Genomic DNA, 71,736 nt, shown 5'->3' with positions numbered 1-71,736 from the left:
GCTAATCAACATATGCGTGATCTCACATACTTGTCATTTTTGTTGTGAAAAAACTTGACATGCACTGTCTTAGAATTTTGTTAGAGAAAGAATACATTATCACCAGTTATAGTCAGCAGGCTGAAGAAAATATTTTTGACCTATCCCTCCTTTCTAACTAGAAATATGAATTCTTGATCCAGCATCTCCTCAGTGCACCCTCTTCACCCCCGCCTTCGGAGTCACTACCTCTGTGAAGTCCGCTTTTTCAATTTCTTATAAGAATGAGGTCATGTGCTAGTTGCCTTTCAGATACCTGGCTTATGTGACTTAACAAAATGGCATGCACACATTCAGCAGATTCACACGCATTGTCACAACTGGCAGGATTTCCTTATTTATTATTGCATTACATTTTTCTATTCCGCGTAGGTGTATTTACCCCATTTTTTTAATCCACTCATCAATTGAGGGACACTCAGGTTGCTTCCGTTATTTTGGCTCTAGGGAAAATGTAATGAGTGCAACAATACTTGCATGGGTGCATGCACACCTTCAACATACTGATCTGTGTACTTGTGGGCGTGCCCGGGTATTTTGATTTGCTGGATCATATGGTGGGTGGTTCTACCTGTAGATTTTTGAAGACTGTTTATATTAAATAAAACCCATAAAACTTCTTGTAATGCCTGCACCAATTTACATTCTCACCAAAAGTGAGCAAGGAATTCCTTTTCTCTGCATCCTCACCAGAAATGAGGGTTTTCTTTTTTCTTTTTTTTTTTTCTTGTCTTTTGGAAAATAGGCATTCTGACTGAAGTGAGAAGAAATCTCATTGTGTTTTGATTTGCATTTTCCTGGTGGGTTGGGGATGATGAGGACTTTCTAGTGTGTCCTCTGGACAACTGTATGTCTTAGTTTCAGAAATGAGTATTCCAGCCTTTGCCCATTTGTTTTCAAGCTATTGAGTTGTGGGGAGTTCCTTATGTACTTTGAATATTGACCCATTAACAGATCTATGGTGACCCAATCATTGCTCCCATCCTGTAGGATGCCCCTTCTGTTTCTTTAGTTTTCTGTGTTGTGGTGAAGCACTTTAGTTTGATATGATTACATCCTCTATTTCTGATGGTGTTTACTGTGCTCTTGCAGTCACTTTGAGACCATCATTGCCTACAGAGATGCCATGGAGCTTCTTCCTTGTGATTTGTTCTGGTATTTTTATTGTTTCCTGTCTGACATTGGAGGTTGGTGATAAATTATCCACTTGTAAATTCCTTTATGTGGCTATTCAGTTTGTCCCCAACCTAGTTTATAGAAGATACTTGATTTTTCACTGGGCGTTGTTGCTGCTTTGGGAAAAGGCCGTGACTTAGCTGCAAATGCAGTGACTTAGTTCTGGGCTCCTGTTGTTTTTCATAAGCTCAAGTCTCTGCTTTTCTGCAGTGCTATCCTATTTCGGTACGTAAAGCTTTGTAGTAGTATATCATGAAGTTAGGTAGTGTGATGCCTCCAGCTTTGTGCGTTTTACTGGATTGCTCTGGGCTTTCAGGATGTTCTGCCGTTTCACAGGAAATTTAGGATTCTCAGATTACTTTTCTAAGAAGAATGGGTCATTGATATTTTTACAGGGGTTGTATAGGATCTGAGGATCACTCAGGTAGTATTGATGTCAATGCCATTTAGACAATGTGTTTGTGTGCACATGCTCAGGGCCAAGAGACACTGGGTGTCCTCAGCAATAGTGAGGTGGGCCTTAATGTCCAGCCAGATTGCCTTCCTGGAAACACACAGAGGATCCCCTTCCGTTTTGCTGTCTCTTCACATTTCCTCCCCTGCGAGCCCTGTGTGGTCCTCCAGATTCCCTGTGCGATGGCCTGCCTTTTTTGTGGGTGGGGAGTTGCTGGGTGAATGAGGATGGCAGAGGGGAACAAGCATGTCAGGAGAGCCTGGGTTCATCCAAATGGGACTTGGCAGGCCTGGGAGAGCCATTCTGGGAGGATGTAGACCTGGACAGGCCTCAGGTGGGCATCTGTATGGAGGGTGAGACAGCCCTGGTGGATCCCAAACTGAAGGCCAGGTAGTGGCACGCCTCAGGACAGAGAAGGGAGCTAGCAAGGGATGATGAGGCAGCTATCTCTTGATCCTGGCTTCTTACCCATTGACCTTTGCTAATTATGCCTATTTAGCAGATTAGGGTTCCCCCATCCTGAAATGTGGGAACTACAGTTCCCTTATGGACCTTTCTCCACCAGCCCATGATGGCCTGAGTTTGCTCACTGCAATCTCCTCCCTGAGCCTTGGCTTCTCTATGTGCATCCTAACTCCGGGACCCACAGGCTTCTCAACCCCCAGGCCTGGGCTGCTTCCCTGTCCTCTTCTCTGTTCCCTCTCTGAGGGCCTAACTCCGTTGAGTAGTGCTGCAGGAGATTGAGCCACAGGCCCTGGCTGATGACCTCGGGGACTGGGCAAAGTGGTCGTGACAGGTCAGGTTCCGGTCCAAAGCCAATTCCTCCGATGCCGAGGAATGTCCAACAAGGTCCTTTGCCATGACGCCGCATAGCTGCCCCACCTCAGCAAACCTGCCATACCCTGGGCAGTCACAGTCAGCCAACCAGCTGAGGAAGCTCAGTTAGGCAGTGCCCTGCAGGAAACTGGGGCCTTCACCCGAATGAGCCTAGAACCACTTGACTGCAGTGGAGCCAGTCGCCCTGTATCCTGGAGGGAGAGGAGTCAGGAAGGCTAACGCCAGGCCGAGCTTCCCAGGTACTACCCCCTCTACCATACCAGGAGGCACTCCTCATTGAGGATGCCAACGCAATACTCCTTAGTGAGCACTTCGTTGCCAAAGTAAATGTTGTGATGACAGGCAAACTTCTTCCTGCCAGTTGTACTCATGATGAGTGAGTTCCTCCTCCTGCCTGTCCAAGAAGGAGAAAGAGGACAGCCAAGGGACAATTTCATCTAGGTGGGCTGAGGTGGCCTTCTAGCTGGGGTGAAGCATGCGTTTCCCCTTCCTAGCTCCCCGACTGAGACACCCCTGAGCTCCAGGAGCACCTCAAACTGACCTGGATCTTAGAACCCTTCCCCAGACCCGGGCTTACCATCCTGACCAGCAATCCAACATGTAGCTTTGAAGGACTTCCTCATGATGTTTCAGCTACTTGCTCTCACCGGAAATAATCACAACTTTTAAACTGTTCTTCATGCCAACTTAAATGTTTCATTTTTACTACCTCATGTTTTGGATGAGGCATGTATTTTTAAATAGATTTTCACCCTTATTGTACCTCTGTGATAAACTGCTTACTTACATTCATACCATAATTATCTTTCAGTTTTACTTGTCTGTTCCCCAAGATTCAGTGAAACTAAGAATTCTATTTATGCTTGTATCTTTCAGCAACCATATGTGAGATAATGGTGCACATTACTGCAGAAATCACATATACAGGTCCAAAGGGAGACGAAGAAAAAGAAAGCAAGTTTTAAAGTCTGTACATTCCTAACTCTGTATCAGAAACTCACAAATAACAGTGAAATCAAAGAATGATCACAGCCAATTCCTTTTCATACCTAGACTGAAATAAGAATCTTCAAAAGAAAAGAAAGTTCAGAATTTGGGTTTGCAAAAAGTTTCCTATATAGACAAAATTATTGGTAACTTTCTCTGACTAGAAAACAAACAAAAATCCACGTTTTTCATATGTGTAAATATACACATTTTTATTTCCATCAGTGATGATACGCAAGTAAGTAATAAAGTGAAAGTACAATAAATTGATATATGGAATGTTCACAGTCTCCAAATATTCCATTGAGACTATTAATTTTATGTAAACCATAAAGAATGCTTCATGAAACTACATTATACAGTGTCTTTTAGTATTTTACTCACATTTTAAATAATCAACAATTAGAGGGAATTCTTCCTCATTATTTATTACGACTACCGTTATTTTCCTTGAGTAATCCTGTTGAAATTAAGTATTTTAAATAAAACATTAAAAACAAATTATATTGACTGATTTCAGCTTTTAATGAAATCCTACTTGTGTATTTGTAGTAATATGAAGTATAACTTTCTCCTCACAATTACTCTTTTATAAAACCGGTGTTATTGTTTTCTCTGACACTAACATTGTGATATCTCACAGCTTTACTGTGTGTATACATGACATCCCTCCAGAGAGTAGGCGTCAAATATGTGGAAAAATCATATTTGTGACAAAATTCTGGGAAAGGCAATGGTGAAATGGAAGAATAATTTCTAACTTGCTAACTGTTGGTCAATGGGTTTGTATTTATTTAGCTATAGACACGTATGTGCACACTGTGAGTTTGCCCATGTACATATACATTTCTAGGAGATACCCGTAATATATGGGTTGTGTAATTTTTAATTTATCCACTATTGTGTATGTGTGAAATTAGAAAAGCAGTTACCTTTTCTTTACTCAATTTGTTGGAAAGCCAAAAAAGTCTGTCAACCTTCATTTCAATTAATCCAATACTGTTAACTGCGGACACCTTCATTCTCCTTGTTCTCCTTTGGCAACCGGGAAGTTAATTCTCACTCTAATTCAGCTCTCAGGGTGTGATCCACAAACTTTGTATATGCTTAAAAGGATAAAAGTTCAGTGAAATGTCAAGCCATGCTGTGAAATGTTCCATTGTTTCTATATCTCTAATTGTCCTTTCATGTTATAGAGGCAAGAAAAACAATTCAATGTGTTTCTTAGTATCCAGTCCAATGCACTCTTTCTTCATAATATGCCAAACCCATCCCTTCAAGGCCTTGACATCTCAACATGGCTGGACGTCTCAAAATCTCTTCTCATTAATAACCATTATGTTAATCACTGTTGCCCACAACTGGAATTCGACTGTGAAATCCCCTGGTGGAAATTGCTGTAATGGCTCAAACTACTGGAATGACTATTTGTTTTACCTGAAAACATCTGATGAGCATATACATATGCTATGTGCATGAACATATTGTACATTAACAACATACCATCACTGCCAGTAGATAATAGGTATCCCAAACCTTTGAACCAAACTGACCTCAGGTGCTCCCACAAACCAAGCTTTTTCCTCCACAGCTTTCTTTTTATGTCAAAAAACCGCAAGTCCAGGCCGGGCGTGGTGGCTCTCGCCTGTAATTTCCACATTTTGGGAAGCCGAGGTTGGTGGGTCACTTGAGGTCAGGAGTTCGACACCAGCCTAGGCAACATGGCAAAAACCTGTCTCTACCAAAAATAGAAGAAGTAGCCAGGCCTAGTGGCACATTCCTGTGGTCGAGCTACTTGGGATGCTGAGGCAGGAGAACCGCCTGAACCTGGGAGGCAGAGGTTGTAGTAAGCTAAGATCAGACTACTGCACTCCAGGCTGGATGACACAGCGAGACTATGTGTCAAAAAAGAAAAAAAAACAAAGCAACTCCACTCGTCCAGTCGCTTAGGTAAAAAGTACTGTAGTTGGCTGGGCACGATGGCTAACGCCTGTATTCCCAGCACTTTGGACTTTGGAAGGCTGAGACGGGCAGATCACCTGAGATCAGCAGTTGGAGACCAGTCTGGCCAACATGGTGAAGCCTGGCCTCTACTAAAAATACAAAACATTAGCTGGGCATGGTGACGAATGCTTGTAATCCCAGCTAGTCGAGAGGGGGAACCTGGGAGGCAGAGGATGTGGTGAATGGAGATGATGCCACTGCACTCCTGCCTGGGCTACACAGCGAGTGTACCCTGTGAGAAACAAAGGTGAACAGAAGAAAAGTTCTTTATTTAAATATCTAGTACATTAATTTTCAAGTTGTTGTAGAAACATTTCTCTTTAAACTCCTATTGTAATGTCACTTTTCCTGTTACTCACAAATTTAATCTGTAATATTTGCAGTATCGTGAAGTTCTAAGTACATTTAAATTCCTATTATGATAATCCATGGATTGCTGAGAAATAGTGGTTTTAATTTTGTTGTTCAATTTCCACTTAATTTTATTTCAACTTGTGTTAACTCAATTGAAAATTCTTTAGTAGTTTTTTAAATCTCATATCAAGACTTTTATTCACATCAATTGCTGTATAAATGCTCCCACCTTGAAGAACACTCTCTTATAGCCTGCTTCCCTACGACAGTCTTGACTGGTTGCCCTCCAGGCCTGTTTCAATTGTCTCATTCTAGGACTTACATTCACTACCCTTTTAAGAATTTATCTTTCTCTTTTCTTGTGTGTCCTGTTTTCTGCATTTCACATCTTTATCTTTCTTGGTTTACTTCTTCTTTTTGGTAGGAAAAAATCTCTAGTAATTTCTTGAGGAAAGGTTCACCTGGAGACAAAATTTTTGAGTTCTCATATGTCTGAAAAATGTTATGTTTTCTCCTTGTACATTTGATTTTAGTCTATTTGGAAATAAAAACATATGTCAGAAATCAGTTTCTTTTAGAATTTTCAAATCAGAACTCCATAATCCATTGCCTTCTGCTTTATAGCGGTAGTATTGAGATTTTTTTTTTTTTTTTAAATTTGACATGGAGTTTCGCTCCTGTTGCACAGGCTGGAGTACAATGGCAGGATCTCAGCTCATCGCAACCTGCACCTCCTGGATTGAAGTGATTCTCCTGCCTCAGCCTCCCCAGTAGCTGGGATTACAGGTAGGCGCCACCATGCCTGGACAATTCTGTGTTTTTAGTAGAGATGGGGTTTCTCCATGTTGGTCAGGCTGGTCTCAAACTCCTGACATCAGGTCATTCGCCTGCCTTGGCCTCCCAAAGTGCACCTCGGCCTCCCAAACTGCGCCTTGGCCTCCCACAGTGCTGGGATTACATGCATGAGCCACCATGCCTGGCCAGTGTTGAAAATTTCTAAATCATCTGGTTCCTCATCCTTTGTTCGTGACCTATTTTTACCTCTCTGGAAACTTACACCATTTTCTCTTTGTTCTCAGTGTTCTCAAATTGTACATTGATGTATCTTGACACGAGTCTGCTTTCATCGATTTTCATGCTATTTTGCTAGGTGTTCGCCTTTTAATCTGTAAATAAGCATCCTTATGTTCTGAGACTTTTTAATTATTTGCCAACAATTTATCCCCCTTTGTTTTACTTATTTATTTCACTTCTATAGTTCATATAAATAAAATAATTGGAAAAAATTATCTTGGAGAAGCAGATACCATCACACTGATTCTGTCTGTGTTAACCTATCATACCTGAAGGTTGTCATATTTTATTAAGCAGAAATGTTGTATTTCTTGGTATTCACATTACAACCTGAAGATGGGCAATGACTGTCAAAATTTTAAATGTATGGGTAATAGTTAGAAGATGCAAGCACTGTATCCTCCAGAATTTTAGCATATGAAAATTGCTAATTTTAAATTCCAGGCACATTGATTTAAGCTTCAACATTCTCCCAGCTAAAATGAATCCATTTGTGCTAAGTTCTGTGATCAAAGGTGAATAAGACATTGTTTCTGCCTTCAGTGATAGCTGAGTCCAAAGGGAGACAAATAGAAATGATGTAAAAAGAGAGATAAGTAGTTCATGCGCAGTGGCTCACCAGCACTTTGGGAGGGCAAGGAGGGAGGATCATGAGGTCCGGAGATTGAGGCCATCCTGACTAACAAGGTAAAACCCTGTCTCTACAAAAAATTAGCCAGCCTTGGTGGCACACACCTGTAGTCCCAACTTCTTGGGAGGCTGAGGCAGGACAATTGCTTGAACCCGGGAGACGGAGGTTGCAGTGAACGGAGATCATGCCACTATACTCCAGCATAGGCAACAGAGTGAGACTCTGTTTCAAGAAAAAAAAGACATAAAGTGCTATAAAAACTGAGAAAAGGGACAGAATATCTGTGACAGATAATTTGTTTGGGTCAGTTGGAAATGAGGAGGTCTCAGTGTATGCTTTTACTGTTTCACGTTTGATTATGGGCAGAAACAAATGAATCTTAATATTTATGGGGTCACAGACACTTTTTAAAGGTGATGAAATCTATGGTGATTCTTTCCATAAAAATCTATGTAACATACATCTGTATTTTACTTAGAAACTCAGAATGTGCACCATCAAGTGCTCTGGATAGAGTAGAATGAGTAGTAGTATTTAAGGCAGACAAGATGGGAAGGGGAATCCAAACACAGGAAATGCCCTGTGCGAGAGCCTGGACACAAAAAAGCTCGTACATTATTGGAATCAAAGTGAGTATAACATAATTCAGGGTGACTGGAGCATAGCTGGAAGATGAACCAATCATGGCGTAAGATGAAAACAGAAGGCCAGGCACGGTGGCTCACGCCTGCAATCCTACATTTTGGGAGGCACTGGCGGGCAGATCACCTAAAGTCAGAATTTGAAGACCACCCTGGGTAAAATGGCAAAAGCCCATCTCTAATGAAAATACAAACATTATCCACGCATGGTGTGGGGGTGACTGTAATCGTAGCTACTCAGGAGGCTGAGGCAGCAGAATCGGTTAAACCTGAATGGCAGAGGTTGCAGTGATCTGACATCGCACCACTTAACCATTAAACACCAGCCTGGAAGAAAGATTGAAACTCCATCTCAAAATAAATAAATAAATAAATAAAAATTAAAAAAGGCCGGGAGCGGTAGCTTCTGCATATAATCCCAGCAATTTTGGAGGCTGAAGTGGGCAGATCACTAGGAGTTGGGATTTCAAGATCAGCCTGACCAACTGGGAGAAATCCCATCTCTACTAAAAAAAAAAAAAAAAAAGTACAAAATAAGCCCAGCACGATGGCGAGTGCCTGTAATCCCAGCTACTTGGGAGGCTGAGGCAGGAGAATCGCTTGAATCCAGGAGGTGGAGTTTGCGGTGAGCTGAGATCGCGCCATGGCACTCCAGCCTGGGCAACAAGAGCGAAACTCTACCTCAAAAATAAACACACAAAAATGAAACTAGAAGATAAGTATATATCCAGGGATAAAGCATGAAGTATCTCCAATGTCACTCATGCACTTTGTTTACTCAGAGACAACACCAGGATTGATTAAAATTATGCACATCATGTCAACCCTTTTCTAAATGTTAACAAATGTCACTGGAACAGCTAGTACCCATGGAATAGGATGTAACATTCTGACTGCAGGCTTTCACTTGCATTCCCTACAGGTGTTGAGTGTGGAGTGTTCAAACCTCAAGCTTATAGATTCATGAAGGAAAAATTATGTGCATTGAAAATTGAGAACAACTATGTTAAGAACAATATTCCATGAAAGTAAGTTCCTATGTACTCATCTGCTCTTAATTGTATTACACTGTTCTCATGCAGAATGATACAAGTAACAATTATTATTGTTATTACTATTATTAGTATTATGAAATGGAGTCTAGCTCGGTAGTCCATACTGGAGCGCACTGCTGCGAACTCAGCTCACTGAAACCTCCGACTCCTGGGTTCAAGGGATTCTCCTGCTTCAGCCTCCCATGTAGCTGGGATTGCAGGCACCCACCAAAACACCTAAGTAATTTTTATATTTTCAGTAGGGACGTGGTTTCACTGCATTGGCCAGGCTGGTCTTGAACTCCTGACTTCCTGAACCACCCACCTTGGACTCCCAACGTGCTGGGATTACAAGTGTGAGCCACCGCACCCAGCCAAAATTAATATTTTGAAATATTTAGAAATATATGTTCTCGGGCACAGTGGCTCAAGTCTGTGATCCCATGACTTTGGGAGGCCGAGGTGGGTGGACCACTTGAACTGAGGAGTTGGAGACTAGCTTGAAAATATGGTGAAACCCTGTCTCTACAAAAGATACAAAAAATTAGCCAGGACTGGAGGTGTGTGCCTGTGTTCCCAGCTACTGAAGAAGCTAAGGTGAGAGGATTGTTCAGGAGGATCACTTGAGCTCAGGAGGATGAAGCTGCAGTGCGCAGAGATTGAGCTTCTGCACTCCAGTCCAGTCTGGGCAAGAAAGTGAGGTTCTGTCTCTTGTACGTAGGGGTGTGTGTGTGTGTGTGTGTGTGTGTGTGTGTGTGTGTGTGTATACACATATGCATGTATATGTATACACACACTCATATATACATATATAAGAAAGAGTGAAACTCCCTCATACACACACACAGACACACACACACATACAAACACGCACACAAACATATATTCTTGGCCACCTTAATTCCTCTATAATGGAATTCTGAACAGCATGCTTAAGGGTCAATACCAGGGCCTGCAGGCAGATAGCCTGTGCCAGAACTGTTCAGAGTGGGTTTTTTCACATTATACAGTTTCATCTTCTGAGTACACTTCCTGATCCTATTGTTCCCTTCATATCTTGCATATCTTTCTGGGGAAAAGACCACATGCAGCAATACCTTTTTTTTTTTTTTTTTTTTTTGCTAAGTGTTTTCTTATTATTTGGAGGAGTTTTTAGTCGAAAAATTTCTAAGGACGAAACTTTTCGTCTTTTGGCTCAGGAAACTGCAGGCACCAGTTGCACAACAATATTTAAGAGTAGCACAGATAATAAGTCATATCCATTGCCTTAAACAAAATGTACAGAATTCGGTATTTTTAGTTACACGCGAACACTATATAGGGTTTGCAATTGATCATTTTTATATTCTATATTCTATTTGATACTGAACATAGAGCGTCAAGAATTGGGGCACACAATGATTTTTCAGTAAATATGCATAGAGTGCTGTAAATATTGAGATTGGAAAACATACCATGTTTCTGCCCTCATCATGTTCTCATTCTATTAAATGTTGTAATAACACAACTTTGAGTCATAAATCTTTCAAAAGAGAAGTACACACAAAAAAGAGCTAGACAAATACGTGGGACATTATGATCATTTAGAGCTTGTATCAGTTACAGCCAGGTCTTCAAGGCCCATAAATGCCAGGATAGAAAGTTTAGAACAAACTGTCTACACAAAGGCAAGTTTTTGTTGCTGTTGTTGTTTTTTCATAGGAAAATAATATCAGAGTTTCACAAAGGTTATAAGACTAACTGCAATACATAGGATGGGTTGAAGATCAGCAAGAGAAGACAGAAGGTGAGTTCTGAGTTTTATTAAATGCTTAAACTAACATATGATGGTGGCCTGGGTAAAGAAAGTTGAAGCAAGGACTGGAAGAAAGAGACAGGTGCAAGAATCATTGTAAAGATAAAGTCCACAAGTCTTGGCATGAGTTTTCAAATTGAGGCTAGTAAAAAATATTGTGGGATTCTTGCCATTCATCTATCCATCAAATTATTCAATGCAACTTTATTAAGATTCTAGATTATTATTAATCTTTATCATTATTCAAGATTATTAAGGTGTATTACTCATTGAATAATAAATATTGCATGCATGTTTATTATTATGCAAAAAGCACTGTGCTGGGTTCTGGAGGTACAGCAATGAATATGGGGTTAATGGTCCCCAACTTCATGAAGCTTTACATAGAGGGAGAGACAGATAATAAATAAAAGACACAAGCAGTCGTAAATGTTGTGAAGGAAATTTTGGGACGCGGAAAGAGAGTAACAGATAGTAGTGACGGTTGGTATAACAGACAGAACTACTGTACATTGGGCACTAAGTGAAGCTTTCTCCAGGGAAGTCTTATGTGATATATCTGAAAGAGCAGCCATTGATAAAGAGGGAAAAAAACAGCTGCCAACCCTCTAAAATAGGAGAATTTTGGCCTAGCTCTGTGTTTGAAGAACAGAGCGTTGCTAATGTGCAGAATAAAGCTGAGAATTTGAGTAAGAGGAAAATGGTAAAGTAACCAGTGGTTTTAATAGTACAGATGGGAATGCTGTCCTTGATAAAAGTAGTTCCAGTGGAATGAGACCAAAACCCAATTGAACTGAACTGAAAAGCCAGTGGGAAGAAATGAGGGAAGTGGGTACAGCGTGCTTAGTGGAGAAAAGTAATGAAGGGGTAGGTGCCAGGGGAGTAAACAACGGGAAAAATTCTAATTTATAAAAGCAATCTAAGAATTTAGATCACAGCTGTATATGTATACTGAGGTGGTAGAGAGGGAGAGATTAACGTACATGAGAAAATAAAATTGACAGCAGTGGATTGCGGTTTCTAGCACCTACAGTTCACTCTCACTTTGCCTGTGAGTTGGATAAATGTCTGAAAGCTGATTGTTTTTCAAAGTTGGTTTCTATTTGGGAAAGAAGGGAGTAGGGAACAACATGACATTGTAAACTGCAAAGCAAAATAAGGATATAGAGTACATAGAGGAAGAAAGAGCTCGGGCACTAGAAGATCTTGTTCCTCAAACCGCATGCTGCCTACTTTGTAGTCTAGCTTGACACGTGAGCCCTACTCCAGTTTCCAAAAGAACAATGATTGTTTCATTTAATCGGACCAAGGGCACTTGACACATCCCACCATATACATCTGTCATTTCAAAGAAGAAAGAGTATTTTAGAACTACAAATAGAAATAATGTAACATTAAGATGAAAATCAAATAACAAATCTAGCTTCGTTGAAAATCTGTCTATACTGATATCTTATTATTTTTTTTAATTCTGCCAAGGATTAGTGAACATATTCTCCCAGTCTTTTGTCTGTATGTTAAAACTTGCTAAACACCTCAAGTCTCGCATAAGAACTACAATGGAAAATGGATCAGTCAGGAGTTCTTCCATACAATTATCAATAAATTATATTTCTTCATACTGAAATTTGTTTTTTCATTATTGTAAGAAATTAACTTTTATATTAATAGTAGGTGATGTAACAAAGCAGGTCTTTAAGGAGATAACTGACACTGGATTTCCATACCATTACTCAGGTGGCCCTTATTTGCCAGCCAGGTTCCCTCCCTGGACACACACTGAAGGTCCCCAACCATTTTGCGATCTCTTCACATTCCCAGCTCCTGAGGAAGCTCCAAAATACCTGTCCATGAAGAAAATAGAACATTTCCGCACACTGGATCCCAGTGTGGTCCTCCAGATTCCCTGTGAGGTGGACTATCTTGTATGGGAAGGCAGGGCACTGGGAGGGAGGATGTCAGAGACGATAACACATGTCAGGGCAGCCCAGGGTCATGGAAACAGAACAAGACAGTCCTGGGAGAAACATTCTAAAACGGCATAGACCTAGGTGGGCCTCAGGTGGACATCTGCGTGGAGAGGGAGAGGGCCCTGGTTGAGCTCAAAATGAGCCCCAGGTGGTAGCAGATCTTAGGGCAGGGCATGGAGCTGGCAAGTGATGATGAGACAGCTATCCCTTAAGCCCTGCTTCTCACCCACTGACTTTAGCCACATATGCATCCTAGTGGCTTAACGTTCCCCAATCCTGACATGTGGGTGTTATAATTTCCTGATGGGCCTTTCTCCCCCAACCCATGGATTGCCTGGGATTGCTCACTGCAGTCTCCTCCATGATCCTTGGGTTCTCCATGAGGGGCACAGATCCAGGACTCAAAGGCCTCTGAGTTGCCAATCCTTGGTTGCTCGCCTGGCCTCCTCTCTGTTCTGTCTCTAATGCTGTCCTTCCCTCCATGGGATAGAACTGCAAAGCATTGAGCCATAGGCCCTGGCTGATGATCTAGGGGACTGCAGAAGCAGGTCCAGGGGAGTTCAGGTCACAGCTTAAAGCCAGTTCCCCGGAGACCAAGGAATGACCAGCGAAGTCCTTTCCCAGGATGCCCCACGGCGAACCCCACCTCAGCAATCCTGCCAAAACCCGGGCAGTCTTATTCAGCCAAACAACCTCCACCTCCACCTCAGCCATGATGTCTGTCATATGATAAGCTCAGCCGTTGTGTCTTCCAATATGATAAGGTCAGGTAGGAGGTGTACTGCCTGCAGCTGGAGGCTTGACCTTCATGATCCCAGAACCACTGGACTGCAGTGGAATGAGACACTCTGTACCCTGCAGGGAGAGGAGTCAGGAAGGTTCATGCCAGACCTCACCTCCCACACACCAGCTGCCCTACCATGCTGGGAGGCATTCCTTACCGAGGATGCCAACACAGTACTCCTTAATGATGACTTCACTGTCGAAATAGAGATTGTGACGACATGAAATCTTCATCCCGCCGCCGGTAACCGGGATCGCTGAGGTCCTCCACCTGCCTGATCAAGGAGAAAGAGAATGGATTCAATACGACCATCTTATCTAGCTGGGCTGTAGTGAACCACGAGTTTCCACTTTCCAGTTCTCCCACTGAGACAACCCTGGTCCCCAGGGGGACCACAGACTGACTCAGAAACTGGACCCCTCCCACCGACCCAGGCTCCCCAGCCTGACCTACAAATCCATCATGTAGCAAAGCAGGACTTCATCATGGTTTCCGGCCCAGGCCGACATCTCGTGTGCCAAACAACCTACCTCTGGTCAGGAAGCCTCCAGATGATTGGGTGGGCAAGTCTCGTGACGCCCTGCAGTTTTGCAAGAGCACAGAGACTGTGGAGCAGGGCTATCTCCCAGACATTTGGCCTGTCACCGTCCGTTGTTGGTCCTGTGTCTCTGTCTGGCGAGGAGGCAACGGCACAGCTATGGTGGTTTGTGGAGTGGGTGGACCCCGGCCAAGACGGCCTGGGCTGACAAGAGCGGAGAGGAAGAAGAAGTGGGCAGGTGGTTGCAGCTGAGGAGCGGAGGGGCGGGGTGGCACGGGGTGGTGTGAGGCGGCTGCTTCTCCGGGTTCATGAGCTGCAGGAGGCCTTTGTGTGCTGAGTGCCGGACCTGCTCTGCTGATGTCCGGGTGTGTGCTGTCTTCTCATCCTAGTCTCCCTGAGGGGTGGGCCTGCCCACTTGAGGGAAGTCCTGTAGTAAGAAACGGCGGCAGAGTTGTGCCTGGCGCTCCCCATGGGAATTGCGTGGGTGCAAAGGAGGTTATATAGACTCAAGGCCTACACCCCTTTGGGTTCGGCGCCGGCAGGGGGAAGAAAGCCTATCTGGGGAGCTGGTGCCTGCCTTGAGGTGGTCGGCAGCCCCATGCACCGCGAACCCGTCTTAAGCACCTTGTGTTTCTGGGCTGAGCCTGTTGGAAACGGGCACCGAGAGCATGGGGTGGTTGAATGGCTGGCAATGGCAAAGAGACTGCCCGTCCTCCAGGGACGTTCCCAGGGAAACGTGCCCTTCGACTTTCTGCTGCGCGGGAAGGGACCTTGGCGCCGCGATTCTCCCTTGTGAGTGCTGTGCTTGGCTCCCCTTGCCTACCACGTGTTCCCAGGGCTGCTACAAGCAAGCTGCAAGGATATGGCTCTGGCCCAAAAGGCGGAGATGCCCTGTGGCCTGGGGCACTCACGGAGCCCAGCTCCAAGTGAAGGACCTCCAGCGAGTCCATTGACGGCACAGGTGTTCTTGGTCCAGGGCCAGGCTGTGCCCGCTGGCCCTCCTTCTGCCACATCACGTCGGTCTCCTCCTCAACCACCACCTCCACCTCAGCCATTATGTCTTCCACCATCAGCACCGCCTCCTCTTCCAAGGCCGCCTCCTTGCTCTGTACTCCGGCCGTCCTCAACAGCAGAGCCTCCAGCCTGAACACGGTGCCGTCCTGTGTGCTCCCACAGATCCCGGCCTGCGCAGCCCAGCCCAACCTCCGCACCCCTAGGCTCTTGGGGACCGATCCCCCACAGACACCCTCCCTAAAAACCCACGGGCATCGCCCTGCTGAGAACCTAGTCCCACACCCACGTGGACCCAGGTTTCCTGAGGAGCTCCTCTGGACCCGCAGATCCTGCAATGGCCACAGGGCTCGGCTCCCCCGCAGGCTCAACTGTGCACAGGAGCTCAGGAGCCAGAGGCCCAGGCCCTGGGCCTGCAGAGCACCACCAGCAGGCACCGCAGCCACTGCAGCGGGTGCGGGAGCCTCTGGGTCGGCAAGGCATTGCAAAACACCGTGCGCGCAAGTCATCAATGGCCAACCCTGGCGGCCGGCCTCTGGTGTGCCCAGGGCATAGGACAAGAGGCCCTTTGGAATGCTCCTTGGACTGCAGCATCCTCAGGGAGGAAGCATGGTACGCAGAGCCTGTATTTGCCTCGACCTGCGATAGTGTGTGCCGGGGTTCTGGCCTCTACAACAGATCAATTTCACCTTAGCACAAGGAGGCGACTTTCCTCCCACGTGCCCGGCCCGACTCACTTCCCCTAGGCCGCCCCTGTCAACCTGGCCCCAGCAACCAGAGAGAGTTCTCTGGATCTGCAGTATTGCTTCCGTACCATCCAGCTGGCCTGCCTAACGAAGAGAGATGTTTCATGTGTTCATGACACATAGAGATTTTCATGGCTTGCCACACTCAGGATGTCAGGACACAGGGCTGCCGTGCCCACAATTCCAAATGCCACGCAGCCCGTCTGTCCCAGGATGCCGAGCTACCGGGCACAAGCTCCAAGGGCTTCTCGGAGGAGGTTTGGGGAGAGGAGTTGGCGTTAGGGGGAGTTGGAGATGCAGGCCCACCAGTGGCTGTGCCGCCCAGGGAGACGCCCACCGCCCTCCCATTCATTGGCCAGCATGGGAGGAAGGCGGTCGCAGCGCGGCTCCCCGCGCTCTTCCCGCGCAGTCCATTAGGGGGCGCCCGGGAGCCCCGCGCATGCGCACTGAGGGCCCGCTGACCCACTGGGTGCAATAAAGGCTGCGGCCGGGTTCGTGTGGCTCGGTTCGGGCAGCATAGGCCTTGCTCAGTGGGAGTGCGGAGGAGGGCACCGTCTTCAGGATGGAGGCTGTACAGGAGGGGGCGGCCGGGGTGGAGAGTGAGCAGGTGGCTTTGGGGGAGGAGGCGGTGCTGGTGTTGGATGACATAATGGCGGAGGTGGAGGTGGTGGCCCAGGAGGAGGGCCTCGTGGAGCCGCAGGAGGAGGCCCAGCGGGCACAGCCTGGCCCTGGGCCCATGACCCCAGAGTCTGCACTGGAGGAGCTGCTGGCCGTTCAGGTGGAGCTGGGGCCGGTTAATGCCCAAGCCAGGAAGGCCTTTTCTCGGCAGAGGGAAAAGATGGAGCGGAGGCGCAAGGCCCACCTAGACTGCAGAGGCGCGGTCATCCAGAGCGTCCCTGGCTTCTGGGCCAATGTTGTATCCTTCTCAGTGTTTCTTCTGCCTTTCTGGTGGAGAGGTGCTCTCGGGGAAGTGTAAGTAACTTATGGGCAGCTTGGCATCGATGTGACGCCACCTTTGGGGAACAAAGGTGAGTTGCCCCGGACAAATGTGGCTAGGGAAAATTGCAGCAGGCGTGGGTACTATTTTCCTGCGTGCGGCAGAGAAACCCTTGGTGATGCCGAGCAGCAGACGTTTGGGGCATGTTTTTGAAGAACAGAAGCGAGTTCAGACCAGAATAGGTTTTTGTGTGCATCAAGCTATTTTTAAGGCAGTGTGATTGCTCCCCCTTTCTAGTCCGATCTGGGACTGGGCGTCTTCGGCTATAAGCAGATTCTGCCACTCCTCAGACACCAGCAAGTCTCTGCAAATCGCACCTCCGCATGTCAGTGCAGTCAGCCTCAGAATTATACACCCTCTGTGAAGCCAAGGGGCCTTATTTTAGGGGTAGGGGGAGGCGAAAGGAGGTCATATACGTGGAAGCAGATCTGAGAAATCCCCTACCCCAGCCTCTGGGTGCTCTTAGGCCTTCTTCCCTGTTGCTCCTAGCTTCTCCTTCCACCGTATGTAAATGTAAAGGCTCTTTGACCTAAATCAGATTGCAAACCACCCCCAGATGTCAGCCCTGATCACTGACCAAGATGAAGACATGCTGAGCTACATGATCAACTTGGAGGTGAGGACAGCAAGACTGAGGCTAGAGGGTTTAGTGGGGGAGGGTAAGGGAAATAATTGGTTCCTGTGAGCAACAGTTGGCACCTCACCCAAAAAGGTATTTAAACTTTCTCCACCTTGTCCTGACAGGTGGAAGAAGTGAAGCATCCCGTTCATCTCTGCAGGATCATGTTGTTCTTTCGGAGTAACCCCTACTTCCAGAATAAAGTGATTACCAAGGAATATCTGGTGAACATCACAGGTGACAGGTGGCTCCCAGGATGGGTAGTGGAAGGAAGATGGTGGGTGGATCATTGCCAACGTGATCCAGTCCCCTTCCCACAAAACTTTCTGTCTCTGTAGAATACAGGGCTTCTCATTCCACTCCAATTCAGTGGTATCCAGATTATGAAGTTGAGGCCTATCGCCGCAGACACCACAACAGCAGCCTTAACTTCTTCAACTGGTTTTCTGACCACAACTTCGCAGGATCTAATAGGATTGCTGAGGTGGGTCCTCACTGGGAAACATCAGCAATGACCCTGGTGTGTTCCCACCTGTTTGGGTCACCAGTCTGAGCCCTGATGAGGCGTTTGCCGATTGATTCCCCTGACAGATCCTATGTAAGGACCTGTGGCGCAATCCCCTGCCGTACTACAAGAGGATGAAGCCACCTGAAGAGGGAACAGAGATTTCAGGTGAGCCGTTCAGTTGGAACTGGAGCTGTTTGATGCCCACTATGAGGGGGTTGACACACCTGCCTATTCAGGGAGCCTGGACGCTCGTTTCAGAAATGTAGAAATTGAGGCTGCTTTCCTATATGTAGAAATTCCTTGAGAGGACGAGAGAGAGTGACAGAATCCAGGACATTCATGGCATTGGGCTGAAAAAGGCAGATTAGAGACTGCACTGCAAGGCAGGTTATAGCTGTGAGTCTTAAGCCCAGGGGAGCATAGTCCATTTCCAGAATCACTGAGAAGTGAAGCTGAAAATCATTCACTTCAATCTGTAGCCCTTGATTCCATGGCCGTCAACCCCAGCGGCAGTCATCCTACCTACTCCATGAGATTGGGCTCCCTGAATGTGCCTCCTGGTCATCCCTGTCCTAGACCGCAAAGGATTGTTTAGATTGATGGATTTCCTTGAGCTATTGCCGCATCAGATTTCTGTGTGCTTTTAGTGTACAATGCATCTTGTTAGCTGACTCCCCTCACAGAGAGTACTGGGAATGGGGCAGGTATTGCGGAGAACAGTTTGTAACCCATGGTAGGAGGAAGTTTAAGAGATCACAAATGGGGAAGGGATATCCTTTTCTCAGCGGGCCCTGCAATTAAAACATTTCAAAGTATGGCTGAGAGAAATGCGTTTTGACATGCGTTTGTGTTTCTCTAGGGGACTCCCAGATGTTGAGTTGACTGTGAGGGAGCATCGGACCTTACTTAAAACAGCAGAACTCCTAAAAAGTTACTACCGTATGCAGGATGTCAGTACTCAGCATGGTCTTATGCCCAGGAAGTAAAGGAAAAACCGACCCAGTCACAAAAAAATCAGACAGGAAAAGGGGGTAAACTTGGATTGTATGGAATGCCAAATAAATATTCTCAAGAATGTTTGACTGTGTGTGTGTGTGTTTGTTTCTGTGTGTGTGTGTACGTTTATCCCCTGGATTTGGGTGTCATATTGAATTGATCAATCAATATGCTTTATTTTCTTCATGGAACTGACCCGTCTGTGTTGGAGCTGGGCCTCTAAAATTGTGGAGTGAATGGGTGTGGAATGTGTTGGGATTCTTCCTACAGGACAGAGTTGGGGAGGTCAAAGCAAAAGACAGCTTAGTTGGAAACTTACTTTGTCCTATGGAAGCAGAAGTAGTTCAAGGAAAGGGGTTAAGGTTTCCACAGCCCAGTTTGCTGGGACCTCTAAAATCCTTCATTTTGGGTATCATCATACACAATAGATAAGCACAGGATGATGGAAATCTTGAAGTTCCCTTTCTTGTTGAATTCACGTTCTTTTAAAGGTGAATGCATAATCCTTTTCTGGGACAATCAGCCCCTCAGAACTTCTCACACATCAACGTGAGAAGAAATGGGCAGGTAAGGTGTACGGAGGGACTGTGGGAAAGGTGACAGAGGCATGTGGGAAAGCATTCAGGATATGCTTTTTGGCGTAGATGACTAAGGGAAAACACAGACTGGCAGAAGTGCGGGGAAAGGGGTTGGATTTGTGGAATATAAGATTGCTGGGGAATCCACGCATGGACTGTCTTGTCACTTGATGACACAGGATATGGACGCTCTTGTTGATGTTTACATCTTTAGTTGGGTTAAGCTTTTCTCCACGATTGTATGTTAGGTGAGGAACCAGTAGTGTATGTAGCTACCAACATTACGAGTGCATTTTGTGCTCTTGCAAACTCTAGTGAGGCTCTATTCTCCCCAGTGATTGGCACTGCAGATTGTTTCTGGAGCCCAGGGCCCTCTGATTTTCTGTGGCCTTTTCAGCATACTTTGCCTAAGTTTAATAATGTAAAGAGCAGATAGTTGCACAGTATGTGTTGCAAGCCTCACACAGGAGGACAACACATACAGTTTTCATTCACGGGTGGGTGGCGGCTTCCCATGAACACCTGTGTCTATGCACAAGACGAGGGGTTGCCTGTGTCACTGATGGGTGAGGAGGATTTCAGTGTCGGCGGCAGAACTTTCTTCCCGGTTCCCAGAAAAAACAGTTCCAACATGAGCATCCATGTTGGCCACACACTAGTAGAGTGCTAACATTCCTGTCCCATATGTACTCTGGTCGGCACAGCTTCTGTGAGAAGAGCTATGTTGTTTCAGGGAGGAAGGTTTGACAGTCAAAGTTCATGAATCTGTTGTACTGCCTTCAATACGCATTCCACACCTCCTGCTCGGTATCAGCAGTTGAGCTTTGAAAATCTATAGCCCAGTTTTGCCCCTGCTCCTGGGCACACTGATAATACCATTGTTTTGGTATTATCAGAGATGGTGCTGAATTGTGCTGAATTGTACAGGCTGTCTAACGCTTCTTCCACTGAATATCCGTGCACATGGGCCACAAACGCTAAGGGTACTGACGGATTTGTATTCTGCCTCAGTAACTCTGAAACACCTCTGTTACATCTACTGTCAGGGTCTTTTTCATGTTTAAAGTACCAAGTGTGTGTTTGTAGTTTTTAGTGTGTTTGTAGTTGTGTATGTTTATTTCTCTGCGTGGGTTTGTATCTTTCCTCTGACTCCACCTATGTCTCCCCATATTTTTCCACACTACCTGCGGTAATTTGTACATGCCTATCTCTACAACCATGCTAGAATTTGTATCTGTGTCTTTGAACATCTGTCACTCTCTCTCCCTTCCTTTCTTCCTTCCTTTCCTTTACACCCTTCCTTTCTTCTTTCCCTTCCTTCCCCACCACACTCTCTCCGTCTGTATCATCTACCTTTCTGTTCTCTATCTGAATTTAGTTTGTAATTCTGAATCTCTTGGCAGTGGCGTCAGACATCAGAATGTCTGGATGAAATTCCTCTTTGAAAGACTCTGAGCTGAAAGAGATGAGTTCTTTTTGTGAGCCATAATGAACGGTTTATTTCAGGCCAATCTAGCAATGACAGTGTTAAAAACAAATACTGAGCATTGCAGCAAAGCCAAAAGTCCCATGGATTCCACTCATCCCGCTCAGTGTATCGAAAAGGTGGAAAAGTGAAAAAGTGGGTATGCCTGTGGTCTCCCAAGCGGAAGGAGAACTTTCAAGTGATTGTGTCAGATGATTTTCCAGCAGGCAGCTATAGTTCGTAGATACATGCTGCGTAAACACAAGCACGATGATGAAACGTAGAAAATGTTCTTCTTCCTCCATTTCAGTTTTGTATTATCTTTTAACCAACATCATGCGTACAGAATTTCTTCACGACATGTCATAAACTATTGTTTAATGAACTCATACCTGAATTATTCATTGTGTCAAAGAATGTCAAACAATCATGATTCGTTATGACCTGCTACAGATAAGTGATAGGAAATAAGAAAATGAGAGCATATAGAAAGGGCACATCGTGGTCTGGGAACTTCACCAAGAGGTTCAGGCTAGCTGAATGCGTGTCAGGGATTCAGAAAAAGACACTTGCACTTGTTATTAAGGGCTTTGAATGGAAAAGGAGCACTCTTTTTACATTTATGTCTTTTAAGTCATTTGGGGAGTTTGGTGTATTATTACTTACAGTGTTCTCTCTGCCCTTTCTTATTGTTCTCCCCATCTGGCGCTGTTATTATGTGAAAGCTGGTTTCCTCCATCGGATCGCGTAGGCTCTAATGATGTTTCATTTATTTTGATTCTCCTCACACTACGTAGTTTTAATTTGCCGAATGTGACTCTTTTTTTGTTGGTTTTCCGAGAATGGGTCTTACTCTGTCTTCTAGGTTGGACAGCAGCCCCAGGGTCTTAGCCCACTGCATCCCAGACACCACACACCCATGTGATCCTCTCAACTCAGACTCTCACACAGCTGGCATTAGAGGTGCATGCAACCCTTCCCAGCTATGTATTAATTTAGCAATTGATTACTTTTTGGATATGGGCCCATGTTGCCCCAGGCTCCTCTGGAACTCCTGAGTGCAGGCAATCCTCCCACCTCAGCCTACCAAAGTGCCGGAATGACAGGTGTGACCCATGGCCCTGGCATGGCTTTGAGTTTTTTGCTTTTTTCTTCTACCTCCTCACGTCTTCTTTTCAAACATGCAGTGAAGGTTTCAATTCATGGACTGTAGTCTCCGTGCCTCTAATTTCTATCTTTCAACTCATCGTCAGCATTCATTGCGATTTTCATATTTATAAATTTATATATATATATATGTGCACATATATATTTTTCCTTAACTTACCAAACGATGTTGCATTCTTTCCTGTGTCATGAAAAAGACTTTGATAGAAATGAAAAGCACCGCTTTATAATAAAATAGTTTATTGACATTTATTCTCTTAAGGCGTTTTAAAAATTGTATGTTTATTTGAAACTGTCATATGAAATGATACATATTTATAACATAAGGAGTGTTGTTCAAAAGGTCATATATATTATGCATTGGATACATCCAGCTAATCAACATATGCGTGATCTCACATACTTGTCATTTTTGTTGTGAAAAAACTTGACATGCACTGTCTTAGAATTTTGTTAGAGAAAGAATACATTATCACCAGTTATAGTCAGCAGGCTGAAGAAAATATTTTTAACCTATCCCTCCTTTCTAACTAGAAATATGAATTCTTGATCCAGCATCTCCTCAGTGCACCCTCTTCACCCCCGCCTTCGGAGTCACTACCTCTGTGAAGTCCGCTTTTTCAATTTCTTATAAGAATGAGGTCATGTGCTAGTTGCCTTTCAGATACCTGGCTTATGTGACTTAACAAAATGGCATGCACACATTCAGCAGATTCACACGCATTGTCACAACTGGCAGGATTTCCTTATTTATTATTGCATTACATTTTTCTATTCCGCGTAGGTGTATTTACCCCATTTTTTTAATCCACTCATCAATTGAGGGACACTCAGGTTGCTTCCGTTATTTTGGCTCTAGGGAAAATGTAATGAGTGCAACAATACTTGCATGGGTGCATGCACACCTTCAACATACTGATCTGTGTACTTGTGGGCGTGCCCGGGTATTTTGATTTGCTGGATCATATGGTGGGTGGTTCTACCTGTAGATTTTTGAAGACTGTTTATATTAAATAAAACCCATAAAACTTCTTGTAATGCCTGCACCAATTTACATTCTCACCAAAAGTGAGCAAGGAATTCCTTTTCTCTGCATCCTCACCAGAAATGAGGGTTTTCTTTTTTCTTTTTTTTTTTTTCTTGTCTTTTGGAAAATAGGCATTCTGACTGAAGTGAGAAGAAATCTCATTGTGTTTTGATTTGCATTTTCCTGGTGGGTTGGGGATGATGAGGACTTTTTAGTGTGTCCTCTGGACAACTGTATGTCTTAGTTTCAGAAATGAGTATTCCAGCCTTTGCCCATTTGTTTTCAAGCTATTGAGTTGTGGGGAGTTCCTTATGTACTTTGAATATTGACCCATTAACAGATCTATGGTGACCCAATCATTGCTCCCATCCTGTAGGATTCCCCTTCTGTTTCTTTAGTTTTCTGTGTTGTGGTGAAGCACTTTAGTTTGATATGATTACATCCTCTATTTCTGATGGTGTTTACTGTGCTCTTGCAGTCACTTTGAGACCATCATTGCCTACAGAGATGCCATGGAGCTTCTTCCTTGTGATTTGTTCTGGTATTTTTATTGTTTCCTGTCTGACATTGGAGGTTGGTGATAAATTATCCACTTGTAAATTCCTTTATGTGGCTATTCAGTTTGTCCCCAACCTAGTTTATAGAAGATACTTGATTTTTCACTGGGCGTTGTTGCTTCTTTGGGAAAAGGCCGTGACTTAGCTGCAAATGCAGTGACTTAGTTCTGGGCTCCTGTTGTTTTTCATAAGCTCAAGTCTCTGCTTTTCTGCAGTGCTATCCTATTTCGGTACGTAAAGCTTTGTAGTAGTATATCATGAAGTTAGGTAGTGTGATGCCTCCAGCTTTGTGCGTTTTACTGGATTGCTCTGGGCTTTCAGGATGTTCTGCCGTTTCACAGGAAATTTAGGATTCTCAGATTACTTTTCTAAGAAGAATGGGTCATTGATATTTTTACAGGGGTTGTATAGGATCTGAGGATCACTCAGGTAGTATTGATGTCAATGCCATTTAGACAATGTGTTTGTGTGCACATGCTCAGGGCCAAGAGACACTGGGTGTCCTCAGCAATAGTGAGGTGGGCCTTAATGTCCAGCCAGATTGCCTTCCTGTAAACACACAGAGGATCCCCTTCCGTTTTGCTGTCTCTTCACATTTCCTCCCCTGCGAGCCCTGTGTGGTCCTCCAGATTCCCTGTGCGATGGCCTGCCTTTTTTGTGGGTGGGGAGTTGCTGGGTGAATGAGGATGGCAGAGGGGAACAAGCATGTCAGGAGAGCCTGGGTTCATCCAAATGGGACTTGGCAGGCCTGGGAGAGCCATTCTGGGAGGATGTAGACCTGGACAGGCCTCAGATGGGCATCTGTATGGAGGGTGAGACAGCCCTGGTGGATCCCAAACTGAAGGCCAGGTAGTGGCACGCCTCAGGACAGAGAAGGGAGCTAGCAAGGGATGATGAGGCAGCTATCTCTTGATCCTGGCTTCTTACCCATTGACCTTTGCTAATTATGCCTATTTAGCAGATTAGGGTTCCCCCATCCTGAAATGTGGGAACTACAGTTCCCTTATGGACCTTTCTCCACCAGCCCATGATGGCCTGAGTTTGCTCACTGCAATCTCCTCCCTGAGCCTTGGCTTCTCTATGTGCATCCTAACTCCGGGACCCACAGGCTTCTCAACCCCCAGGCCTGGGCTGCTTCCCTGTCCTCTTCTCTGTTCCCTCTCTGAGGGCCTAACTCCGTTGAGTAGTGCTGCAGGAGATTGAGCCACAGGCCCTGGCTGATGACCTCGGGGACTGGGCAAAGTGGTCGTGACAGGTCAGGTTCCGGTCCAAAGCCAATTCCTCCGATGCCGAGGAATGTCCAACAAGGTCCTTTGCCATGACGCCGCATAGCTGCCCCACCTCAGCAAACCTGCCATATCCTGGGCAGTCACAGTCAGCCAACCAGCTGAGGAAGCTCAGTTAGGCAGTGCCCTGCAGGAAACTGGGGCCTTCACCTGAATGAGCCTAGAACCACTTGACTGCAGTGGAGCCAGTCGCCCTGTATCCTGGAGGGAGAGGAGTCAGGAAGGCTAACGCCAGGCCGAGCTTCCCAGGTACTACCCCCTCTACCATACCAGGAGGCACTCCTCATTGAGGATGCCAACGCAATACTCCTTAGTGAGCACTTCGTTGCCAAAGTAAATGTTGTGATGACAGGCAAACTTCTTCCTGCCAGTTGTACTCATGATGAGTGAGTTCCTCCTCCTGCCTGTCCAAGAAGGAGAAAGAGGACAGCCAAGGGACAATTTCATCTAGGTGGGCTGAGGTGGCCTTCTAGCTGGGGTGAAGCATGCGTTTCCCCTTCCTAGCTCCCCGACTGAGACACCCCTGAGCTCCAGGAGCACCTCAAACTGACCTGGATCTTAGAACCCTTCCCCAGACCCGGGCTTACCATCCTGACCAGCAATCCAACATGTAGCTTTGAAGGACTTCCTCATGATGTTTCAGCTACTTGCTCTCACCGGAAATAATCACAACTTTTAAACTGTTCTTCATGCCAACTTAAATGTTTCATTTTTACTACCTCATGTTTTGGATGAGGCATGTATTTTTAAATAGATTTTCACCCTTATTGTACCTCTGTGATAAACTGCTTACTTACATTCATACCATAATTATCTTTCAGTTTTACTTGTCTGTTCCCCAAGATTCAGTGAAACTAAGAATTCTATTTATGCTTGTATCTTTCAGCAACCATATGTGAGATAATGGTGCACATTACTGCAGAAATCACATATACAGGTCCAAAGGGAGACGAAGAAAAAGAAAGCAAGTTTTAAAGTCTGTACATTCCTAACTCTGTATCAGAAACTCACAAATAACAGTGAAATCAAAGAATGATCACAGCCAATTCCTTTTCATACCTAGACTGAAATAAGAATCTTCAAAAGAAAAGAAAGTTCAGAATTTGGGTTTGCAAAAAGTTTCCTATATAGACAAAATTATTGGTAACTTTCTCTGACTAGAAAACAAACAAAAATCCACGTTTTTCATATGTGTAAATATACACATTTTTATTTCCATCAGTGATGATACGCAAGTAAGTAATAAAGTGAAAGTACAATAAATTGATATATGGAATGTTCACAGTCTCCAAATATTCCATTGAGACTATTAATTTTATGTAAACCATAAAGAATGCTTCATGAAACTACATTATACAGTGTCTTTTAGTATTTTACTCACATTTTAAATAATCAACAATTAGAGGGAATTCTTCCTCATTATTTATTACGACTACCGTTATTTTCCTTGAGTAATCCTGTTGAAATTAAGTATTTTAAATAAAACATTAAAAACAAATTATATTGACTGATTTCAGCTTTTAATGAAATCCTACTTGTGTATTTGTAGTAATGTGAAGTATAACTTTCTCCTCACAATTACTCTTTTATAAAACCGGTGTTATTGTTTTCTCTGACACTAACATTGTGATATCTCACAGCTTTACTGTGTGTATACATGACATCCCTCCAGAGAGTAGGCGTCAAATATGTGGAAAAATCATATTTGTGACAAAATTCTGGGAAAGGCAATGGTGAAATGGAAGAATAATTTCTAACTTGCTAACTGTTGGTCAATGGGTTTGTATTTATTTAGCTATAGACACGTATGTGCACACTGTGAGTTTGCCCATGTACATATACATTTCTAGGAGATACCCGTAATATATGGGTTGTGTAATTTTTAATTTATCCACTATTGTGTATGTGTGAAATTAGAAAAGCAGTTACCTTTTCTTTACTCAATTTGTTGGAAAGCCAAAAAAGTCTGTCAACCTTCATTTCAATTAATCCAATACTGTTAACTGCGGACACCTTCATTCTCCTTGTTCTCCTTTGGCAACCGGGAAGTTAATTCTCACTCTAATTCAGCTCTCAGGGTGTGATCCACAAACTTTGTATATGCTTAAAAGGATAAAAGTTCAGTGAAATGTCAAGCCATGCTGTGAAATGTTCCATTGTTTCTATATCTCTAATTGTCCTTTCATGTTATAGAGGCAAGAAAAACAATTCAATGTGTTTCTTAGTATCCAGTCCAATGCACTCTTTCTTCATAATATGCCAAACCCATCCCTTCAAGGCCTTGACATCTCAACATGGCTGGACGTCTCAAAATCTCTTCTCATTAATAACCATTATGTTAATCACTGTTGCCCACAACTGGAATTCGACTGTGAAATCCCCTGGTGGAAATTGCTGTAATGGCTCAAACTACTGGAATGACTATTTGTTTTACCTGAAAACATCTGATGAGCATATACATATGCTATGTGCATGAACATATTGTACATTAACAACATACCATCACTGCCAGTAGATAATAGGTATCCCAAACCTTTGAACCAAACTGACCTCAGGTGCTCCCACAAACCAAGCTTTTTCCTCCACAGCTTTCTTTTTATGTCAAAAAACCGCAAGTCCAGGCCGGGCGTGGTGGCTCTCGCCTGTAATTTCCACATTTTGGGAAGCCGAGGTTGGTGGGTCACTTGAGGTCAGGAGTTCGACACCAGCCTAGGCAACATGGCAAAAACCTGTCTCTACCAAAAATAGAAGAAGTAGCCAGGCCTAGTGGCACATTCCTGTGGTCGAGCTACTTGGGATGCTGAGGCAGGAGAACCGCCTGAACCTGGGAGGCAGAGGTTGTAGTAAGCTAAGATCAGACTACTGCACTCCAGCCTGGATGACACAGCGAGACCATGTGTCAAAAAAGAAAAAAAACAAAGCAACTCCACTCGTCCAGTCGCTTAGGTAAAAAGTACTGTAGTTGGCTGGGCACGATGGCTAACGCCTGTATTCCCAGCACTTTGGACTTTGGAAGGCTGAGACGGGCAGATCACCTGAGATCAGCAGTTGGAGACCAGTCTGGCCAACATGGTGAAGCCTGGCCTCTACTGAAAATACAAAACATTAGCTGGGCATGGTGACGAATGCTTGTAATCCCAGCTAGTCGAGAGGGGGAACCTGGGAGGCAGAGGATGTGGTGAATGGAGATGATGCCACTGCACTCCTGCCTGGGCTACACAGCGAGTGTACCCTGTGAGAAACAAAGGTGAACAGAAGAAAAGTTCTTTATTTAAATATCTAGTACATTAATTTTCAAGTTGTTGTAGAAACATTTCTCTTTAAACTCCTATTGTAATGTCACTTTTCCTGCTACTCACAAATTTAATCTGTAATATTTGCAGTATCGTGAAGTTCTAAGTACATTTAAATTCCTATTATGATAATCCATGGATTGCTGAGAAATAGTGGTTTTAATTTTGTTGTTCAATTTCCACTTAATTTTATTTCAACTTGTGTTAACTCAATTGAAAATTCTTTAGTAGTTTTTTAAATCTCATATCAAGACTTTTATTCACATCAATTGCTGTATAAATGCTCCCACCTTGAAGAACACTCTCTTATAGCCTGCTTCCCTACGACAGTCTTGACTGGTTGCCCTCCAGGCCTGTTTCAATTGTCTCATTCTAGGACTTACATTCACTACCCTTTTAAGAATTTATCTTTCTCTTTTCTTGTGTGTCCTGTTTTCTGCATTTCACATCTTTATCTTTCTTGGTTTACTTCTTCTTTTTGGTAGGAAAAAATCTCTAGTAATTTCTTGAGGAAAGGTTCACCTGGAGACAAAATTTTCGAGTTCTCATATGTCTGAAAAATGTTATGTTTTCTCCTTGTACATTTGATTTTAGTCTATTTGGAAATAAAAACATATGTCAGAAATCAGTTTCTTTTAGAATTTTCAAATCAGAACTCCATAATCCATTGCCTTCTGCTTTATAGCGGTAGTGTTGAGATTTTTTTTTTTTTTTTTAATTTGACATGGAGTTTCGCTCCTGTTGCACAGGCTGGAGTACAATGGCAGGATCTCAGCTCATCGCAACCTGCACCTCCTGGATTGAAGTGATTCTCCTGCCTCAGCCTCCCCAGTAGCTGGGATTACAGGTAGGCGCCACCATGCCTGGACAATTCTGTGTTTTTAGTAGAGATGGGGTTTCTCCATGTTGGTCAGGCTGGTCTCAAACTCCTGACATCAGGTCATTCGCCTGCCTTGGCCTCCCAAAGTGCACCTCGGCCTCCCAAACTGCGCCTTGGCCTCCCACAGTGCTGGGATTACATGCATGAGCCACCATGCCTGGCCAGTGTTGAAAATTTCTAAATCATCTGGTTCCTCATCCTTTGTTCGTGACCTATTTTTACCTCTCTGGAAACTTACACCATTTTCTCTTTGTTCTCAGTGTTCTCAAATTGTACATTGATGTATCTTGACACGAGTCTGCTTTCATCGATTTTCATGCTATTTTGCTAGGTGTTCGCCTTTTAATCTGTAAATAAGCATCCTTATGTTCTGAGACTTTTTAATTATTTGCCAACAATTTATCCCCCTTTGTTTTACTTATTTATTTCACTTCTATAATTCATATAAATAAAATAATTGGAAAAAATTATCTTGGAGAAGCAGATACCATCACACTGATTCTGTCTGTGTTAACCTATCATACCTGAAGGTTGTCATATTTTATTAAGCAGAAATGTTGTATTTCTTGGTATTCACATTACAACCTGAAGATGGGCAATGACTGTCAAAATTTTAAATGTATGGGTAATAGTTAGAAGATGCAAGCACTGTATCCTCCAGAATTTTAGCATATGAAAATTGCTAATTTTAAATTCCAGGCACATTGATTTAAGCTTCAACATTCTCCCAGCTAAAATGAATCCATTTGTGCTAAGTTCTGTGATCAAAGGTGAATAAGACATTGTTTCTGCCTTCAGTGATAGCTGAGTCCAAAGGGAGACAAATAGAAATGATGTAAAAAGAGAGATAAGTAGTTCATGCGCAGTGGCTCACCAGCACTTTGGGAGGGCAAGGAGGGAGGATCATGAGGTCCGGAGATTGAGGCCATCCTGACTAACAAGGTAAAACCCTGTCTCTACAAAAAATTAGCCAGCCTTGGTGGCACACACCTGTAGTCCCAACTTCTTGGGAGGCTGAGGCAGGACAATTGCTTGAACCCGGGAGACGGAGGTTGCAGTGAACGGAGATCATGCCACTATACTCCAGCATAGGCAACAGAGTGAGACTCTGTTTCAAGAAAAAAAAGACATAAAGTGCTATAAAAACTGAGAAAAGGGACAGAATATCTGTGACAGATAATTTGTTTGGGTCAGTTGGAAATGAGGAGGTCTCAGTGTATGCTTTTACTGTTTCACGTTTGATTATGGGCAGAAACAAATGAATCTTAATATTTATGGGGTCACAGACACTTTTTAAAGGTGATGAAATCTATGGTGATTCTTTCCATAAAAATCTATGTAACATACATCTGTATTTTACTTAGAAACTCAGAATGTGCACCATCAAGTGCTCTGGATAGAGTAGAATGAGTAGTAGTATTTAAGGCAGACAAGATGGGAAGGGGAATCCAAACACAGGAAATGCCCTGTGCGAGAGCCTGGACACAAAAAAGCTCGTACATTATTGGAATCAAAGTGAGTATAACATAATTCAGGGTGACTGGAGCATAGCTGGAAGATGAACCAATCATGGCGTAAGATGAAAACAGAAGGCCAGGCACGGTGGCTCACGCCTGCAATCCTACATTTTGGGAGGCACTGGCGGGCAGATCACCTAAAGTCAGAATTTGAAGACCACCCTGGGTAAAATGGCAAAAGCCCATCTCTAATGAAAATACAAACATTATCCACGCATGGTGTGGGGGTGACTGTAATCGTAGCTACTCAGGAGGCTGAGGCAGGAGAATCGGTTAAACCTGAATGGCAGAGGTTGCAGTGATCTGACATCGCACCACTTAACCATTAAACACCAGCCTGGAAGAAAGATTGAAACTCCATCTCAAAATAAATAAATAAATAAATAAATAAATAAATAAATAAATAAAAAATTTAGAAAGGCCGGGAGCGGTAGCTTCTGCATATAATCCCAGCAATTTTGGAGGCTGAAGTGGGCAGATCACTAGGAGTTGGGATTTCAAGATCAGCCTGACCAACTGGGAGAAATCCCATCTCTACTAAAAAAAAAAAAAAAAAAAGTACAAAATAAGCCCAGCACGATGGCGAGTGCCTGTAATCCCAGCTACTTGGGAGGCTGAGGCAGGAGAATCGCTTGAATCCAGGAGGTGGAGTTTGCGGTGAGCTGAGATCGCGCCATGGCACTCCAGCCTGGGCAACAAGAGCGAAACTCTACCTCAAAAATAAACACACAAAAATGAAACTAGAAGATAAGTATATATCCAGGGATAAAGCATGAAGTATCTCCAATGTCACTCATGCACTTTGTTTACTCAGAGACAACACCAGGATTGATTAAAATTATGCACATCATGTCAACCCTTTTCTAAATGTTAACAAATGTCACTGGAACAGCTAGTACCCATGGAATAGGATGTAACATTCTGACTGCAGGCTTTCACTTGCATTCCCTACAGGTGTTGAGTGTGGAGTGTTCAAACCTCAAGCTTATAGATTCATGAAGGAAAAATTATGTGCATTGAAAATTGAGAACAACTATGTTAAGAACAATATTCCATGAAAGTAAGTTCCTATGTACTCATCTGCTCTTAATTGTATTACACTGTTCTCATGCAGAATGATACAAGTAACAATTATTATTGTTATTACTATTATTAGTATTATGAAATGGAGTCTAGCTCGGTAGTCCATACTGGAGCGCACTGCTGCGAACTCAGCTCACTGAAACCTCCGACTCCTGGGTTCAAGGGATTCTCCTGCTTCAGCCTCCCATGTAGCTGGGATTGCAGGCACCCACCAAAACACCTAAGTAATTTTTATATTTTCAGTAGGGACGTGGTTTCACTGCATTGGCCAGGCTGGTCTTGAACTCCTGACTTCCTGAACCACCCACCTTGGACTCCCAACGTGCTGGGATTACAAGTGTGAGCCACCGCACCCAGCCAAAATTAATATTTTGAAATATTTAGAAATATATGTTCTCGGGCACAGTGGCTCAAGTCTGTGATCCCATGACTTTGGGAGGCCGAGGTGGGTGGACCACTTGAACTGAGGAGTTGGAGACTAGCTTGAAAATATGGTGAAACCCTGTCTCTACAAAAGATACAAAAAATTAGCCAGGACTGGAGGTGTGTGCCTGTGTTCCCAGCTACTGAAGAAGCTAAGGTGAGAGGACTGTTCAGGAGGATCACTTGAGCTCAGGAGGATGAAGCTGCAGTGCGCAGAGATTGAGCTTCTGCACTCCAGTCCAGTCTGGGCAAGAAAGTGAGGTTCTGTCTCTTGTACGTAGGGGTGTGTGTGTGTGTGTGTGTGTGTGTGTGTGTGTGTGTGTGTGTATACACATATGCATGTATATGTATACACACACTCATATATACATATATAAGAAAGAGTGAAACTCCCTCATACACACACACAGACACACACACACATACAAACACGCACACAAACATATATTCTTGGCCACCTTAATTCCTCTATAATGGAATTCTGAACAGCATGCTTAAGGGTCAATACCAGGGCCTGCAGGCAGATAGCCTGTGCCAGAACTGTTCAGAGTGGGTTTTTTCACATTATACAGTTTCATCTTCTGAGTACACTTCCTGATCCTATTGTTCCCTTCATATCTTGCATATCTTTCTGGGGAAAAGACCACATGCAGCAATACCTTTTTTTTTTTTTTTTTTTTTTTGCTAAGTGTTTTCTTATTATTTGGAGGAGTTTTTAGTCGAAAAATTTCTAAGGACGAAACTTTTCGTCTTTTGGCTCAGGAAACTGCAGGCACCAGTTGCACAACAATATTTAAGAGTAGCACAGATAATAAGTCATATCCATTGCCTTAAACAAAATGTACAGAATTCGGTATTTTTAGTTACACGCGAACACTATATAGGGTTTGCAATTGATCATTTTTATATTCTATATTCTATTTGATACTGAACATAGAGCGTCAAGAATTGGGGCACACAATGATTTTTCAGTAAATATGCATAGAGTGCTGTAAATATTGAGATTGGAAAACATACCATGTTTCTGCCCTCATCATGTTCTCATTCTATTAAATGTTGTAATAACACAACTTTGAGTCATAAATCTTTCAAAAGAGAAGTACACACAAAAAAGAGCTAGACAAATACGTGGGACATTATGATCATTTAGAGCTTGTATCAGTTACAGCCAGGTCTTCAAGGCCCATAAATGCCAGGATAGAAAGTTTAGAACAAACTGTCTACACAAAGGCAAGTTTTTGTTGCTGTTGTTGTTTTTTCATAGGAAAATAATATCAGAGTTTCACAAAGGTTATAAGACTAACTGCAATATATAGGATGGGTTGAAGATCAGCAAGAGAAGACCGAAGGTGAGTTCTGAGTTTTATTAAATGCTTAAACTAACATATGATGGTGGCCTGGGTAAAGAAAGTTGAAGCAAGGACTGGAAGAAAGAGACAGGTGCAAGAATCATTGTAAAGATAAAGTCCACAAGTCTTGGCATGAGTTTTCAAATTGAGGCTAGTAAAAAATATTGTGGGATTCTTGCCATTCATCTATCCATCAAATTATTCAATGCAACTTTATTAAGATTCTAGATTATTATTAATCTTTATCATTATTCAAGATTATTAAGGTGTATTACTCATTGAATAATAAATATTGCATGCATGTTTATTACTATGCAAAAAGCACTGTGCTGGGTTCTGGAGGTACAGCAATGAATATGGGGTTAATGGTCCCCAACTTCATGAAGCTTTACATAGAGGGAGAGACAGATAATAAATAAAAGACACAAGCAGTCGTAAATGTTGTGAAGGAAATTTTGGGACGCGGAAAGAGAGTAACAGATAGTAGTGACGGTTGGTATAACAGACAGAACTACTGTACATTGGGCACTAAGTGAAGCTTTCTCCAGGGAAGTCTTATGTGATATATCTGAAAGAGCAGCCATTGATAAAGAGGGAAAAAAACAGCTGCCAACCCTCTAAAATAGGAGAATTTTGGCCTAGCTCTGTGTTTGAAGAACAGAGAGTTGCTAATGTGCAGAATAAAGCTGAGAATTTGAGTAAGAGGAAAATGGTAAAGTAACCAGTGGTTTTAATAGTACAGATGGGAATGCTGTCCTTGATAAAAGTAGTTCCAGTGGAATGAGACCAAAACCCAATTGAACTGAACTGAAAAGCCAGTGGGAAGAAATGAGGGAAGTGGGTACAGCGTGCTTAGTGGAGAAAAGTAATGAAGGGGTAGGTGTCAGGGGAGTAAACAACGGGAAAAATTCTAATTTATAAAAGCAATCTAAGAATTTAGATCACAGCTGTATATGTATACTGAGGTGGTAGAGAGGGAGAGATTAACGTACATGAGAAAATAAAATTGACAGCAGTGGATTGCGGTTTCTAGCACCTACAGTTCACTCTCACTTTGCCTGTGAGTTGGATAAATGTCTGAAAGCTGATTGTTTTTCAAAGTTGGTTTCTATTTGGGAAAGAAGGGAGTAGGGAACAACATGACATTGTAAACTGCAAAGCAAAATAAGGATATAGAGTACATAGAGGAAGAAAGAGCTCGGGCACTAGAAGATCTTGTTCCTCAAACCGCATGCTGCCTACTTTGTAGTCTAGCTTGACACGTGAGCCCTACTCCAGTTTCCAAAAGAACAATGATTGTTTCATTTAATCGGACCAAGGGCACTTGACACATCCCACCATATACATCTGTCATTTCAAAGAAGAAAGAGTATTTTAGAACTACAAATAGAAATAATGTAACATTAAGATGAAAATCAAATAACAAATCTAGCTTCGTTGAAAATCTGTCTATACTGATATCTTATTATTTTTTTTAATTCTGCCAAGGATTAGTGAACATATTCTCCCAGTCTTTTGTCTGTATGTTAAAACTTGCTAAACACCTCAAGTCTCGCATAAGAACTACAATGGAAAATGGATCAGTCAGGAGTTCTTCCATACAATTATCAATAAATTATATTTCTTCATACTGAAATTTGTTTTTTCATTATTGTAAGAAATTAACTTTTATATTAATAGTAGGTGATGTAACAAAGCAGGTCTTTAAGGAGATAACTGACACTGGATTTCCATGCCATTACTCAGGTGGCCCTTATTTGCCAGCCAGGTTCCCTCCCTGGACACACACTGAAGGTCCCCAACCATTTTGCGATCTCTTCACATTCCCAGCTCCTGAGGAAGCTCCAAAATACCTGTCCATGAAGAAAATAGAACATTTCCGCACACTGGATCCCAGTGTGGTCCTCCAGATTCCCTGTGAGGTGGACTATCTTGTATGGGAAGGCAGGGCACTGGGAGGGAGGATGTCAGAGACGATAACACATGTCAGGGCAGCCCAGGGTCATGGAAACAGAACAAGACAGTCCTGGGAGAAACATTCTAAAACGGCATAGACCTAGGTGGGCCTCAGGTGGACATCTGCGTGGAGAGGGAGAGGGCCCTGGTTGAGCTCAAAATGAGCCCCAGGTGGTCGCAGATCTTAGGGCAGGGCATGGAGCTGGCAAGTGATGATGAGACAGCTATCCCTTAAGCCCTGCTTCTCACCCACTGACTTTAGCCACATATGCATCCTAGTGGCTTAACGTTCCCCAATCCTGACATGTGGGTGTTATAATTTCCTGATGGGCCTTTCTCCCCCAACCCATGGATTGCCTGGGATTGCTCACTGCAGTCTCCTCCATGATCCTTGGGTTCTCCATGAGGGGCACAGATCCAGGACTCAAAGGCCTCTGAGTTGCCAATCCTTGGTTGCTCGCCTGGCCTCCTCTCTGTTCTGTCTCTAATGCTGTCCTTCCCTCCATGGGATAGAACTGCAAAGCATTGAGCCATAGGCCCTGGCTGATGATCTAGGAGACTGCAGAAGCAGGTCCAGGGGAGTTCAGGTCACAGCTTAAAGCCAGTTCCCCGGAGACCAAGGAATGACCAGCGAAGTCCTTTCCCAGGATGCCCCACGGCGAACCCCACCTCAGCAATCCTGCCAAAACCCGGGCAGTCTTATTCAGCCAAACAACCTCCACCTCCACCTCAGCCATGATGTCTGTCATATGATAAGCTCAGCCGTTGTGTCTTCCAATATGATAAGGTCAGGTAGGAGGTGTACTGCCTGCAGCTGGAGGCTTGACCTTCATGATCCCAGAACCACTGGACTGCAGTGGAATGAGACACTCTGTACCCTGCAGGGAGAGGAGTCAGGAAGGTTCATGCCAGACCTCACCTCCCACACACCAGCTGCCCTACCATGCTGGGAGGCATTCCTTACCGAGGATGCCAACACAGTACTCCTTAATGATGACTTCACTGTCGAAATAGAGATTGTGACGACATGAAATCTTCATCCCGCCGCCGGTAACCGGGATCGCTGAGGTCCTCCACCTGCCTGATCAAGGAGAAAGAGAATGGATTCAATACGACCATCTTATCTAGCTGGGCTGTAGTGAACCACGAGTTTCCACTTTCCAGTTCTCCCACTGAGACAACCCTGGTCCCCAGGGGGACCACAGACTGACTCAGAAACTGGACCCCTCCCACCGACCCAGGCTCCCCAGCCTGACCTACAAATCCATCATGTAGCAAAGCAGGACTTCATCATGGTTTCCGGCCCAGGCCGACATCTCGTGTGCCAAACAACCTACCTCTGGTCAGGAAGCCTCCAGATGATTGGGTGGGCAAGTCTCGTGACGCCCTGCAGTTTTGCAAGAGCACAGAGACTGTGGAGCAGGGCTATCTCCCAGACATTTGGCCTGTCACCGTCCGTTGTTGGTCCTGTGTCTCTGTCTGGCGAGGAGGCAACGGCACAGCTATGGTGGTTTGTGGAGTGGGTGGACCCCGGCCAAGACGGCCTGGGCTGACAAGAGCGGAGAGGAAGAAGAAGTGGGCAGGTGGTTGCAGCTGAGGAGCGGAGGGGCGGGGTGGCACGGGGTGGTGTGAGGCGGCTGCTTCTCCGGGTTCATGAGCTGCAGGAGGCCTTTGTGTGCTGAGTGCCGGACCTGCTCTGCTGATGTCCGGGTGTGTGCTGTCTTCTCATCCTAGTCTCCCTGAGGGGTGGGCCTGCCCACTTGAGGGAAGTCCTGTAGTAAGAAACGGCGGCAGAGTTGTGCCTGGCGCTCCCCATGGGAATTGCGTGGGTGCAAAGGAGGTTATATAGACTCAAGGCCTACACCCCTTTGGGTTCGGCGCCGGCAGGGGGAAGAAAGCCTATCTGGGGAGCTGGTGCCTGCCTTGAGGTGGTCGGCAGCCCCATGCACCGCGAACCCGTCTTAAGCACCTTGTGTTTCTGGGCTGAGCCTGTTGGAAACGGGCACCGAGAGCATGGGGTGGTTGAATGGCTGGCAATGGCAAAGAGACTGCCCGTCCTCCAGGGACGTTCCCAGGGAAACGTGCCCTTCGACTTTCTGCTGCGCGGGAAGGGACCTTGGCGCCGCGATTCTCCCTTGTGAGTGCTGTGCTTGGCTCCCCTTGCCTACCACGTGTTCCCAGGGCTGCTACAAGCAAGCTGCAAGGATATGGCTCTGGCCCAAAAGGCGGAGATGCCCTGTGGCCTGGGGCACTCACGGAGCCCAGCTCCAAGTGAAGGACCTCCAGCGAGTCCATTGACGGCACAGGTGTTCTTGGTCCAGGGCCAGGCTGTGCCCGCTGGCCCTCCTTCTGCCACATCACGTCGGTCTCCTCCTCAACCACCACCTCCACCTCAACCATTATGTCTTCCACCATCAGCACCGCCTCCTCTTCCAAGGCCGCCTCCTTGCTCTGTACTCCGGCCGTCCTCAACAGCAGAGCCTCCAGCCTGAACACGGTGCCGTCCTGTGTGCTCCCACAGATCCCGGCCTGCGCAGCCCAGCCCAACCTCCGCACCCCTAGGCTCTTGGGGACCGATCCCCCACAGACACCCTCCCTAAAAACCCACGGGCATCGCCCTGCTGAGAACCTAGTCCCACACCCACGTGGACCCAGGTTTCCTGAGGAGCTCCGCTGGACCCGCAGATCCTGCAATGGCCACAGGGCTCGGCTCCCCCGCAGGCTCAACTGTGCACAGGAGCTCAGGAGCCAGAGGCCCAGGCCCTGGGCCTGCAGAGCACCACCAGCAGGCACCGCAGCCACTGCAGCGGGTGCGGGAGCCTCTGGGTCGGCAAGGCATTGCAAAACACCGTGCGCGCAAGTCATCAATGGCCAACCCTGGCGGCCGGCCTCTGGTGTGCCCAGGGCATAGGACAAGAGGCCCTTTGGAATGCTCCTTGGACTGCAGCATCCTCAGGGAGGAAGCATGGTACGCAGAGCCTGTATTTGCCTCGACCTGCGATAGTGTGTGCCGGGGTTCTGGCCTCTACAACAGATCAATTTCACCTTAGCACAAGGAGGCGACTTTCCTCCCACGTGCCCGGCCCGACTCACTTCCCCTAGGCCGCCCCTGTCAACCTGGCCCCAGCAACCAGAGAGAGTTCTCTGGATCTGCAGTATTGCTTCCGTACCATCCAGCTGGCCTGCCTAACGAAGAGAGATGTTTCATGTGTTCATGACACATAGAGATTTTCATGGCTTGCCACACTCAGGATGTCAGGACACAGGGCTGCCGTGCCCACAATTCCAAATGCCACGCAGCCCGTCTGTCCCAGGATGCCGAGCTACCGGGCACAAGCTCCAAGGGCTTCTCGGAGGAGGTTTGGGGAGAGGAGTTGGCGTTAGGGGGAGTTGGAGATGCAGGCCCACCAGTGGCTGTGCCGCCCAGGGACACGCCCACCGCCCTCCCATTCATTGGCCAGCATGGGAGGAAGGCGGTCGCAGCGCGGCTCCCCGCGCTCTTCCCGCGCAGTCCATTAGGGGGCGCCCGGGAGCCCCGCGCATGCGCACTGAGGGCCCGCTGACCCACTGGGTGCAATAAAGGCTGCGGCCGGGTTCGTGTGGCTCGGTTCGGGCAGCATAGGCCTTGCTCAGTGGGAGTGCGGAGGAGGGCACCGTCTTCAGGATGGAGGCTGTACAGGAGGGGGCGGCCGGGGTGGAGAGTGAGCAGGTGGCTTTGGGGGAGGAGGCGGTGCTGGTGTTGGATGACATAATGGCGGAGGTGGAGGTGGTGGCCCAGGAGGAGGGCCTCGTGGAGCCGCAGGAGGAGGCCCAGCGGGCACAGCCTGGCCCTGGGCCCATGACCCCAGAGTCTGCACTGGAGGAGCTGCTGGCCGTTCAGGTGGAGCTGGGGCCGGTTAATGCCCAAGCCAGGAAGGCCTTTTCTCGGCAGAGGGAAAAGATGGAGCGGAGGCGCAAGGCCCACCTAGACTGCAGAGGCGCGGTCATCCAGAGCGTCCCTGGCTTCTGGGCCAATGTTGTATCCTTCTCAGTGTTTCTTCTGCCTTTCTGGTGGAGAGGTGCTCTCGGGGAAGTGTAAGTAACTTATGGGCAGCTTGGCATCGATGTGACGCCACCTTTGGGGAACAAAGGTGAGTTGCCCCGGACAAATGTGGCTAGGGAAAACTGCAGCAGGCGTGGGTACTATTTTCCTGCGTGCGGCAGAGAAACCCTTGGTGATGCCGAGCAGCAGACGTTTGGGGCATGTTTTTGAAGAACAGAAGCGAGTTCAGACCAGAATAGGTTTTTGTGTGCATCAAGCTATTTTTAAGGCAGTGTGATTGCTCCCCCTTTCTAGTCCGATCTGGGACTGGGCGTCTTCGGCTATAAGCAGATTCTGCCACTCCTCAGACACCAGCAAGTCTCTGCAAATCGCACCTCCGCATGTCAGTGCAGTCAGCCTCAGAATTATACACCCTCTGTGAAGCCAAGGGGCCTTATTTTAGGGGTAGGGGGAGGCGAAAGGAGGTCATATACGTGGAAGCAGATCTGAGAAATCCCCTACCCCAGCCTCTGGGTGCTCTTAGGCCTTCTTCCCTGTTGCTCCTAGCTTCTCCTTCCACCGTATGTAAATGTAAAGGCTCTTTGACCTAAATCAGATTGCAAACCACCCCCAGATGTCAGCCCTGATCACTGACCAAGATGAAGACATGCTGAGCTACATGATCAACTTGGAGGTGAGGACAGCAAGACTGAGGCTAGAGGGTTTAGTGGGGGAGGGTAAGGGAAATAATTGGTTCCTGTGAGCAACAGTTGGCACCTCACCCAAAAAGGTATTTAAACTTTCTCCACCTTGTCCTGACAGGTGGAAGAAGTGAAGCATCCCGTTCATCTCTGCAGGATCATGTTGTTCTTTCGGAGTAACCCCTACTTCCAGAATAAAGTGATTACCAAGGAATATCTGGTGAACATCACAGGTGACAGGTGGCTCCCAGGATGGGTAGTGGAAGGAAGATGGTGGGTGGATCATTGCCAACGTGATCCAGTCCCCTTCCCACAAAACTTTCTGTCTCTGTAGAATACAGGGCTTCTCATTCCACTCCAATTCAGTGGTATCCAGATTATGAAGTTGAGGCCTATCGCCGCAGACACCACAACAGCAGCCTTAACTTCTTCAACTGGTTTTCTGACCACAACTTCGCAGGATCTAATAGGATTGCTGAGGTGGGTCCTCACTGGGAAACATCAGCAATGACCCTGTTGTGTTCCCACCTGTTTGGGTCACCAGTCTGAGCCCTGATGAGGCGTTTGCCGATTGATTCCCCTGACAGATCCTATGTAAGGACCTGTGGCGCAATCCCCTGCCGTACTACAAGAGGATGAAGCCACCTGAAGAGGGAACAGAGATTTCAGGTGAGCCGTTCAGTTGGAACTGGAGCTGTTTGATGCCCACTATGAGGGGGTTGACACACCTGCCTATTCAGGGAGCCTGGACGCTCATTTCAGAAATGTAGAAATTGAGGCTGCTTTCGTATATGTAGAAATTCCTTGAGAGGACGAGAGAGAGTGACAGAATCCAGGACATTCATGGCATTGGGCTGAAAAAGGCAGATTAGAGACTGCACTGCAAGGCAGGTTATAGCTGTGAGTCTTAAGCCCAGGGGAGCATAGTCCATTTCCAGAATCACTGAGAAGTGAAGCTGAAAATCATTCACTTCAATCTGTAGCCCTTGATTCCATGGCCGTCAACCCCAGCGGCAGTCATCCTACCTACTCCATGAGATTGGGCTCCCTGAATGTGCCTCCTGGTCATCCCTGTCCTAGACCGCAAAGGATTGTTTAGATTGATGGATTTCCTTGAGCTATTGCCGCATCAGATTTCTGTGTGCTTTTAGTGTACAATGCATCTTGTTAGCTGACTCCCCTCACAGAGAGTACTGGGAATGGGGCAGGTATTGCGGAGAACAGTTTGTAACCCATGGTAGGAGGAAGTTTAAGAGATCACAAATGGGGAAGGGATATCCTTTTCTCAGCGGGCCCTGCAATTAAAACATTTCAAAGTATGGCTGAGAGAAATGCGTTTTGACATGCGTTTGTGTTTCTCTAGGGGACTCCCAGATGTTGAGTTGACTGTGAGGGAGCATCGGACCTTACTTAAAACAGCAGAACTCCTAAAAAGTTACTACCGTATGCAGGATGTCAGTACTCAGCATGGTCTTATGCCCAGGAAGTAAAGGAAAAACCGACCCAGTCACAAAAAAATCAGACAGGAAAAGGGGGTAAACTTGGATTGTATGGAATGCCAAATAAATATTCTCAAGAATGTTTGACTGTGTGTGTGTGTGTTTGTTTCTGTGTGTGTGTGTGTACGTTTATCCCCTGGATTTGGGTGTCATATTGAATTGATCAATCAATATGCTTTATTTTCTTCATGGAACTGACCTGTCTGTGTTGGAGCTGGGCCTCTAAAATTGTGGAGTGAATGGGTGTGGAATGTGTTGGGATTCTTCCTACAGGACAGAGTTGGGGAGGTCAAAGCAAAAGACAGCTTAGTTGGAAACTTACTTTGTCCTATGGAAGCAGAAGTAGTTCAAGGAAAGGGGTTAAGGTTTCCACAGCCCAGTTTGCTGGGACCTCTAAAATCCTTCATTTTGGGTATCATCATACACAATAGATAAGCACAGGATGATGGAAATCTTGAAGTTCCCTTTCTTGTTGAATTCACGTTCTTTTAAAGGTGAATGCATAATCCTTTTGTGGGACAATCAGCCCCTCAGAACTTCTCACACATCAACGTGAGAAGAAATGGGCAGGTAAGGTGTATGGAGGGACTGTGGGAAAGGTGACAGAGGCATGTGGGAAAGCATTCAGGATATGCTTTTTGGCGTAGATGACTAAGGGAAAACACAGACTGGCAGAAGTGCGGGGAAAGGGGTTGGATTTGTGGAATATAAGATTGCTGGGGAATCCACGCATGGACTGTCTTGTCACTTGATGACACAGGATATGGACACTCTTGTTGATGTTTACATCTTTAGTTGGGTTAAGCTTTTCTCCACGATTGTATGTTAGGTGAGGAACCAGTAGTGTACGTAGCTACCAACATTACGAGTGCATTTTGTGCTCTTGCAAACTCTAGTGAGGCTCTATTCTCCCCAGTGATTGGCACTGCAGATTGTTTCTGGAGCCCAGGGCCCTCTGATTTTCTGTGGCCTTTTCAGCATACTTTGCCTAAGTTTAATAATGTAAAGAGCAGATAGTTGCACAGTATGTGTTGCAAGCCTCACACAGGAGGACAACACATACAGTTTTCATTCACGGGTGGGTGGCGGCTTCCCATGAACACCTGTGTCTATGCACAAGACGAGGGGTTGCCTGTGTCACTGATGGGTGAGGAGGATTTCAGTGTCGGCGGCAGAACTTTCTTCCCGGTTCCCAGAAAAAACAGTTCCAACATGAGCATCCATGTTGGCCACACACTAGTAGAGTGCTAACATTCCTGTCCCATATGTACTCTGGTCGGCACAGCTTCTGTGAGAAGAGCTATGTTGTTTCAGGGAGGAAGGTTTGACAGTCAAAGTTCATGAATCTGTTGTACTGCCTTCAATACGCATTCCACACCTCCTGCTCGGTATCAGCAGTTGAGCTTTGAAAATCTATAGCCCAGTTTTGCCCCTGCTCCTGGGCACACTGCTGAAGCTCTGGAGGGGGAGTCTTGTCCTCCTCTGACTACTGTCCCCATGACCCACAAACACAGGAGAAACAGGTTTTCTCAGCAAATTATTCTGAAAACATTCGGAACCCTTTGGCCCCGTGAAGCTGCCCTTTATCTCACTGTGTGCAGGTCAAAGACACTGTGGTCCAGTACAGTATCCCTATAGTGGGAATGGGGCCACAGATTGGTGCCTGCACTCAGGGCAACTCAGATTAGGAAATGTCTGGGGACTTGCCTATAATCAGGTCATGTGAAAAGGTCTTGCCCCAAATTTAATGCATAGGAAAAAGTTGAGGAAGGTGTCTTGCAATGATTTCTCTAGGAGGTAAATAGATAAGAAGGAGACCATAAATAGATGGCTAGGGCTAGTTTTGGAACTAGCCTGTTTTAAAGTGGTGGTAGGGGAAGAGCTTTTTACAAGGCAGGCAGCAAACCAGGAACTGTCTACAATGGAAGGGCGTGCCATGGGTTGGTGGCTCAGCCATATTGCCACCCCACCGAGTGAATGCAGCCGACTGGGCTCCTTCCTCAAATCCTACATACAATTCAGTCTAGTGATTTCACATGAGATCCCTTGTTTTGGTATTATCAGAGATGGTGCTGAATTGTACAGGCTGTCTAACGCTTCTTCCACTGAATATCCGTGCACATGGGCCACAAACGCTAAGGGTACTGACGGATTTGTATTCTGCCTCAGTAAATCTGAAACACCTCTGTTACATCTACTGTCAGGGTCTTTTTCATGTTTAAAGTACCAAGTGTGTGTTTGTAGTTTTTAGTGTGTTTGTAGTTGTGTATGTTTATTTCTCTGCGTGGGTTTGTATCTTTCCTCTGACTCCACCTATGTCTCCCCATATTTTTCCACACTACCTGCGGTAATTTGTACATGCCTATCTCTACAACCATGCTAGAATTTGTATCTGTGTCTTTGAACATCTGTCACTCTCTCTCCCTTCCTTTCTTCCTTCCTTTCCTTTACACCCTTCCTTTCTTCTTTCCCTTCCTTCCCCACCACACTCTCTCCGTCTGTATCATCTACCTTTCTGTTCTCTATCTGAATTTAGTTTGTAATTCTGAATCTCTTGGCAGTGGCGTCAGACATCAGAATGTCTGGATGAAATTCCTCTTTGAAAGACTCTGAGCTGAAAGAGATGAGTTCTTTTTGTGAGCCATAATGAACGGTTTATTTCAGGCCAATCTAGCAATGACAGTGTTAAAAACAAATACTGAGCATTGCAGCAAAGCCAAAAGTCCCATGGATTCCACTCATCCCGCTCAGTGTATCGAAAAGGTGGAAAAGTGAAAAAGTGGGTATGCCTGTGGTCTCCCAAGCGGAAGGAGAACTTTCAAGTGATTGTGTCAGATGATTTTCCAGCAGGCAGCTATAGTTCGTAGATACATGCTGCGTAAACACAAGCACGATGATGAAACGTAGAAAATGTTCTTCTTCCTCCATTTCAGTTTTGTATTATCTTTTAATCAACATCATGCGTACAGAATTTCTTCACGACATGTCATAAACTATTGTTTAATGAACTCATACCTGAATTATTCATTGTGTCAAAGAATGTCAAACAATCATGATTCGTTATGACCTGCTACAGATAAGTGATAGGAAATAAGAAAATGAGAGCATATAGAAAGGGCACATCGTGGTCTGGGAACTTCACCAAGAGGTTCAGGCTAGCTGAATGCGTGTCAGGGATTCAGAAAAGACACTTGCACTTGTTATTAAGGGCTTTGAATGGAAAAGAAGCACTCTTTTTGCATTTATGTCTTTTAAGTCATTTGGGGAGTTTGGTGTATTATTACTTACAGTGTTCTCTCTGCCCTTTCTTATTGTTCTCCCCATCTGGCGCTGTTATTATGTGAAAGCTGGTTTCCTCCATCGGATCGCGTAGGCTCTAATGATGTTTCATTTATTTTGATTCTCCTCACACTACGTAGTTTTAATTTGCCGAATGTGACTCTTTTTTTGTTGGTTTTCCGAGAATGGGTCTTACTCTGTCTTCTAGGTTGGACAGCAGCCCCAGGGTCTTAGCCCACTGCATCCCAGACACCACACACCCATGTGATCCTCTCAACTCAGACTCTCACACAGCTGGCACTAGAGGTGCATGCAACCCTTCCCAGCTATGTATTAATTTAGCAATTGATTACTTTTTGGATATGGGCCCATGTTGCCCCAGGCTCCTTTGGAACTCCTGAGTGCAGGCAATCCTCCCACCTCAGCCTACCAAAGTGCCGGAATGACAGGTGTGACCCATGGCCCTGGCATGGCTTTGAGTTTTTTGCTTTTTTCTTCTACCTCCTCACGTCTTCTTTTCAAACATGCAGTGAAGGTTTCAATTCATGGACTGTAGTCTCCGTGCCTCTAATTTCTATCTTTCAACTCATCGTCAGCATTCATTGCGATTTTCATATTTATAAATTTATATATATATATGTGCACATATATATTTTTCCTTAACTTACCAAACGATGTTGCATTCTTTCCTGTGTCATGAAAAAGACTTTGATAGAAATGAAAAGCACCGCTTTATAATAAAATAGTTTATTGACATTTATTCTCTTAAGGCGTTTTAAAAATTGTGTGTTTATTTGAAACTGTCATATGAAATGATACATATTTATAACATAAGGAGTGTTGTTCAAAAGGTCATATATATTATGCATTGGATACATCCAGCTAATCAACATATGCGTGATCTCACATACTTGTCATTTTTGTTGTGAAAAAACTTGACATGCACTGTCTTAGAATTTTGTTAGAGAAAGAATACATTATCACCAGTTATAGTCAGCAGGCTGAAGAAAATATTTTTGACCTATCCCTCCTTTCTAACTAGAAATATGAATTCTTGATCCAGCATCTCCTCAGTGCACCCTCTTCACCCCCGCCTTCGGAGTCACTACCTCTGTGAAGTCTGCTTTTTCAATTTCTTATAAGAATGAGGTCATGTGCTAGTTGCCTTTCAGATACCTGGCTTATGTGACTTAACAAAATGGCATGCACACATTCAGCAGATTCACACGCATTGTCACAACTGGCAGGATTTCCTTATTTATTATTGCATTACATTTTTCCATTCCGCGTAGGTGTATTTACCCCATTTTTTTAATCCACTCATCAATTGAGGGACACTCAGGTTGCTTCCGTTATTTTGGCTCTAGGGAAAATGTAATGAGTGCAACAATACCTGCATGGGTGCATGCACACCTTCAACATACTGATCTGTGTACTTGTGGGCGTGCCCGGGTATTTTGATTTGCTGGATCATATGGTGGGTGGTTCTACCTGTAGATTTTTGAAGACTGTTTATATTAAATAAAACCCATAAAACTTCTTGTAATGCCTGCACCAATTTACATTCTCACCAAAAGTGAGCAAGGAATTCCTTTTCTCTGCATCCTCACCAGAAATGAGGGTTTTCTTTTTTCTTTTTTTTTTTTCTTGTCTTTTGGAAAATAGGCATTCTGACTGAAGTGAGAAGAAATCTCATTGTGTTTTGATTTGCATTTTCCTGGTGGGTTGGGGATGATGAGGACTTTTTAGTGTGTCCTCTGGACAACTGTATGTCTTAGTTTCAGAAATGAGTATTCCAGCCTTTGCCCATTTGTTTTCAAGCTATTGAGTTGTGGGGAGTTCCTTATGTACTTTGAATATTGACCCATTAACAGATCTATGGTGACCCAATCATTGCTCCCATCCTGTAGGATGCCCCTTCTGTTTCTTTAGTTTTCTGTGTTGTGGTGAAGCACTTTAGTTTGATATGATTACATCCTCTATTTCTGATGGTGTTTACTGTGCTCTTGCAGTCACTTTGAGACCATCATTGCCTACAGAGATGCCATGGAGCTTCTTCCTTGTGATTTGTTCTGGTATTTTTATTGTTTCCTGTCTGACATTGGAGGTTGGTGATAAATTATCCACTTGTAAATTCCTTTATGTGGCTATTCAGTTTGTCCCCAACCTAGTTTATAGAAGATACTTGATTTTTCACTGGGCGTTGTTGCTTCTTTGGGAAAAGGCCGTGACTTAGCTGCAAATGCAGTGACTTAGTTCTGGGCTCCTATTGTTTTTCATAAGCTCAAGTCTCTGCTTTTCTGCAGTGCTATCCTATTTCGGTACGTAAAGCTTTGTAGTAGTATATCATGAAGTTAGGTAGTGTGATGCCTCCAGCTTTGTGCGTTTTACTGGATTGCTCTGGGCTTTCAGGATGTTCTGCCGTTTCACAGGAAATTTAGGATTCTCAGATTACTTTTCTAAGAAGAATGGGTCATTGATATTTTTACAGGGGTTGTATAGGATCTGAGGATCACTCAGGTAGTATTGATGTCAATGCCATTTAGACAATGTGTTTGTGTGCACATGCTCAGGGCCAAGAGACACTGGGTGTCCTCAGCAATAGTGAGGTGGGCCTTAATGTCCAGCCAGATTGCCTTCCTGGAAACACACAGAGGATCCCCTTCCGTTTTGCTGTCTCTTCACATTTCCTCCCCTGTGAGCCCTGTGTGGTCCTCCAGATTCCCTGTGCGATGGCCTGCCTTTTTTGTGGGTGGGGAGTTGCTGGGTGAATGAGGATGGCAGAGGGGAACAAGCATGTCAGGAGAGCCTGGGTTCATCCAAATGGGACTTGGCAGGCCTGGGAGAGCCATTCTGGGAGGATGTAGACCTGGACAGGCCTCAGATGGGCATCTGTATGGAGGGTGAGACAGCCCTGGTGGATCCCAAACTGAAGGCCAGGTAGTGGCACGCCTCAGGACAGAGAAGGGAGCTAGCAAGGGATGATGAGGCAGCTATCTCTTGATCCTGGCTTCTTACCCATTGACCTTTGCTAATTATGCCTATTTAGCAGATTAGGGTTCCCCTATCCTGAAATGTGGGAACTACAGTTCCCTTATGGACCTTTCTCCACCAGCCCATGATGGCCTGAGTTTGCTCACTGCAATCTCCTCCCTGAGCCTTGGCTTCTCTATGTGCATCCTAACTCCGGGACCCACAGGCTTCTCAACCCCCAGGCCTGGGCTGCTTCCCTGTCCTCTTCTCCGTTCCCTCTCTGAGGGCCTAACTCCGTTGAGTAGTGCTGCAGGAGATTGAGCCACAGGCCCTGGCTGATGACCTCGGGGACTGGGCAAAGTGGTCGTGACAGGTCAGGTTCCGGTCCAAAGCCAATTCCTCCGATGCCGAGGAATGTCCAACAAGGTCCTTTGCCATGACGCCGCATAGCTGCCCCACCTCAGCAAACCTGCCATACCCTGGGCAGTCACAGTCAGCCAACCAGCTGAGGAAGCTCAGTTAGGCAGTGCCCTGCAGGAAACTGGGGCCTTCACCTGAATGAGCCTAGAACCACTTGACTGCAGTGGAGCCAGTCGCCCTGTATCCTGGAGGGAGAGGAGTCAGGAAGGCTAACGCCAGGCCGAGCTTCCCAGGTACTACCCCCTCTACCATACCAGGAGGCACTCCTCATTGAGGATGCCAACGCAATACTCCTTAGTGAGCACTTCGTTGCCAAAGTAAATGTTGTGATGACAGGCAAACTTCTTCCTGCCAGTTGTACTCATGATGAGTGAGTTCCTCCTCCTGCCTGTCCAAGAAGGAGAAAGAGGACAGCCAAGGGACAATTTCATCTAGGTGGGCTGAGGTGGCCTTCTAGCTGGGGTGAAGCATGCGTTTCCCCTTCCTAGCTCCCCGACTGAGACACCCCTGAGCTCCAGGAGCACCTCAAACTGACCTGGATCTTAGAACCCTTCCCCAGACCCGGGCTTACCATCCTGACCAGCAATCCAACATGTAGCTTTGAAGGACTTCCTCATGATGTTTCAGCTACTTGCTCTCACCGGAAATAATCACAACTTTTAAACTGTTCTTCATGCCAACTTAAATGTTTCATTTTTACTACCTCATGTTTTGGATGAGGCATGTATTTTTAAATAGATTTTCACCCTTATTGTACCTCTGTGATAAACTGCTTACTTACATTCATACCATAATTATCTTTCAGTTTTACTTGTCTGTTCCCCAAGATTCAGTGAAACTAAGAATTCTATTTATGCTTGTATCTTTCAGCAACCATATGTGAGATAATGGTGCACATTACTGCAGAAATCACATATACAGGTCCAAAGGGAGACGAAGAAAAAGAAAGCAAGTTTTAAAGTCTGTACATTCCTAACTCTGTATCAGAAACTCACAAATAACAGTGAAATCAAAGAATGATCACAGCCAATTCCTTTTCATACCTAGACTGAAATAAGAATCTTCAAAAGAAAAGAAAGTTCAGAATTTGGGTTTGCAAAAAGTTTCCTATATAGACAAAATTATTGGTAACTTTCTCTGACTAGAAAACAAACAAAAATCCACGTTTTTCATATGTGTAAATATACACATTTTTATTTCCATCAGTGATGATACGCAAGTAAGTAATAAAGTGAAAGTACAATAAATTGATATATGGAATGTTCACAGTCTCCAAATATTCCATTGAGACTATTAATTTTATGTAAACCATAAAGAATGCTTCATGAAACTACATTATACAGTGTCTTTTAGTATTTTACTCACATTTTAAATAATCAACAATTAGAGGGAATTCTTCCTCATTATTTATTACGACTACCGTTATTTTCCTTGAGTAATCCTGTTGAAATTAAGTATTTTAAATAAAACATTAAAAACAAATTATATTGACTGATTTCAGCTTTTAATGAAATCCTACTTGTGTATTTGTAGTAATGTGAAGTATAACTTTCTCCTCACAATTACTCTTTTATAAAACCGGTGTTATTGTTTTCTCTGACACTAACATTGTGATATCTCACAGCTTTACTGTGTGTATACATGACATCCCTCCAGAGAGTAGGCGTCAAATATGTGGAAAAATCATATTTGTGACAAAATTCTGGGAAAGGCAATGGTGAAATGGAAGAATAATTTCTAACTTGCTAACTGTTGGTCAATGGGTTTGTATTTATTTAGCTATAGACACGTATGTGCACACTGTGAGTTTGCCCATGTACATATACATTTCTAGGAGATACCCGTAATATATGGGTTGTGTAATTTTTAATTTATCCACTATTGTGTATGTGTGAAATTAGAAAAGCAGTTACCTTTTCTTTACTCAATTTGTTGGAAAGCCAAAAAAGTCTGTCAACCTTCATTTCAATTAATCCAATACTGTTAACTGCGGACACCTTCATTCTCCTTGTTCTCCTTTGGCAACCGGGAAGTTAATTCTCACTCTAATTCAGCTCTCAGGGTGTGATCCACAAACTTTGTATATGCTTAAAAGGATAAAAGTTCAGTGAAATGTCAAGCCATGCTGTGAAATGTTCCATTGTTTCTATATCTCTAATTGTCCTTTCATGTTATAGAGGCAAGAAAAACAATTCAATGTGTTTCTTAGTATCCAGTCCAATGCACTCTTTCTTCATAATATGCCAAACCCATCCCTTCAAGGCCTTGACATCTCAACATGGCTGGACGTCTCAAAATCTCTTCTCATTAATAACCATTATGTTAATCACTGTTGCCCACAACTGGAATTCGACTGTGAAATCCCCTGGTGGAAATTGCTGTAATGGCTCAAACTACTGGAATGACTATTTGTTTTACCTGAAAACATCTGATGAGCATATACATATGCTATGTGCATGAACATATTGTACATTAACAACATACCATCACTGCCAGTAGATAATAGGTATCCCAAACCTTTGAATCAAACTGACCTCAGGTGCTCCCACAAACCAAGCTTTTTCCTCCACAGCTTTCTTTTTATGTCAAAAAACCGCAAGTCCAGGCCGGGCGTGGTGGCTCTCGCCTGTAATTTCCACATTTTGGGAAGCCGAGGTTGGTGGGTCACTTGAGGTCAGGAGTTCGACACCAGCCTAGGCAACATGGCAAAAACCTGTCTCTACCAAAAATAGAAGAAGTAGCCAGGCCTAGTGGCACATTCCTGTGGTCGAGCTACTTGGGATGCTGAGGCAGGAGAACCGCCTGAACCTGGGAGGCAGAGGTTGTAGTAAGCTAAGATCAGACTACTGCACTCCAGCCTGGATGACACAGCGAGACCATGTGTCAAAAAAGAAAAAAAACAAAGCAACTCCACTCGTCCAGTCGCTTAGGTAAAAAGTACTGTAGTTGGCTGGGCACGATGGCTAACGCCTGTATTCCCAGCACTTTGGACTTTGGAAGGCTGAGACGGGCAGATCACCTGAGATCAGCAGTTGGAGACCAGTCTGGCCAACATGGTGAAGCCTGGCCTCTACTAAAAATACAAAACATTAGCTGGGCATGGTGACGAATGCTTGTAATCCCAGCTAGTCGAGAGGGGGAACCTGGGAGGCAGAGGATGTGGTGAATGGAGATGATGCCACTGCACTCCTGCCTGGGCTACACAGCGAGTGTACCCTGTGAGAAACAAAGGTGAACAGAAGAAAAGTTCTTTATTTAAATATCTAGTACATTAATTTTCAAGTTGTTGTAGAAACATTTCTCTTTAAACTCCTATTGTAATGTCACTTTTCCTGCTACTCACAAATTTAATCTGTAATATTTGCAGTATCGTGAAGTTCTAAGTACATTTAAATTCCTATTATGATAATCCATGGATTGCTGAGAAATAGTGGTTTTAATTTTGTTGTTCAATTTCCACTTAATTTTATTTCAACTTGTGTTAACTCAATTGAAAATTCTTTAGTAGTTTTTTAAATCTCATATCAAGACTTTTATTCACATCAATTGCTGTATAAATGCTCCCACCTTGAAGAACACTCTCTTATAGCCTGCTTCCCTACGACAGTCTTGACTGGTTGCCCTCCAGGCCTGTTTCAATTGTCTCATTCTAGGACTTACATTCACTACCCTTTTAAGAATTTATCTTTCTCTTTTCTTGTGTGTCCTGTTTTCTGCATTTCACATCTTTATCTTTCTTGGTTTACTTCTTCTTTTTGGTAGGAAAAAATCTCTAGTAATTTCTTGAGGAAAGGTTCACCTGGAGACAAAATTTTCGAGTTCTCATATGTCTGAAAAATGTTATGTTTTCTCCTTGTACATTTGATTTTAGTCTATTTGGAAATAAAAACATATGTCAGAAATCAGTTTCTTTTAGAATTTTCAAATCAGAACTCCATAATCCATTGCCTTCTGCTTTATAGCGGTAGTGTTGAGATTTTTTTTTTTTTTTAATTTGACATGGAGTTTCGCTCCTGTTGCACAGGCTGGAGTACAATGGCAGGATCTCAGCTCATCGCAACCTGCACCTCCTGGATTGAAGTGATCCTCCTGCCTCAGCCTCCCCAGTAGCTGGGATTACAGGTAGGCGCCACCATGCCTGGACAATTCTGTGTTTTTAGTAGAGATGGGGTTTCTCCATGTTGGTCAGGCTGGTCTCAAACTCCTGACATCAGGTCATTCGCCTGCCTTGGCCTCCCAAAGTGCACCTCGGCCTCCCAAACTGCGCCTTGGCCTCCCACAGTGCTGGGATTACATGCATGAGCCACCATGCCTGGCCAGTGTTGAAAATTTCTAAATCATCTGGTTCCTCATCCTTTGTTCGTGACCTATTTTTACCTCTCTGGAAACTTACACCATTTTCTCTTTGTTCTCAGTGTTCTCAAATTGTACATTGATGTATCTTGACACGAGTCTGCTTTCATCGATTTTCATGCTATTTTGCTAGGTGTTCGCCTTTTAATCTGTAAATAAGCATCCTTATGTTCTGAGACTTTTTAATTATTTGCCAACAATTTATCCCCCTTTGTTTTACTTATTTATTTCACTTCTATAATTCATATAAATAAAATAATTGGAAAAAATTATCTTGGAGAAGCAGATACCATCACACTGATTCTGTCTGTGTTAACCTATCATACCTGAAGGTTGTCATATTTTATTAAGCAGAAATGTTGTATTTCTTGGTATTCACATTACAACCTGAAGATGGGCAATGACTGTCAAAATTTTAAATGTATGGGTAATAGTTAGAAGATGCAAGCACTGTATCCTCCAGAATTTTAGCATATGAAAATTGCTAATTTTAAATTCCAGGCACATTGATTTAAGCTTCAACATTCTCCCAGCTAAAATGAATCCATTTGTGCTAAGTTCTGTGATCAAAGGTGAATAAGACATTGTTTCTGCCTTCAGTGATAGCTGAGTCCAAAGGGAGACAAATAGAAATGATGTAAAAAGAGAGATAAGTAGTTCATGCGCAGTGGCTCACCAGCACTTTGGGAGGGCAAGGAGGGAGGATCATGAGGTCCGGAGATTGAGGCCATCCTGACTAACAAGGTAAAACCCTGTCTCTACAAAAAATTAGCCAGCCTTGGTGGCACACACCTGTAGTCCCAACTTCTTGGGAGGCTGAGGCAGGACAATTGCTTGAACCCGGGAGACGGAGGTTGCAGTGAACGGAGATCATGCCACTATACTCCAGCATAGGCAACAGAGTGAGACTCTGTTTCAAGAAAAAAAAGACATAAAGTGCTATAAAAACTGAGAAAAGGGACAGAATATCTGTGACAGATAATTTGTTTGGGTCAGTTGGAAATGAGGAGGTCTCAGTGTATGCTTTTACTGTTTCACGTTTGATTATGGGCAGAAACAAATGAATCTTAATATTTATGGGGTCACAGACACTTTTTAAAGGTGATGAAATCTATGATGATTCTTTCCATAAAAATCTATGTAACATACATCTGTATTTTACTTAGAAACTCAGAATGTGCACCATCAAGTGCTCTGGATAGAGTAGAATGAGTAGTAGTATTTAAGGCAGACAAGATGGGAAGGGGAATCCAAACACAGGAAATGCCCTGTGCGAGAGCCTGGACACAAAAAAGCTCGTACATTATTGGAATCAAAGTGAGTATAACATAATTCAGGGTGACTGGAGCATAGCTGGAAGATGAACCAATCATGGCGTAAGATGAAAACAGAAGGCCAGGCACGGTGGCTCACGCCTGCAATCCTACATTTTGGGAGGCACTGGCGGGCAGATCACCTAAAGTCAGAATTTGAAGACCACCCTGGGTAAAATGGCAAAAGCCCATCTCTAATGAAAATACAAACATTATCCACGCATGGTGTGGGGGTGACTGTAATCGTAGCTACTCAGGAGGCTGAGGCAGGAGAATCGGTTAAACCTGAATGGCAGAGGTTGCAGTGATCTGACATCGCACCACTTAACCATTAAACACCAGCCTGGAAGAAAGATTGAAACTCCATCTCAAAATAAATAAATAAATAAATAAATAAATAAATAAATAAATAAAAATTAAAAAAGCCTGGGAGCGGTAGCTTCTGCATATAATCCCAGCAATTTTGGAGGCTGAAGTGGGCAGATCACTAGGAGTTGGGATTTCAAGATCAGCCTGACCAACTGGGAGAAATCCCATCTCTACTAAAAAAAAAAAAAAAAGTACAAAATAAGCCCAGCACGATGGCGAGTGCCTGTAATCCCAGCTACTTGGGAGGCTGAGGCAGGAGAATCGCTTGAATCCAGGAGGTGGAGTTTGCGGTGAGCTGAGATCGCGCCATGGCACTCCAGCCTGGGCAACAAGAGCGAAACTCTACCTCAAAAATAAACACACAAAAATGAAACTAGAAGATAAGTATATATCCAGGGATAAAGCATGAAGTATCTCCAATGTCACTCATGCACTTTGTTTACTCAGAGACAACACCAGGATTGATTAAAATTATGCACATCATGTCAACCCTTTTCTAAATGTTAACAAATGTCACTGGAACAGCTAGTACCCATGGAATAGGATGTAACATTCTGACTGCAGGCTTTCACTTGCATTCCCTACAGGTGTTGAGTGTGGAGTGTTCAAACCTCAAGCTTATAGATTCATGAAGGAAAAATTATGTGCATTGAAAATTGAGAACAACTATGTTAAGAACAATATTCCATGAAAGTAAGTTCCTATGTACTCATCTGCTCTTAATTGTATTACACTGTTCTCATGCAGAATGATACAAGTAACAATTATTATTGTTATTACTATTATTAGTATTATGAAATGGAGTCTAGCTCGGTAGTCCATACTGGAGCGCACTGCTGCGAACTCAGCTCACTGAAACCTCCGACTCCTGGGTTCAAGGGATTCTCCTGCTTCAGCCTCCCATGTAGCTGGGATTGCAGGCACCCACCAAAACACCTAAGTAATTTTTATATTTTCAGTAGGGACGTGGTTTCACTGCATTGGCCAGGCTGGTCTTGAACTCCTGACTTCCTGAACCACCCACCTTGGACTCCCAACGTGCTGGGATTACAAGTGTGAGCCACCGCACCCAGCCAAAATTAATATTTTGAAATATTTAGAAATATATGTTCTAGGGCACAGTGGCTCAAGTCTGTGATCCCATGACTTTGGGAGGCCGAGGTGGGTGGACCACTTGAACTGAGGAGTTGGAGACTAGCTTGAAAATATGGTGAAACCCTGTCTCTACAAAAGATACAAAAAATTAGCCAGGACTGGAGGTGTGTGCCTGTGTTCCCAGCTACTGAAGAAGCTAAGGTGAGAGGACTGTTCAGGAGGATCACTTGAGCTCAGGAGGATGAAGCTGCAGTGCGCAGAGATTGAGCTTCTGCACTCCAGTCCAGTCTGGGCAAGAAAGTGAGGTTCTGTCTCTTGTACGTAGGGGTGTGTGTGTGTGTGTGTGTGTGTGTGTGTGTGTGTGTGTGTGTGTATACACATATGCATGTATATGTATACACACACTCATATATACATATATAAGAAAGAGTGAAACTCCCTCATACACACACACAGACACACACACACATACAAACACGCACACAAACATATATTCTTGGCCACCTTAATTCCTCTATAATGGAATTCTGAACAGCATGCTTAAGGGTCAATACCAGGGCCTGCAGGCAGATAGCCTGTGCCAGAACTGTTCAGAGTGGGTTTTTTCACATTATACAGTTTCATCTTCTGAGTACACTTCCTGATCCTATTGTTCCCTTCATATCTTGCATATCTTTCTGGGGAAAAGACCACATGCAGCAATACCTTTTTTTTTTTTTTTTTTTTTGCTAAGTGTTTTCTTATTATTTGGAGGAGTTTTTAGTCGAAAAATTTCTAAGGACGAAACTTTTCGTCTTTTGGCTCAGGAAACTGCAGGCACCAGTTGCACAACAATATTTAAGAGTAGCACAGATAATAAGTCATATCCATTGCCTTAAACAAAATGTACAGAATTCGGTATTTTTAGTTACACGCGAACACTATATAGGGTTTGCAATTGATCATTTTTATATTCTATATTCTATTTGATACTGAACATAGAGCGTCAAGAATTGGGGCACACAATGATTTTTCAGTAAATATGCATAGAGTGCTGTAAATATTGAGATTGGAAAACATACCATGTTTCTGCCCTCATCATGTTCTCATTCTATTAAATGTTGTAATAACACAACTTTGAGTCATAAATCTTTCAAAAGAGAAGTACACACAAAAAAGAGCTAGACAAATACGTGGGACATTATGATCATTTAGAGCTTGTATCAGTTACAGCCAGGTCTTCAAGGCCCATAAATGCCAGGATAGAAAGTTTAGAACAAACTGTCTACACAAAGGCAAGTTTTTGTTGCTGTTGTTGTTTTTTCATAGGAAAATAATATCAGAGTTTCACAAAGGTTATAAGACTAACTGCAATATATAGGATGGGTTGAAGATCAGCAAGAGAAGACAGAAGGTGAGTTCTGAGTTTTATTAAATGCTTAAACTAACATATGATGGTGGCCTGGGTAAAGAAAGTTGAAGCAAGGACTGGAAGAAAGAGACAGGTGCAAGAATCATTGTAAAGATAAAGTCCACAAGTCTTGGCATGAGTTTTCAAATTGAGGCTAGTAAAAAATATTGTGGGATTCTTGCCATTCATCTATCCATCAAATTATTCAATGCAACTTTATTAAGATTCTAGATTATTATTAATCTTTATCATTATTCAAGATTATTAAGGTGTATTACTCATTGAATAATAAATATTGCATGCATGTTTATTACTATGCAAAAAGCACTGTGCTGGGTTCTGGAGGTACAGCAATGAATATGGGGTTAATGGTCCCCAACTTCATGAAGCTTTACATAGAGGGAGAGACAGATAATAAATAAAAGACACAAGCAGTCGTAAATGTTGTGAAGGAAATTTTGGGACGCGGAAAGAGAGTAACAGATAGTAGTGACGGTTGGTATAACAGACAGAACTACTGTACATTGGGCACTAAGTGAAGCTTTCTCCAGGGAAGTCTTATGTGATATATCTGAAAGAGCAGCCATTGATAAAGAGGGAAAAAAACAGCTGCCAACCCTCTAAAATAGGAGAATTTTGGCCTAGCTCTGTGTTTGAAGAACAGAGAGTTGCTAATGTGCAGAATAAAGCTGAGAATTTGAGTAAGAGGAAAATGGTAAAGTAACCAGTGGTTTTAATAGTACAGATGGGAATGCTGTCCTTGATAAAAGTAGTTCCAGTGGAATGAGACCAAAACCCAATTGAACTGAACTGAAAAGCCAGTGGGAAGAAATGAGGGAAGTGGGTACAGCGTGCTTAGTGGAGAAAAGTAATGAAGGGGTAGGTGTCAGGGGAGTAAACAACGGGAAAAATTCTAATTTATAAAAGCAATCTAAGAATTTAGATCACAGCTGTATATGTATACTGAGGTGGTAGAGAGGGAGAGATTAACGTACATGAGAAAATAAAATTGACAGCAGTGGATTGCGGTTTCTAGCACCTACAGTTCACTCTCACTTTGCCTGTGAGTTGGATAAATGTCTGAAAGCTGATTGTTTTTCAAAGTTGGTTTCTATTTGGGAAAGAAGGGAGTAGGGAACAACATGACATTGTAAACTGCAAAGCAAAATAAGGATATAGAGTACATAGAGGAAGAAAGAGCTCGGGCACTAGAAGATCTTGTTCCTCAAACCGCATGCTGCCTACTTTGTAGTCTAGCTTGACACGTGAGCCCTACTCCAGTTTCCAAAAGAACAATGATTGTTTCATTTAATCGGACCAAGGGCACTTGACACATCCCACCATATACATCTGTCATTTCAAAGAAGAAAGAGTATTTTAGAACTACAAATAGAAATAATGTAACATTAAGATGAAAATCAAATAACAAATCTAGCTTCGTTGAAAATCTGTCTATACTGATATCTTATTATTTTTTTTAATTCTGCCAAGGATTAGTGAACATATTCTCCCAGTCTTTTGTCTGTATGTTAAAACTTGCTAAACACCTCAAGTCTCGCATAAGAACTACAATGGAAAATGGATCAGTCAGGAGTTCTTCCATACAATTATCAATAAATTATATTTCTTCATACTGAAATTTGTTTTTTCATTATTGTAAGAAATTAACTTTTATATTAATAGTAGGTGATGTAACAAAGCAGGTCTTTAAGGAGATAACTGACACTGGATTTCCATGCCATTACTCAGGTGGCCCTTATTTGCCAGCCAGGTTCCCTCCCTGGACACACACTGAAGGTCCCCAACCATTTTGCGATCTCTTCACATTCCCAGCTCCTGAGGAAGCTCCAAAATACCTGTCCATGAAGAAAATAGAACATTTCCGCACACTGGATCCCAGTGTGGTCCTCCAGATTCCCTGTGAGGTGGACTATCTTGTATGGGAAGGCAGGGCACTGGGAGGGAGGATGTCAGAGACGATAACACATGTCAGGGCAGCCCAGGGTCATGGAAACAGAACAAGACAGTCCTGGGAGAAACATTCTAAAACGGCATAGACCTAGGTGGGCCTCAGGTGGACATCTGCGTGGAGAGGGAGAGGGCCCTGGTTGAGCTCAAAATGAGCCCCAGGTGGTAGCAGATCTTAGGGCAGGGCATGGAGCTGGCAAGTGATGATGAGACAGCTATCCCTTAAGCCCTGCTTCTCACCCACTGACTTTAGCCACATATGCATCCTAGTGGCTTAACGTTCCCCAATCCTGACATGTGGGTGTTATAATTTCCTGATGGGCCTTTCTCCCCCAACCCATGGATTGCCTGGGATTGCTCACTGCAGTCTCCTCCATGATCCTTGGGTTCTCCATGAGGGGCACAGATCCAGGACTCAAAGGCCTCTGAGTTGCCAATCCTTGGTTGCTCGCCTGGCCTCCTCTCTGTTCTGTCTCTAATGCTGTCCTTCCCTCCATGGGATAGAACTGCAAAGCATTGAGCCATAGGCCCTGGCTGATGATCTAGGGGACTGCAGAAGCAGGTCCAGGGGAGTTCAGGTCACAGCTTAAAGCCAGTTCCCCGGAGACCAAGGAATGACCAGCGAAGTCCTTTCCCAGGATGCCCCACGGCGAACCCCACCTCAGCAATCCTGCCAAAACCCGGGCAGTCTTATTCAGCCAAACAACCTCCACCTCCACCTCAGCCATGATGTCTGTCATATGATAAGCTCAGCCGTTGTGTCTTCCAATATGATAAGGTCAGGTAGGAGGTGTACTGCCTGCAGCTGGAGGCTTGACCTTCATGATCCCAGAACCACTGGACTGCAGTGGAATGAGACACTCTGTACCCTGCAGGGAGAGGAGTCAGGAAGGTTCATGCCAGACCTCACCTCCCACACACCAGCTGCCCTACCATGCTGGGAGGCATTCCTTACCGAGGATGCCAACACAGTACTCCTTAATGATGACTTCACTGTCGAAATAGAGATTGTGACGACATGAAATCTTCATCCCGCCGCCGGTAACCGGGATCGCTGAGGTCCTCCACCTGCCTGATCAAGGAGAAAGAGAATGGATTCAATACGACCATCTTATCTAGCTGGGCTGTAGTGAACCACGAGTTTCCACTTTCCAGTTCTCCCACTGAGACAACCCTGGTCCCCAGGGGGACCACAGACTGACTCAGAAACTGGACCCCTCCCACCGACCCAGGCTCCCCAGCCTGACCTACAAATCCATCATGTAGCAAAGCAGGACTTCATCATGGTTTCCGGCCCAGGCCGACATCTCGTGTGCCAAACAACCTACCTCTGGTCAGGAAGCCTCCAGATGATTGGGTGGGCAAGTCTCGTGACGCCCTGCAGTTTTGCAAGAGCACAGAGACTGTGGAGCAGGGCTATCTCCCAGACATTTGGCCTGTCACCGTCCGTTGTTGGTCCTGTGTCTCTGTCTGGCGAGGAGGCAACGGCACAGCTATGGTGGTTTGTGGAGTGGGTGGACCCCGGCCAAGACGGCCTGGGCTGACAAGAGCGGAGAGGAAGAAGAAGTGGGCAGGTGGTTGCAGCTGAGGAGCGGAGGGGCGGGGTGGCACGGGGTGGTGTGAGGCGGCTGCTTCTCCGGGTTCATGAGCTGCAGGAGGCCTTTGTGTGCTGAGTGCCGGACCTGCTCTGCTGATGTCCGGGTGTGTGCTGTCTTCTCATCCTAGTCTCCCTGAGGGGTGGGCCTGCCCACTTGAGGGAAGTCCTGTAGTAAGAAACGGCGGCAGAGTTGTGCCTGGCGCTCCCCATGGGAATTGCGTGGGTGCAAAGGAGGTTATATAGACTCAAGGCCTACACCCCTTTGGGTTCGGCGCCGGCAGGGGGAAGAAAGCCTATCTGGGGAGCTGGTGCCTGCCTTGAGGTGGTCGGCAGCCCCATGCACCGCGAACCCGTCTTAAGCACCTTGTGTTTCTGGGCTGAGCCTGTTGGAAACGGGCACCGAGAGCATGGGGTGGTTGAATGGCTGGCAATGGCAAAGAGACTGCCCGTCCTCCAGGGACGTTCCCAGGGAAACGTGCCCTTCGACTTTCTGCTGCGCGGGAAGGGACCTTGGCGCCGCGATTCTCCCTTGTGAGTGCTGTGCTTGGCTCCCCTTGCCTACCACGTGTTCCCAGGGCTGCTACAAGCAAGCTGCAAGGATATGGCTCTGGCCCAAAAGGCGGAGATGCCCTGTGGCCTGGGGCACTCACGGAGCCCAGCTCCAAGTGAAGGACCTCCAGCGAGTCCATTGACGGCACAGGTGTTCTTGGTCCAGGGCCAGGCTGTGCCCGCTGGCCCTCCTTCTGCCACATCACGTCGGTCTCCTCCTCAACCACCACCTCCACCTCAGCCATTATGTCTTCCACCATCAGCACCGCCTCCTCTTCCAAGGCCGCCTCCTTGCTCTGTACTCCGGCCGTCCTCAACAGCAGAGCCTCCAGCCTGAACACGGTGCCGTCCTGTGTGCTCCCACAGATCCCGGCCTGCGCAGCCCAGCCCAACCTCCGCACCCCTAGGCTCTTGGGGACCGATCCCCCACAGACACCCTCCCTAAAAACCCACGGGCATCGCCCTGCTGAGAACCTAGTCCCACACCCACGTGGACCCAGGTTTCCTGAGGAGCTCCGCTGGACCCGCAGATCCTGCAATGGCCACAGGGCTCGGCTCCCCCGCAGGCTCAACTGTGCACAGGAGCTCAGGAGCCAGAGGCCCAGGCCCTGGGCCTGCAGAGCACCACCAGCAGGCACCGCAGCCACTGCAGCGGGTGCGGGAGCCTCTGGGTCGGCAAGGCATTGCAAAACACCGTGCGCGCAAGTCATCAATGGCCAACCCTGGCGGCCGGCCTCTGGTGTGCCCAGGGCATAGGACAAGAGGCCCTTTGGAATGCTCCTTGGACTGCAGCATCCTCAGGGAGGAAGCATGGTACGCAGAGCCTGTATTTGCCTCGACCTGCGATAGTGTGTGCCGGGGTTCTGGCCTCTACAACAGATCAATTTCACCTTAGCACAAGGAGGCGACTTTCCTCCCACGTGCCCGGCCCGACTCACTTCCCCTAGGCCGCCCCTGTCAACCTGGCCCCAGCAACCAGAGAGAGTTCTCTGGATCTGCAGTATTGCTTCCGTACCATCCAGCTGGCCTGCCTAACGAAGAGAGATGTTTCATGTGTTCATGACACATAGAGATTTTCATGGCTTGCCACACTCAGGATGTCAGGACACAGGGCTGCCGTGCCCACAATTCCAAATGCCACGCAGCCCGTCTGTCCCAGGATGCCGAGCTACCGGGCACAAGCTCCAAGGGCTTCTCGGAGGAGGTTTGGGGAGAGGAGTTGGCGTTAGGGGGAGTTGGAGATGCAGGCCCACCAGTGGCTGTGCCGCCCAGGGAGACGCCCACCGCCCTCCCATTCATTGGCCAGCATGGGAGGAAGGCGGTCGCAGCGCGGCTCCCCGCGCTCTTCCCGCGCAGTCCATTAGGGGGCGCCCGGGAGCCCCGCGCATGCGCACTGAGGGCCCGCTGACCCACTGGGTGCAATAAAGGCTGCGGCCGGGTTCGTGTGGCTCGGTTCGGGCAGCATAGGCCTTGCTCAGTGGGAGTGCAGAGGAGGGCACCGTCTTCAGGATGGAGGCTGTACAGGAGGGGGCGGCCGGGGTGGAGAGTGAGCAGGTGGCTTTGGGGGAGGAGGCGGTGCTGGTGTTGGATGACATAATGGCGGAGGTGGAGGTGGTGGCCCAGGAGGAGGGCCTCGTGGAGCCGCAGGAGGAGGCCCAGCGGGCACAGCCTGGCCCTGGGCCCATGACCCCAGAGTCTGCACTGGAGGAGCTGCTGGCCGTTCAGGTGGAGCTGGGGCCGGTTAATGCCCAAGCCAGGAAGGCCTTTTCTCGGCAGAGGGAAAAGATGGAGCGGAGGCGCAAGGCCCACCTAGACTGCAGAGGCGCGGTCATCCAGAGCGTCCCTGGCTTCTGGGCCAATGTTGTATCCTTCTCAGTGTTTCTTCTGCCTTTCTGGTGGAGAGGTGCTCTCGGGGAAGTGTAAGTAACTTATGGGCAGCTTGGCATCGATGTGACGCCACCTTTGGGGAACAAAGGTGAGTTGCCCCGGACAAATGTGGCTAGGGAAAACTGCAGCAGGCGTGGGTACTATTTTCCTGCGTGCGGCAGAGAAACCCTTGGTGATGCCGAGCAGCAGACGTTTGGGGCATGTTTTTGAAGAACAGAAGCGAGTTCAGACCAGAATAGGTTTTTGTGTGCATCAAGCTATTTTTAAGGCAGTGTGATTGCTCCCCCTTTCTAGTCCGATCTGGGACTGGGCGTCTTCGGCTATAAGCAGGTTCTGCCACTCCTCAGACACCAGCAAGTCTCTGCAAATCGCACCTCCGCATGTCAGTGCAGTCAGCCTCAGAATTATACACCCTCTGTGAAGCCAAGGGGCCTTATTTTAGGGGTAGGGGGAGGCGAAAGGAGGTCATACGTGGAAGCAGATCTGAGAAATCCCCTACCCCAGCCTCTGGGTGCTCTTAGGCCTTCTTCCCTGTTGCTCCTAGCTTCTCCTTCCACCGCATGTAAAGGCTCTTTGACCTAAATCAGATTGCAAACCACCCCCAGATGTCAGCCCTGATCACTGACCAAGATGAAGACATGCTGAGCTACATGATCAACTTGGAGGTGAGGACAGCAAGACTGAGGCTAGAGGGTTTAGTGGGGGAGGGTAAGGGAAATAATTGGTTCCTGTGAGCAACAGTTGGCACCTCACCCAAAAAGGTATTTAAACTTTCTCCACCTTGTCCTGACAGGTGGAAGAAGTGAAGCATCCCGTTCATCTCTGCAGGATCATGTTGTTCTTTCGGAGTAACCCCTACTTCCAGAATAAAGTGATTACCAAGGAATATCTGGTGAACATCACAGGTGACAGGTGGCTCCCAGGATGGGTAGTGGAAGGAAGATGGTGGGTGGATCATTGCCAACGTGATCCAGTCCCCTTCCCACAAAACTTTCTGTCTCTGTAGAATACAGGGCTTCTCATTCCACTCCAATTCAGTGGTATCCAGATTATGAAGTTGAGGCCTGTCGCCGCAGACACCACAACAGCAGCCTTAACTTCTTCAACTGGTTTTCTGACCACAACTTCGCAGGATCTAATAGGATTGCTGAGGTGGGTCCTCACTGGGAAACATCAGCAATGACCCTGGTGTGTTCCCACCTGTTTGGGTCACCAGTCTGAGCCCTGATGAGGCGTTTGCCGATTGATTCCCCTGACAGATCCTATGTAAGGACCTGTGGCGCAATCCCCTGCCGTACTACAAGAGGATGAAGCCACCTGAAGAGGGAACAGAGATTTCAGGTGAGCCGTTCAGTTGGAACTGGAGCTGTTTGATGCCCACTATGAGGGGGTTGACACACCTGCCTATTCAGGGAGCCTGGACGCTCGTTTCAGAAATGTAGAAATTGAGGCTGCTTTCCTATATGTAGAAATTCCTTGAGAGGACGAGAGAGAGTGACAGAATCCAGGACATTCATGGCATTGGGCTGAAAAAGGCAGATTAGAGACTGCACTGCAAGGCAGGTTATAGCTGTGAGTCTTAAGCCCAGGGGAGCATAGTCCATTTCCAGAATCACTGAGAAGTGAAGCTGAAAATCATTCACTTCAATCTGTAGCCCTTGATTCCATGGCCGTCAACCCCAGCGGCAGTCATCCTACCTACTCCATGAGATTGGGCTCCCTGAATGTGCCTCCTGGTCATCCCTGTCCTAGACCGCAAAGGATTGTTTAGATTGATGGATTTCCTTGAGCTATTGCCGCATCAGATTTCTGTGTGCTTTTAGTGTACAATGCATCTTGTTAGCTGACTCCCCTCACAGAGAGTACTGGGAATGGGGCAGGTATTGCGGAGAACAGTTTGTAACCCATGGTAGGAGGAAGTTTAAGAGATCACAAATGGGGAAGGGATATCCTTTTCTCAGCGGGCCCTGCAATTAAAACATTTCAAAGTATGGCTGAGAGAAATGCGTTTTGACATGCGTTTGTGTTTCTCTAGGGGACTCCCAGATGTTGAGTTGACTGTGAGGGAGCATCGGACCTTACTTAAAACAGCAGAACTCCTAAAAAGTTACTACCGTATGCAGGATGTCAGTACTCAGCATGGTCTTATGCCCAGGAAGTAAAGGAAAAACCGACCCAGTCACAAAAAAATCAGACAGGAAAAGGGGGTAAACTTGGATTGTATGGAATGCCAAATAAATATTCTCAAGAATGTTTGACTGTGTGTGTGTGTGTTTGTTTCTGTGTGTGTGTGTACGTTTATCCCCTGGATTTGGGTGTCATATTGAATTGATCAATCAATATGCTTTATTTTCTTCATGGAACTGACCCGTCTGTGTTGGAGCTGGGCCTCTAAAATTGTGGAGTGAATGGGTGTGGAATGTGTTGGGATTCTTCCTACAGGACAGAGTTGGGGAGGTCAAAGCAAAAGACAGCTTAGTTGGAAACTTACTTTGTCCTATGGAAGCAGAAGTAGTTCAAGGAAAGGGGTTAAGGTTTCCACAGCCCAGTTTGCTGGGACCTCTAAAATCCTTCATTTTGGGTATCATCATACACAATAGATAAGCACAGGATGATGGAAATCTTGAAGTTCCCTTTCTTGTTGAATTCACGTTCTTTTAAAGGTGAATGCATAATCCTTTTGTGGGACAATCAGCCCCTCAGAACTTCTCACACATCAACGTGAGAAGAAATGGGCAGGTAAGGTGTATGGAGGGACTGTGGGAAAGGTGACAGAGGCATGTGGGAAAGCATTCAGGATATGCTTTTTGGCGTAGATGACTAAGGGAAAACACAGACTGGCAGAAGTGCGGGGAAAGGGGTTGGATTTGTGGAATATAAGATTGCTGGGGAATCCACGCATGGACTGTCTTGTCACTTGATGACACAGGATATGGACACTCTTGTTGATGTTTACATCTTTAGTTGGGTTAAGCTTTTCTCCACGATTGTATGTTAGGTGAGGAACCAGTAGTGTACGTAGCTACCAACATTACGAGTGCATTTTGTGCTCTTGCAAACTCTAGTGAGGCTCTATTCTCCCCAGTGATTGGCACTGCAGATTGTTTCTGGAGCCCAGGGCCCTCTGATTTTCTGTGGCCTTTTCAGCATACTTTGCCTAAGTTTAATAATGTAAAGAGCAGATAGTTGCACAGTATGTGTTGCAAGCCTCACACAGGAGGACAACACATACAGTTTTCATTCACGGGTGGGTGGCGGCTTCCCATGAACACCTGTGTCTATGCACAAGACGAGGGGTTGCCTGTGTCACTGATGGGTGAGGAGGATTTCAGTGTCGGCGGCAGAACTTTCTTCCCGGTTCCCAGAAAAAACAGTTCCAACATGAGCATCCATGTTGGCCACACACTAGTAGAGTGCTAACATTCCTGTCCCATATGTACTCTGGTCGGCACAGCTTCTGTGAGAAGAGCTATGTTGTTTCAGGGAGGAAGGTTTGACAGTCAAAGTTCATGAATCTGTTGTACTGCCTTCAATACGCATTCCACACCTCCTGCTCGGTATCAGCAGTTGAGCTTTGAAAATCTATAGCCCAGTTTTGCCCCTGCTCCTGGGCACACTGCTGAAGCTCTGGAGGGGGAGTCTTGTCCTCCTCTGACTACTGTCCCCATGACCCACAAACACAGGAGAAACAGGTTTTCTCAGCAAATTATTCTGAAAACATTCGGAACCCTTTGGCCCCGTGAAGCTGCCCTTTATCTCACTGTGTGCAGGTCAAAGACACTGTGGTCCAGTACAGTATCCCTATAGTGGGAATGGGGCCACAGATTGGTGCCTGCACTCAGGGCAACTCAGATTAGGAAATGTCTGGGGACTTGCCTATAATCAGGTCATGTGAAAAGGTCTTGCCCCAAATTTAATGCATAGGAAAAAGTTGAGGAAGGTGTCTTGCAATGATTTCTCTAGGAGGTAAATAGATAAGAAGGAGACCATAAATAGATGGCTAGGGCTAGTTTTGGAACTAGCCTGTTTTAAAGTGGTGGTAGGGGAAGAGCTTTTTACAAGGCAGGCAGCAAACCAGGAACTGTCTACAATGGAAGGGCGTGCCATGGGTTGGTGGCTCAGCCATATTGCCACCCCACCGAGTGAATGCAGCCGACTGGGCTCCTTCCTCAAATCCTACATACAATTCAGTCTAGTGATTTCACATGAGATCCATTGTTTTGGTATTATCAGAGATGGTGCTGAATTGTACAGGCTGTCTAACGCTTCTTCCACTGAATATCCGTGCACATGGGCCACAAACGCTAAGGGTACTGACGGATTTGTATTCTGCCTCAGTAACTCTGAAACACCTCTGTTACATCTACTGTCAGGGTCTTTTTCATGTTTAAAGTACCAAGTGTGTGTTTGTAGTTTTTAGTGTGTTTGTAGTTGTGTATGTTTATCTCTCTGCGTGGGTTTGTATCTTTCCTCTGACTCCACCTATGTCTCCCCATATTTTTCCACACTACCTGCGGTAATTTGTACATGCCTATCTCTACAACCATGCTAGAATTTGTATCTGTGTCTTTGAACATCTGTCACTCTCTCTCCCTTCCTTTCTTCCTTCCTTTCCTTTACACCCTTCCTTTCTTCTTTCCCTTCCTTCCCCACCACACTCTCTCCGTCTGTATCACCTACCTTTCTGTTCTCTATCTGAATTTAATTTGTAATTCTGAATCTCTTGGCAGTGGCGTCAGACATCAGAATGTCTGGATGAAATTCCTCTTTGAAAGACTCTGAGCTGAAAGAGATGAGTTCTTTTTGTGAGCCATAATGAACGGTTTATTTCAGGCCAATCTAGCAATGACAGTGTTAAAAACAAATACTGAGCATTGCAGCAAAGCCAAAAGTCCCATGGATTCCACTCATCCCGCTCAGTGTATCGAAAAGGTGGCAAAGTGAAAAAGTGGGTATGCCTGTGGTCTCCCAAGCGGAAGGAGAACTTTCAAGTGATTGTGTCAGATGATTTTCCAGCAGGCAGCTATAGTTCGTAGATACATGCTGCGTAAACACAAGCACGATGATGAAACGTAGAAAATGTTCTTCTTCCTCCATTTCAGTTTTGTATTATCTTTTAACCAACATCATGCGTACAGAATTTCTTCACGACATGTCATAAACTATTGTTTAATGAACTCATACCTGAATTATTCATTGTGTCAAAGAATGTCAAACAATCATGATTCGTTATGACCTGCTACAGATAAGTGATAGGAAATAAGAAAATGAGAGCATATAGAAAGGGCACATCGTGGTCTGGGAACTTCACCAAGAGGTTCAGGCTAGCTGAATGCATGTCAGGGATTCAGAAAAAGACACTTGCACTTGTTATTAAGGGCTTTGAATGGAAAAGGAGCACTCTTTTTACATTTATGTCTTTTAAGTCATTTGGGGAGTTTGGTGTATTATTACTTACAGTGTTCTCTCTGCCCTTTCTTATTGTTCTCCCCATCTGGCGCTGTTATTATGTGAAAGCTGGTTTCCTCCATCGGATCGCGTAGGCTCTAATGATGTTTCATTTATTTTGATTCTCCTCACACTACGTAGTTTTAATTTGCCGAATGTGACTCTTTTTTTGTTGGTTTTCCGAGAATGGGTCTTACTCTGTCTTCTAGGTTGGACAGCAGCCCCAGGGTCTTAGCCCACTGCATCCCAGACACCACACACCCATGTGATCCTCTCAACTCAGACTCTCACACAGCTGGCACTAGAGGTGCATGCAACCCTTCCCAGCTATGTATTAATTTAGCAATTGATTACTTTTTGGATATGGGCCCATGTTGCCCCAGGCTCCTCTGGAACTCCTGAGTGCAGGCAATCCTCCCACCTCAGCCTACCAAAGTGCCGGAATGACAGGTGTGACCCATGGCCCTGGCATGGCTTTGAGTTTTTTGCTTTTTTCTTCTACCTCCTCACGTCTTCTTTTCAAACATGCAGTGAAGGTTTCAATTCATGGACTGTAGTCTCCGTGCCTCTAATTTCTATTTTTCAACTCATCGTCAGCATTCATTGCGATTTTCATATTTATAAATTTATATATATATATGTGCACATATATATTTTTCCTTAACTTACCAAACGATGTTGCATTCTTTCCTGTGTCATGAAAAAGACTTTGATAGAAATGAAAAGCACCGCTTTATAATAAAATAGTTTATTGACATTTATTCTCTTAAGGCGTTTTAAAAATTGTATGTTTATTTGAAACTGTCATATGAAATGATACATATTTATAACATAAGGAGTGTTGTTCAAAAGGTCATATATATTATGCATTGGATACATCCAGCTAATCAACATATGCGTGATCTCACATACTTGTCATTTTTGTTGTGAAAAAACTTGACATGCACTGTCTTAGAATTTTGTTAGAGAAAGAATACATTATCACCAGTTATAGTCAGCAGGCTGAAGAAAATATTTTTAACCTATCCCTCCTTTCTAACTAGAAATATGAATTCTTGATCCAGCATCTCCTCAGTGCACCCTCTTCACCCCCGCCTTCGGAGTCACTACCTCTGTGAAGTCCGCTTTTTCAATTTCTTATAAGAATGAGGTCATGTGCTAGTTGCCTTTCAGATACCTGGCTTATGTGACTTAACAAAATGGCATGCACACATTCAGCAGATTCACACGCATTGTCACAACTGGCAGGATTTCCTTATTTATTATTGCATTACATTTTTCCATTCCGCGTAGGTGTATTTACCCCATTTTTTTAATCCACTCATCAATTGAGGGCCACTCAGGTTGCTTCCGTTATTTTGGCTCTAGGGAAAATGTAATGAGTGCAACAATACTTGCATGGGTGCATGCACACCTTCAACATACTGATCTGTGTACTTGTGGGCGTGCCCGGGTATTTTGATTTGCTGGATCATATGGTGGGTGGTTCTACCTGTAGATTTTTGAAGACTGTTTATATTAAATAAAACCCATAAAACTTCTTGTAATGCCTGCACCAATTTACATTCTCACCAAAAGTGAGCAAGGAATTCCTTTTCTCTGCATCCTCACCAGAAATGAGGGTTTTCTTTTTTCTTTTTTTTTTTTCTTGTCTTTTGGAAAATAGGCATTCTGACTGAAGTGAGAAGAAATCTCATTGTGTTTTGATTTGCATTTTCCTGGTGGGTTGGGGATGATGAGGACTTTTTAGTGTGTCCTCTGGACAACTGTATGTCTTAGTTTCAGAAATGAGTATTCCAGCCTTTGCCCATTTGTTTTCAAGCTATTGAGTTGTGGGGAGTTCCTTATGTACTTTGAATATTGACCCATTAACAGATCTATGGTGACCCAATCATTGCTCCCATCCTGTAGGATGCCCCTTCTGTTTCTTTAGTTTTCTGTGTTGTGGTGAAGCACTTTAGTTTGATGTGATTACATCCTCTATTTCTGATGGTGTTTACTGTGCTCTTGCAGTCACTTTGAGACCATCATTGCCTACAGAGATGCCATGGAGCTTCTTCCTTGTGATTTGTTCTGGTATTTTTATTGTTTCCTGTCTGACATTGGAGGTTGGTGATAAATTATCCACTTGTAAATTCCTTTATGTGGCTATTCAGTTTGTCCCCAACCTAGTTTATAGAAGATACTTGATTTTTCACTGGGCGTTGTTGCTGCTTTGGGAAAAGGCCGTGACTTAGCTGCAAATGCAGTGACTTAGTTCTGGGCTCCTATTGTTTTTCATAAGCTCAAGTCTCTGCTTTTCTGCAGTGCTATCCTATTTCGGTACGTAAAGCTTTGTAGTAGTATATCATGAAGTTAGGTAGTGTGATGCCTCCAGCTTTGTGCGTTTTACTGGATTGCTCTGGGCTTTCAGGATGTTCTGCCGTTTCACAGGAAATTTAGGATTCTCAGATTACTTTTCTAAGAAGAATGGGTCATTGATATTTTTACAGGGGTTGTATAGGTTCTGAGGATCACTCAGGTAGTATTGATGTCAATGCCATTTAGACAATGTGTTTGTGTGCACATGCTCAGGGCCAAGAGACACTGGGTGTCCTCAGCAATAGTGAGGTGGGCCTTAATGTCCAGCCAGATTGCCTTCCTGGAAACACACAGAGGATCCCCTTCCGTTTTGCTGTCTCTTCACATTTCCTCCCCTGCGAGCCCTGTGTGGTCCTCCAGATTCCCTGTGCGATGGCCTGCCTTTTTTGTGGGTGGGGAGTTGCTGGGTGAATGAGGATGGCAGAGGGGAACAAGCATGTCAGGAGAGCCTGGGTTCATCCAAATGGGACTTGGCAGGCCTGGGAGAGCCATTCTGGGAGGATGTAGACCTGGACAGGCCTCAGGTGGGCATCTGTATGGAGGGTGAGACAGCCCTGGTGGATCCCAAACTGAAGGCCAGGTAGTGGCACGCCTCAGGACAGAGAAGGGAGCTAGCAAGGGATGATGAGGCAGCTATCTCTTGATCCTGGCTTCTTACCCATTGACCTTTGCTAATTATGCCTATTTAGCAGATTAGGGTTCCCCTATCCTGAAATGTGGGAACTACAGTTCCCTTA

The 71,736-nt window shown here is 45.1% G+C and overlaps 2 protein-coding genes and 1 pseudogene across 2 annotated transcripts; all 3 read left to right on the top strand.

The window, feature by feature from the left end:
- Positions 1-16,480: 16,480 nt before the first annotated feature.
- Positions 16,481-19,279, top strand: LOC129025812 (testis-specific Y-encoded protein 3-like). The gene is made up of 6 exons (XM_054473377.2): positions 16,481-16,991; positions 17,611-17,688; positions 17,817-17,928; positions 18,030-18,175; positions 18,283-18,364; positions 19,059-19,279. Exons 1-6 carry the CDS (start codon positions 16,638-16,640, stop codon positions 19,079-19,081), a joined length of 795 nt encoding a protein of 264 aa, XP_054329352.1. The 5' UTR covers positions 16,481-16,637; the 3' UTR covers positions 19,082-19,279.
- A 20,004-nt stretch (positions 19,280-39,283) lies between these two features.
- Positions 39,284-42,082, top strand: LOC129025813 (testis-specific Y-encoded protein 3-like). The gene is made up of 6 exons (XM_054473378.1): positions 39,284-39,794; positions 40,414-40,491; positions 40,620-40,731; positions 40,833-40,978; positions 41,086-41,167; positions 41,862-42,082. Exons 1-6 carry the CDS (start codon positions 39,441-39,443, stop codon positions 41,882-41,884), a joined length of 795 nt encoding a protein of 264 aa, XP_054329353.1. The 5' UTR covers positions 39,284-39,440; the 3' UTR covers positions 41,885-42,082.
- A 20,607-nt stretch (positions 42,083-62,689) lies between these two features.
- On the top strand, positions 62,690-65,444 carry LOC129025842 (testis-specific Y-encoded protein 8-like; annotated as a pseudogene).
- The last annotated feature ends 6,292 nt before the right edge of the window (positions 65,445-71,736 follow it).

This window comes from Pongo pygmaeus, chromosome Y (genome assembly GCF_028885625.2).
Source record: "Pongo pygmaeus isolate AG05252 chromosome Y, NHGRI_mPonPyg2-v2.0_pri, whole genome shotgun sequence".
NCBI classification, from domain to species: Eukaryota; Metazoa; Chordata; class Mammalia; order Primates; family Hominidae; genus Pongo; species Pongo pygmaeus.
The sequence above is the reverse complement of the archived record's forward strand: the minus strand, read 5'-3'. Positions and strand labels throughout refer to the sequence as shown.

Coding starts and splice junctions, on each gene's coding strand:
- LOC129025813 (XM_054473378.1), top strand. CDS start 39,441: ATGGAGGCTGTACAGGAGGGGGCGGCCGGGGTGGAGAGTGAGCAGGTG. Junction 40,732..40,832: donor ATATCTGGTGAACATCACAG/GTGACAGGTGGC, acceptor CTGTCTCTGTAG/AATACAGGGCTTCTCATTCC. Junction 40,979..41,085: donor GATCTAATAGGATTGCTGAG/GTGGGTCCTCAC, acceptor TTCCCCTGACAG/ATCCTATGTAAGGACCTGTG.
- LOC129025812 (XM_054473377.2), top strand. CDS start 16,638: ATGGAGGCTGTACAGGAGGGGGCGGCCGGGGTGGAGAGTGAGCAGGTG. Junction 17,689..17,816: donor GCTACATGATCAACTTGGAG/GTGAGGACAGCA, acceptor TTGTCCTGACAG/GTGGAAGAAGTGAAGCATCC. Junction 18,176..18,282: donor GATCTAATAGGATTGCTGAG/GTGGGTCCTCAC, acceptor TTCCCCTGACAG/ATCCTATGTAAGGACCTGTG.